The sequence below is a fragment of the Henckelia pumila genome, chromosome 3, assembly GCF_033568475.1.
Source record: "Henckelia pumila isolate YLH828 chromosome 3, ASM3356847v2, whole genome shotgun sequence".
Classification (NCBI taxonomy): Eukaryota; Viridiplantae; Streptophyta; class Magnoliopsida; order Lamiales; family Gesneriaceae; genus Henckelia; species Henckelia pumila.
The window spans coordinates 106,864,537-106,936,625 of NC_133122.1; the positions used below are offsets into that span (position 1 = coordinate 106,864,537).

At 40.8% G+C, this 72,089-nt stretch overlaps 2 protein-coding genes across 7 annotated transcripts; both read right to left on the reverse strand.

The window, feature by feature from the left end:
* Nucleotides 1-6,971: 6,971 nt before the first annotated feature.
* Nucleotides 6,972-44,396, reverse strand: LOC140892677 (nodulin homeobox-like). 6 transcript variants are annotated; one of them, XR_012152882.1, is made up of 8 exons: nt 44,262-44,396; nt 42,656-42,748; nt 15,150-15,234; nt 14,565-14,690; nt 14,281-14,478; nt 13,442-13,504; nt 13,034-13,067; nt 12,124-12,326 (listed from the first exon to the last, which is right to left on the reverse strand). XR_012152882.1 is itself a non-coding variant. In XM_073301630.1 (6 exons), the coding sequence occupies exons 3-5, from the start codon at nt 14,745-14,747 to the stop codon at nt 13,478-13,480; spliced, it is 408 nt and encodes a 135-aa protein (XP_073157731.1). In that variant the 5' UTR covers nt 14,748-15,234; nt 42,656-42,748; nt 44,262-44,396; the 3' UTR covers nt 6,972-7,091; nt 13,442-13,477. The 6 variants fall into 6 exon arrangements, 3 of the variants coding, with proteins under 3 accessions (XP_073157731.1, XP_073157730.1, XP_073157729.1); XR_012152879.1 differs by having other exon boundaries at nt 14,565-15,234; XM_073301630.1 differs by lacking the exons at nt 12,124-12,326; nt 13,034-13,067 and adding an exon at nt 6,972-7,091 and having other exon boundaries at nt 14,565-15,234.
* Nucleotides 44,397-44,938: 542 nt separating this feature from the next.
* Nucleotides 44,939-45,415, reverse strand: LOC140889291 (uncharacterized). Its single transcript, XM_073297010.1, has one exon. The coding sequence runs from the start codon at nt 45,413-45,415 to the stop codon at nt 44,939-44,941; it is 477 nt and encodes a 158-aa protein (XP_073153111.1).
* Between the last annotated feature and the right edge of the window lie 26,674 nt (nt 45,416-72,089).

Sequence of the window (72,089 nt, forward strand, 5' to 3'; positions counted from 1 at the left end):
TCACGATCTTCAACCAAATCTGTACGGAGATATCAAATTATCCAAATATCAATTCCATCCAATTCAAATCGATTCAAAGACTTAATTCCAACTCCTAAAAATTCGAAAATCTCAAACCAGTGGCATAACGGCTATATATTTCGACTATCCGGATATACAAACATCAATACATCAATCCAATAAACTCCTAACAACAAAAAATCATCCAATTCAACTCAATTCCAACAAATCCCAAATTCCCTATTTTTGAATTATGCCTAAAAATTCATAATAAATCCGAACGACGTTCTTTTTCCGATCCGACTTCGAATATACAATACATGTCAGCTCGAGAATGATATATCCGAAAATCAAAAATTTCTAACGGCATCCAAAAATTGAAGTATATTGTATCAAAGAAAAACATACGGTACAACGGAGCTCTCGCAGCCGTGATCGCGAATATACCTTCGAATTGAATTTCTAATGGACGGACCGTAAGAAAACCGGGACTAAAGAGCTTGAAGATGGTGTTTTCTCTTCTTAAATGGAAGAATCGGTCTAGAGGATGAATATATCACGCCCCGAGCCTAGGCCCACGCCTGCGCGATAGCACACAATGGGCCCCTATAGAAACTACTTCATATTCGTCCTCGCTTTAAGAAAATGATTAACACAAGTTGCTATAGAAGTCCATTGTAGCCCATTTTAAATCCATTTTAAACCTTTCATTTTTTTCTATGTGGGACAGGGCCTCACAATCACCCCTCCTTCCGAACGCAACGTCCTCGTCGCGACCTGACCTCTCAATCCACCAGCACCGGGAATCTAGAGATGGCTCCTACGGGTTCAAGAGGTGGCTCCCGTCATGTAGCACTTTGCCCCGCAAGTTCAAGAGGTGGCTCCCATGCAGCACTTTGTCCCGCATAGCACTTATTTCCCGGGGTCTGTCTGCTGGTGACCGTCTCTAATACCATTATGTCATGCCCCGAGCCTATGCCCGCGCCCGTGCGACTGCACACAATGGGCCCCTATAGCAACTACTTTATATTCGTCCTCGCTTTACGAAAATTATTAACCCAAGTTGCTATAGAAGTCCATTATAGCCCATTTTAAATTCATTTTAAACCTTTAATTTTTTCCTATGTGGGACAGGGCCTCACAGAATAAATGATGAAGAAAGATCCTATTCATGCTAAATAATAATTGACCAAGTCAAATTGCCCAAATTTCACTTTAGTCCCCAAATTCATCAAAATTTGTAAATTAGACCCTGATCGAATATCAATTAAATCCTCAAATTTCTTAATCTCTGATTATCAGTCTTAATTTCCTAAATTCTTGATTAGGATAATTTTGGGGTGTTACAATTCTCTCCCTCTAAGAACTGATTTTGTCCTAGAAATCGAATACGGTTCAATCTCTTAAGATAAGAGATAATATCAAAGACTGCAATGAGAATTCACCTCTCAGAACTAAATCTGAAATCGTTGCTCCAAATCGAACTCTGTCTCTCAAATACTTATTCAAATTCGTATCGGCTCCACTGTACTATCACAACAGAATCGGTCGTCTCAAGCAATTCGGCATCTCATCAAATTATGTCTCATCAGCTAGAGAACATAAGAAGGATCTGGTGATTTTCCGCAACACAAGACGAAAAACACAACGTGAATACCAGAAAAAAAAAACGGAACAGATGCAAGTCTGTAGGCAAGATCGTCTATCTTCTTCCGAATCTCTTAAGAATTGATCAAACTCGGAGACCATTTCCTCACTACTTGAATCAAAAAAGGTCTCTGCAAGTAGAATTCTACTGAATTACTCGGTCTCCCTGATCAAAATACAAAGATCTAGGTCTGAAATTCATATACTTTGTCTATCTTTCCTGAGCCATCGTTATTATCATCTGAATAACCTTCAATTGATCATTCATATCTCGGAACACCTCTGGTCCCAACTCAGGTGACTCAAAAAAATCATCCCTAAACAAAGGAAATCTTCCTTTCTTCTCGTACAACACATCGAAAGAATCCATCAAGATATTCGTCTGACAGCTATTGTTGTAAAAAAACTTCATAAATGTTAACGAAATTCATTGGCTAGTGCCCAAAGTCAAGCACTACAGCTCAAGGCATATCCTCTAAAGCCTGAGTCATCAACTCTTGCTGTCTGTTGTTCTGAGAATATAAAACTGAACTCAGATTTATTCGAACATCAAAAGTCTCTTCAAAGACTATACCAAAAGAATGAGTGAATCGAGGGTCTTTGTCTAAGCTGACAGAATTCAAAAACTCATGCAATCTGACTACATCTCTAGCAAAATATCAATCATCTGGTCATAACTTAAAGTCATTCTGCACCAAATACAGTAGTAGATTTCATCAATCGGCCAAAAAAACTCAGATAACATCTCAATTTCAAACTTATCGATAGCTTCGGGACAACATCCATTGAAAAGTAATCCCTTTTCAATTTTGAACAGATAACTGTACAACATACCATCATGTCATTCTCTCTCAGCTTTCGACTGTTGACAGTTCAAAACATCGGGATACGTAGCTCGTGACATCATTCTTCATCTGCTTATACCAGAACTGCTCCTTCAAAACGTTGAATATCTTTCAGCCATCTGAAACTGAGACTGTGTCCAGTTCTGACTTTCCTATCAAATTCTGAAAGATTGAATCAGATTTTGGTACGTTCTCGATCTTCCCAGTCAACTCTGATTTGTCTCGAAAGCAAAATCCTGATTGACCTCCTACCTGCTTCGAATTCTAAATCGGAAGTGCAACAATCATCAATGAAAGATAATTAACGATAGTAGATAAAATAAGAATAGATCTTTCGGCTCAAAGCATCAGCTGCTGCATTCAACTTCCTCGGATGGAATTAGATTACACAGTCAAAGTCCTTCCACAGATCTAACTATCTTCTCTGTATAAGAATCAGTTCGGATTGTGGACACACATACTTCAACTTCTAAGATTATAAAGATTTCGGAATTCCTTGTAAATAAAATGACATCAAATCTTCCAAAACAGTAAGATCACTGCGAGCTCCAATCAGGAATCAGACAATTAAGTCTCGGGCGGCTTCAGCTGCATCGATGCCTAAGCTATCACGTACTTCCTTTGAATAAGAATACACCTCCAATATCAATAAGAAATTTGCAAAGAACAGTAAGATCATCAGTACAGAAGAAATAAAGAATACTGAAGCGTTAAACCATCTCTTCTTCAGGTCAATAAAACTGATCTCATAAGATTCGATTTAGACAAAAGCACATTCTTCGAAGTTAGCTGAGAAATCAGCTTAACCAACGATAAGAATCCCTCGAAGAAACTGCGATAGAAACTCGCTAAATCCAAAATCTTCAAATTCAGGTACAGGTGACGATCTAGATCAATTCATATCAGTTTCGGTCTTCAGGTGATCAACAGAAATTCCAGCTTCAGAGATAACATGATTGGGGAAAAGTCAACTCGATCAAATCAGAATTCAAACGTCGAAATAATAGCATACTACTGTTCGGCACGCAAATATGTAAGACGATTCTCAAATGCTCTGCATGATCGGTACGATTATCGTTTCGAAAGGACAAGAAAATCATTGATAAGAACAGTTATGAATTCAACTAAATACCTCTGAAAGATTTGGTTCCTAAAATTCATAAACACTGCAGGCTCGTTTGTCAATTCAATATGGTCTAAGGAACATTTTCCCTCAATTCTCAGCTGTGATATCATGATCTCAATTCTGAGTTGAATTCGATCTGACGAATTGGAGGCAAACAAGAAATCTCATCCGGCTCAACGTCGGCACACTCTATCACAACTGGTATATCAACAAATTCGGGTACAATTCGGGACATCAACTGCATACATCGAGAATTCTTCCGCACATTTCTTTAACAAATGGATCATCGAAAAATAGATCTCCAAGGAATCTTTGAATCAAGAATTCTTACCGAAAACTTTTCACCAGTCTAACATTTCGGACCTAATTCTGACAACTTTCTGAAAACAATCTACAGTTCCTCTAACCAATTCCCACACTCCACTGCATTCTTAGTACTCCTCAAATTTGGTGGTTGGAAAGTCTGAAACCTCATCAACAAGTCTTCCATCGGAGTCAGAGTAACATCCATTACTCAGACGCAGAACAATCTTGTTCAATCGGGATTCGCTATTGAATGCTTCATGTTCAAAATTCGTCGAGGAAACATATCTCATAATCAAGAGAATTTGGGACACAAATATCTCAATTCAATAATCTCGTGTCCATAATCTCTGTTCAACAATTTCATTCCATCTCAGGAATATTCAAATCCACAATTCTAATAAATCAAGCTTTACTATTTGACAAATAATCATGCTTCATATTTTAAATCACATAATCATTTAATTCAAATAATTCCAGAATAATAAAGCATGCTCGCATTAAATTTAAATAATCAATTAAATAATTCAATCACATGCGAGAATTCAATTAATGCGGACTCGATCTACCCCGCTCACTTCTAATTCAATCCAAGATCTTATCTCTCTGATACCACTTAATGTGAGGACCTGTAATCCAATCATCTAATCAAAATAAATAATTAAATAATCAACAAAGAGTTCGGACAAAAATTTAAAGAAATTTATTTATTTTTTTAAAAATACATGCACGGACCCCGTGCACCCTCCCCGTTCCCGGGTCCGTGCATTAACCTGTAGCCAAGGGTTTGGAGACTACAAAATACACACATGCTACAACTTAAATTGTAATTCACTCAAGTGTAGGTTGTCTGCAAGTAATATACTCGTGAGTACGAGATCGATCCATAGAGAGGTTGCTGTAAGTTTAATTTTAGCAATGATATATTATAGATGGAAATATTATTATAAAACTTCAAATACACAAATTATAAAATTTTCAAGGCTTCAAAGGTTCATTGTTGGTTTATTTAAGATTGCTTAACAAAAATAAATAAAAGAAACTAAAATAAGAATAAACATAAAAAGAACAATTAAATATTTAAACATGTATATCATATAATATAGTTTCCACTATATTAATATCATATTAACCGATATTTAATACATGGTACTCATAATATATATATAGATGCATAAATATAAACATAAAATAACAATTAAATATTTAAACAAGTATATCATATAATATAATTCCCATTATATTAATATCAGATTAACCGATATTTAATACATGGTACCCATAATATATATATATATATATATATATATATATATATATATATGCATAAATATAAATTGACATAAAAGTAAATTTAGATCAAATCACAATATATTATTTACAACAACCGGCAGAGCCACGCTATTGTCTAAATAAAATATATGATTTTTTATGTTAGTTGCGGAAATTAAATGTTAGTTGCGGAAATATAAACGTTGGTTACGGAAAAGTAAATGTTAGTTGCGAGAAAGTAAATATTAGTTCAAATCACAATATATTATTTAGAACAACCGGCAGAGCCACGCTATTGTCTAAATAATATATATGACTTTATTATAAATTGATACATATATTTATAGAATATAATTATTGTAGTATTTATTGTATCATATTAGACAACAAATCAAGGTAGCCACATTTAAGGTACCGTGTAATGATGTAAATAGATAACAATAAATCATCCAAATTATATCTACAAATAAAGATCAATTAGTAAAACAAAATAAAAATAGAAAAAGGGAAGAATATACAAAATATAAAAAATCTTACTTGACCAACAATGAAGAATTTTCACCTTGACATAAAAGGATTTAGCTTGCCATGAACATAAGACTCGAGAGTAAGGATAAAAGAAATTTCATACTTAAACTTGGAGAAATATGCACACTCAAACTCTTATTTTTACACACACAATATTTTTTTTACAAGTGAGAAATTCTCTACACTTTTGCACACTATAAAGATTATACAAAAGATCTATTTATAGGTCAAATGAGAGCAAGAGTCCAAGACTCATTAAATATTGAATAGTAAAGTTGGTGGGTGTTTGTCTCCTTGAATGTCAATACTTTGACCCAACATTAATTGGAATGTTTGATGCCTTCAACCACCGATTCAGCCTTTCCATTCAACTTAGAACATGTAGCAAATTTTGTGTAGATATGTTTGGACATATAATTCACCTTTTTGGGGTAAAAGGTTAAATAGTTATGATATTTTTACTACAAGCTGGTCATAGTAAAACTAAATTTGTATCCTTTTTTTATTTTTGATAATTTGATCATCTTAATGAGGTTTTTGGAATTTCTTATCTTCTAAAAAGTTGAAGATGCCTCTTTTGTGATTCTACAGGATTTGAGATTACTCCAATATGACCTATGTAGCTTGAGTAATTTTATTTTTACCAAACCTGCGCAAACCGTAAAATAAAATATTTTTAGTAAAACATTTAAATATAAAAACTTAACACTAAAACAATACAACTTCATAATTTTAATGAAACTTTAATTTCAAAACACACTTTTAAACATATAAATAATTAAAAATTTTAATTTTCATCAACGGACCCCATGTACACCTCCGTGCATGGGTCCGTGCACAAAAAATGCACAAAAACCCCAACTCTCTGTTTTCTGCACGGACCCAGTGCATCCTCCATGCCCGGGTCCGTGCCCAACATTTCAAAATCACAAAGTTACTGCCTAGAACCTTGTTCACATGGACCCATGCACGGATGCAGGTCTGGGGTCCGTGCATGAACAAAATCTGCACAAAACAAAATACGAAGGTACACAAACCCCTACACGGACGTAGGCACAGGGTCCGTGCCCTGCATACTTTCTGAAAAATAAAACTCAGGCAGCAGAACATTCAATACTATCCAACCTCAAAATCCTCATTTCTAACATACATAAATTCATACAACTTGTTAACAACAATACATGAAGTTCTAAAATTGATCAACTATTCTGAAAGTAGAACATGCATCGATACAACTAATTCAACCTCACTAATATACATAACAAGTTAAAACGATTTCAAACTACAAAATCAACTTCTAAACCAAGTCCTCACTTCTATCATCACAATCCCAGTCTAGTCATGCTGCCTCTGACTCGAACCTGTCCCACCTGTTGCCAAGTACACATACAAAACAAGACAACAATCGGATAATTCCGGTGAGAATAATATTCCCAGTAATAGAGACATAAACATGCAATAAAGATCATATATCAAATCAAGATATATCAATTCAAGTTATAAACTAAATGTAATGCATGTGTCATGAAATGATTCATTTCTCGAGATTCGTATCCGATCCCCGCATCAAAATTCGTATCCGATCTTGATATGATTATGTCCACTTCCTATAGTTCGTATCCGGCTCGATATCAAAGTTTGTATCCAACTTGACATCCTGATAAATGCAATATGATTCACATAGGCATTAGTTAAATTTGCATTCCACAACTCATGTAGTGACCCTTACCGAGATCACCTACTAAACATAACTTATGCATGCAATTAACTTAATCAAACACTAAACCACAATAAGCTGTGGAAACCATAAACAATAATCCAATCCCAAGAAAAGGAATCTCTAAATATCCAAATAGTTTATACAACCAAATCAAAAGCTATATCAACCCAATAACAACAGAATAAAAACCTAGACGAAGCTCCAGCTGGCTAACCACTGCCTAGCCCCTCTTGGATCCACCCGCCTCATCCAATCACAAACCTGCCCCAAGAAATAGGGTATCCAGAAACACAGAGTACGAGACGTGAGCATAAAATGCTCAGCACGAGAGTATTAGTATACATGAATGCAAGAGTACCGCCTACTGAATATAGGTCAAGAATCAGATAACGAAGACAGACCGGGCCCTGGTATGTAGCACGTTGTGCCGTTGCTTCAGGAGGTGGCTCACATACCGAAATAGTAGTGGATATGCCAGACCCAAATCGATGGAAGTCCATCCACTAACAGGATAGGATAAAACCCTACTAACAGACATCTCAAAAGAGACAACTTAAGATGCAAACGTATGCAGCATAAAATCATATCATATAAATCATGCAGTCACATAATACATGCATACTCAGTCAGGATATCTCGAACAGTATTTTTGTACCTAACACCGAATTTTTAACTAAGCTGGAAGAAGAAAACCCCTAGCTGTCTTAGGTCCAAGCCCCGACCCGACCTGGTCTCAAGACTGACCAGACCTGGCCTCTCGCTTCAAGCCCGACCTGAGCTGCACCTGGTCAAGTCCAACCTGAACTGCACCTGGTCAAGCCCGACCTGAGCTGCACCTGGTCAAGCCCCGAGCTACTCCTTCCCGAACTCCCGAGCTAATTCTCGGTCCGAGTAGAACTAAGAAGTGAGATGAAATGGTGTAAAAATGACCGAACCCCCGACTCCTATTTATAGAGGATGAGTCGGGATAGGTGTCAACCGAGTGCATGACACCTGGCAGGACACTAATCGTGCCTTAGCTTCAGCCACGTGTTCCTTCCCGACCTGAATACCATGTGCTCTTCCATGATCGAACACTACCTTGGCCTTGCACAATACTTTCTTGAGCACCCTAAGCCCCGACCCGAGCCATGTTCTTCCTTAGCCGAGCCCCTCATGTCCGAACCCTATCTTGGTTTTCTTCTTGACCGACCCGAGCCCCAAAGGAAAGACTCAAGCTCAAACCAAGCTCCATACCCAAGCCAAACACATACACATGACCGAGCCCTAGCTCCATGCCCGAGCCCTTGTTGATCAACCATGACCGACCTGAGCCCATGGTCAAATCCATCAACCCTTTCTCATTCTCATGCCATGTGTTCTTGTTAATAAAATATTTATTAGATCTAAACATAATTAACCATTTAATCTTGTAAATTGGAAATGGGCTACAACATTCTCCCCCACATGAGATATTTCGTCCTCGAAATCAGGTTTTAAGTACTGAATGTAAAACAAGATGCAGAAACATTCTTTTATTCAAATGCAAAATTTACAGAGTTTACAACTGAATACAACTCGAAAATGAAATCAAAATACTCAGGATGTTCTGTGCGTATCCTGCTTTTGAGCTCCCAAGTGGCTTTTTCAGTGCCTCGGCGCTGCCACTAAACTAACACTAGGGGAATGACTTTATTCCGCAAGACCTTATCCTTATGATCCAGGATACGAATAGGTCTCTCAATATAAGTCAAATTATTTTCCACCTGAACCTCAGACTGTTGTAGAATATGAAATGGATCTGCCACATACCGTCGCAACAGAGATACGTGGAACACGTCGTGAATACTGGACAGATACAGTGGCAAAGCCAGACGATAGGCCAAATCGCCAATTCTCTCTAAGATCTCAAACAGACCGATGAACCTGGGAGACAACTTGCCCTTAAGGCCAAATCTGAGAATCCTGCGGAAAGGTGACACCCTCAGAAACACTTTCTCCCCAAAATCAAACTGCAGAGGCCTACGCTTAGTGTTAGCATAGCTGGCCTGACGATTCTGTGCAGTCTTAATTTGTTTCTTGATCTGATCAACAACATCTACTGCCTGTTGGATAAAATATGGTCCCTCAGCCTGTCTCTCCCCCACTTCTTCCCAGAAGAGTGGAGTACGACAACGTCACCCGTACAACGCCTCAAAAGGTGTCATCCCAATGATAGTATGATAGCTGTTGTTGTACGCAAACTCGATCAATGGCAAATGATCCTGCCAGGCTGTACCAAAGTCCATAGTGCAAGCTCGAAGCATATCCTCCAAAGTACGGATAGTGCGTTCTGACTGACCATCTGTCTCCGGATGATAGGCAGTACTCAAGCTGAGAGTAGTGCCCATCGCACGCTGAACACTCCCCCAGAACCTAGAAGTGAACCTGGGGTATCGATCGCTGACAATGCTCGCAGGCACTCCATGAAGTCGAACGATCTCCTAAACATACAAACGGGCCATACGATCCACAGTGTACTCTTGGCTATAGGCAATGAAATGCACTGACTTGGTGAGTCGGTCCACCACAACCCAAATAGCATCACAATTCCTCGAGGACATCGGCAAATGGGTCAAAATCCATAGTGATAAACTCCCATTTCCACTCTGGAATAGGAAGACTGTGAAGCAAACCTCCAGGTCGTCGGTGCTCTACCTTGACCTGATGACACACCAAACATCTCGAAACATACTGATACACGCTGCGTTTCATCCCCTTCCACCAAAACCGAGTACGTAGATCCTTGTACATCTTGTTGCTCCCCGAATGAATACTCAACTTGGAATCACAAGTCTACCAGACAAACACAAAAAACCATCTGACTGATAGTGAAATCCCAATGTACTACCCTCGTTGGCTAGACGAGCCAAACACTGGGTCTTCGAATCAGACATCTGAGCATCCCGAATCCGCGAATACAAGGCTGGCTCAGATAATATCGCAAACATCTGGATACTCTGCATACCTTTCTTATGCTTGAAGGTAAACCCTGAAGAACAACAATCTCTAATCGCACTAGACATCGAACAAGTCTGAAGTGCGGATAGTCGCACCTTGCGACTCAAGGCATCAACAGTGAGATTAGCAACTCCCGGATGGTACTTAATCTCGCAATCATAGTCCTTAAGCAAATCCATCCAACGCCTCTGCCTCATGTTCAACTCCGCCTGAGTGAACAAATACTTGAGACTCTTGTGGTCGGTGAAGATCTCAAATTTGTCACCATACAGATAATGACGCCAGATCTTCAAAGCGAACAAAATGGCTGCCAACTCCAAATCATGAACTGGATAATTGTCTTCGTGCAACTTCAACTATCAAGAAGCGTACGCGATCACATGCCCATTTTGAGTCAGGACACAAACCAACCCCTGAAGAGAAGCATCTATGTAAAAGTTCATAAAAATTCTCCTCGCAATCGGAGGACCACTCGAAATCAACACCCTTGCGGGTAAGCTGCGTCAACGATCGAGCTAGCTGAGAGAAGTTTAGAATGAAACGACGATAATAATCTGCATGCTAGACCTAGAAAACTACGGATCTCAGTGACCGTCGATGGACGCGACCAATTAAGTACAGCTTCAATCTTGCTCGGATCAACAGAAATCCCCTCCCTGGATATGATATGGCCAAGAAAAACCACTCGCTCCATCCAATCTTACCGAGATCACCTACTAAACAGAACTTAGGCATGCAATTAACTTAATAAAATAGTAAACCAGAATAAGCTGCGGAAACCATAAACAATAATACAATCCCAAGAAAAGGAATCTGTAAATATCCGAATAGTTTATACAACCAAATCGAAAGCTGTATCAACCCAATAACAACAGAATAAAAACCTAGACGAAGCTCCAACTGGCTAACCACTGCCTATCCCCTCTTGGTTCCACCCGCCTCGTCCAATCGCAAACCTGCCCCAAGGAATAGGGTATCCAAAAACACAGTGTACGAGACGTGAGCATAAAACGCTCAGCACGAGAGTATGAGTATACATGAATGCAAGTGTACCGCCAACTGACTAGAGGTCAAGAATCAGATAACGAAGAAAGACCGGGCCCTGGTATGTAGCACGCTGTGCCATCGCTTCAGGAGGTGGCTCACATACCGAAATAGTAGTGGATACGTCGGATCCAAATCGATGGAAATTCATCCACTAACCGGATAGGGTAAAACCCTACTAACAGACATCTCAAAAGAGATAACTCAAGATGCAAATGTATGCAGCATAAAATCATATCATATAAATCATGCAGTCACATAATACATGCACACTCAGTCAGAATATCTCGAACAGTACTTTCGTACCTAACACCGAAGTTTGAACTAAGATGCACTACAAGAAAAACGCAAAAAGACAACGGATTTTATCCGTTGTCGTAGGGGGTCTAAAACTGTTGTAACTGATGGTGTTGTTAAAAGTATCCCCTACGACAACGGATAATATCCGTTATCGTTTAGGGGATACTTTTAACAACACCATCAGTTACAAAAGTTTTAAACCCCCTACGACAACGGGTTTTATCCGTTGTCGTTTTTCATATAAAAAACAAAAAAAAATTAAAAATAATATACAAATTTCAATATTATAAATAAACCAAAATTTAAATTTCAAAAATAAAATTTAATATACAATATTTTAATATTACAAATCACTCGAAATTAAATTCTAATGCAATGCACACTAAAGAAAAATACAAAAAAATTTTAGAATATAGGAACCAGAGACGTGAACATAACATAGAATTGTACAAGTAAATGAATGCAAATCATATTCTGAACTTAACACGCAAAACCAAAACACATTTAGGTTGGCCTTGTACTTCGCCCACCACCTCGTAAAGCCAGCCATCACCTCCAAAAGCTATCCATAATGCAATACTTATATTCAGGTCCAGAAAAAAGAAATAATGGCAGCAGACTTTAATCAAAAAATATTTTTTCTTGATTTCATACTTTCATTTGATCTAATCATGATGATATGTACTGGCAAGATTCATAAGACATTAAGTTCCATAAAACACGAACTAGACTTATGATGATATATAATGAAAATCTTCAGAAGCTAATTAATCCCATAAAACAAGTTCTTCTAAGTTCTACCTTAGACAACAAAAATTAGTAAATATTAGAAAATATCAAAATACGAATTCTTTTACAATTTCAATTTTATTTTTTGCCAACTATTGTTTAGTAATTCTTGCCGATGAAACTAGCTAGCTAATGCACGATTTGACTTGTTCTCAATAACCACATGCACCTTTTATCTTACAAATTAACTTACCCCAACAAATACATTATTTCCCTAAAAAGAATATAAAAAAATAAATCAAACGGTTACTACCTTAACATTTCAGTATTAATTTCACCACTCACTGAATAAGAAAATCTAATATATACCAAAAAATAAGTACAACCTTCAGCTAATTATTTTGTACTACCTTTTCAAAATCATTTCATTTTCTCATGATTAATCATTAGTGCTTAAAGCAAAAGACATACAATATTCCACAATATTTGGGGTTCAATGTTATGCAGCTAGTGAAGCAATTAGCTCATGTAATATTGTACCTTTTCCAAGTAATTATCTCATGTAATATTGTACCTGACATTTGACCAATTCCAAGTTAGCAGTCACGACATCAAATCACCCTCAAAAACCAAAAAAACCAAGAAGAAATGTAACACACAGTAACCAAAGATATAACAACTTCAGTAGCAACAAATTCATACTAGTAGGTTTCCAAGCCAAAGCTTCCAGCCAAAAATGTTTTATTGGTAATTAGAGAGTAAAATTACGAGTTAGTTAATCTTTAGTGAAACAATCGAAGACACTTATTATAATATCATTTTCATTCATCATTCCTATATTTGTACACAGTAGATTCCTTTCAATGTTGAGACTCTGTTGGAGAGGGTTCACAGGGCGGAGCCACAACGAGTGGAGTGAACAAGAGAGAAATACATGAAGCAAATTACCTTGCATTCAGGCTTATTTAGCATATAGGTCCCACCCTATACAGCACTAAGGCGAGCAAATACCTGGAATATTAAGTAGCAGAGAGAAGCTAACATGAGGCAGAATATCTGAGAGAATAAAAAAAGATCGAGGCAGAGTGCAAAAGGAAATAATCTTTTCTTAGTGATAAAAGACAAAGCAAATATCTCAAGCAACCACAGCCAATTAAACTTCGATAAAAAAATATTGGTGCATGAACCCTGAATCGAGAGTAGCTAAACCTAACAAATTGATCAAATGATCTAAAATCCCAACCAAATCAAGAAGCATAAAAAGAAACTAAATCCCCGATCCCAATTTCAGTTTCCCTCGTTCTTTATAAGCTACCAGCTCAAAGTAAGCTCGATAGGTAAAAATGTTGACTAAAACTTTAATCCAAATTCAACTGCGCGCAAAGATGACATAATGATGGGAACTAAGTTGCACCAAAAATGTCGCATATATTTTTTTTAAAATCCTATAGATATGTATAATATAACATTTAAATCGCCTCCTTCCCATAAAAAAGTTGATTCAGACCAAAATATGAATTATAGAAGCATACAAGAAATGAACAGAAAATCTACATACTCGGTTATGGTCGATGACGTCAAGATATTAAATAATTTTTTTCTTGCACGACTTTATGAAAAGAAAAGAAAGAGTTTCACCCGTTTTCAAAAAGATGTTTTCTAAAAGATAGGACAGCATGAGTGCATGACATAGCTTATGGTTCTAGAGATTTTATTTTATTTTATTGTGATAGGAAATGATGCTTAAGATTCTAGAGAATTAACTTTAAAAGAAATCAAATACTTACCTGTCCAAGTCGCACAGCCTTTGGAGAAGACGCTGATCTTTCAGCAGATTTTAGGCACCGGGATGCAAGATCACACATGGAATGCAGCTGAAGAATACCACATAACAAGTACCTAAAAGTGGACTTGTCCCTTTCCCAAGCCATAATCACTGCAATCAGGCGCAAAGGAAGACATCTTGCAAATTTTTCCGCATCAATCTGCAGACCAATGTAACACCCTATCAATATTTCATGGCAGAAACTTAAGGTTAATAATAAATCATAACATTGTAATTCATTCTAACCTGAAACTGTGATCCATCATCAGCAACATATCGGATAATATAGGTCCCAGAATCCTTTATTAGTTTTCTAAGCTGTTGAGCGCTAAGATCGTGAAGTGTATTTACAGCAGCAACTAAATCAAGAACCTTTATAAAGATGTACCATAAAAAATTATCATGCAATTTGTTGAAACTTTTCCACATATAACCATGCCTAAAAAATTATATGTTGAGAGAAAGATCAGCCTCCTCACGTATTTTAGAGAAAACAAGTTTTGGAATAAAAAAATGGTAGTTTTTATTTGAATAAAGCCCATTGTTTAATCACTTGAAAAAAGAGTGTGTAGAAGAAAAAATGGATAGGCAAGACAAATTGCATCAAGAAAACGAAAGTCCTGCAGTTTTCCATTCAAGGGTCAGTCAAATGAGGTCATCTACTGAAACTCTTGGGCTAGCTCAAGTTCTCCTAATGATAACTATATAAAATGTAAAATATATTAATGAAGAAACTGTATATAAACTGGACTTTCATGCATACACCATAAAAAAGCAACAAAAGATGAAAAGCCTTGCAGATTCATAACAAATTTCTGAACACAAACTCACTGGCTCAGCTCGTCCTCTGGATTAAGTGTTTATCAGCTCAGTGCTGGTGGAAGCTTCATCCCTTGATGATCTCATGTTTCAATATCTAAAAAGAATATACAATTTTGAAATTTTCAACATATATTTTAGAAGGTTCAAAATTCTGTCACAGATTACACAATTAGAATTGTATCTACAGAATTAGAATCAGTCATATACACATACACAATTCCAACAACAACTAACCAATCACCAGAGACACCAATCACCTGGCAATGAAAATTAAAAACAAATGGATGGGCAAAAAAATTAATATATTGACTAAACCAGTTTCAAACTACTATTCATACTCATATCCATACTCCAATCACAAGAAACCCATACTGCCCACCGAAAGAAATGCAATAATGACGAACACTCAAATTACTAATAAAATAAGGAAATAAAAACGTACAATAAAAAATACAAACCATAATTTAAAAACAACATCACACTGGATCTCACAACATGAAAATGTTCATTCATTAACAACCCCCTTCCATCGGTGTCCAACAAAAAAACTTCAGCAAAATTTTGAAACGAAATGTGCAGCTTCGTAGAAAACCTAAAAAATTAGGAACACTTGTCGAGAAAACCCCAAAGTCGATCGGGAGTCAAATACAAGGAGTTTAACAAAAACTTGAATCCACACTAGAATACCAAGAATCAATCAAAAATCGGCGTTCAACTCACCAAAAAAGAAGCGCATAGAAGAAAATCTCGGAAATACTTCGATCGCACGAAAAAAGAGCTCAAATTAGTCGATCTTTGGCTCAAAATGAAGATTATGTTGTGGGGAACAAAACCACAAAATAATTTTTATGATTCAGGAGAAAAGGACGGTGATTCGATGGCAAGAGTGGGTGGTTAGGGTTGAGAGACGAGAAAGGAACATCCACGGCACAAACTTGAAGAAGATGAAAATGAAATAAGACGATGCACGTGCAAGTCACGGAAAATAATATATATATTTTTAAAAAAATAAAAAATCAAATACAACGGTTTTTAGAACTGTTGTCGAAGAACCTCAAAAAACACGCTTATAGACAACGGTTTTTTAAAACTGTTGTCGTAGAACCTTAAAAACAAGCTCATAGACAACGGTTTTCGTAGACCATAAAAAAAACCGTTAAACGACAACAGTTTTTAAAAACCGTTGTATTTGACATATAACCGTTGTCTTTGTTTATTAAAATATTGTCAACAACAACGGTTTTCGTAAAAACCGTTGTTAAATACCATAAGACAACTATTTTTTAAAAAAACCGTTGTCTTTTCTATGTTGTTGATACACAAATTGGTTGTATTGATGGAAGAAGACAACCCCTAGCTGTCTTAGGTCCAAGCCCCGACCCGACCTGGTCTCAAGATTGACCCGACCTGGCCTCTCCCTTCAAGCCTCACCTGAACTGCACCTGGTCAAGTCCGACCTGAACTGCACCTGGTCAAGCCCGACCTGAGCTGCACCTGGTCAAGCCCCAAGCTACTCCTCGGTCCGAGTAGAACTAAGAATTGATCGATTGCCATGACCAATTTTGTAGGTGTATGTTAGGAATTTACATTTGTTTTTATTGTTGTTGGATTTATTAATGGGCCTGGTTTATGGCCCAATATGAATTGTCATATGTAATAAAAGTGGGCCTGGTTTATGGCCCGTTTCCACCCCTTAAAATGTATCCCCTACTTGTCATGGTTATTTATTGTAAATACATTAGACTTAGTGGGAGATGAAGATTTGAAGACGGAGGTGGGCCTAGCAGACAATAAAGACTGAAGAAATGTAAATTGGAAGCTCAATGTAATAGGATTGCATTGCATACCTGCATATTACCTAGGATTGGACTAAGACTCGTGATTGGCAACCACGGGTCGATTAGAAATGGAATCGATCATCCTATATAATATATGATATTATCGTTGTATGCATGTTTTAGACAAAATTGTATGAATCCCGCAAGCATACAAATTTTAAAATGATGAGACAAATTTTCAAAATTAAAATCCCTCATTTTAAATATGATTTAAAATTGATATCAAGATAAATAAAGGAAATTTAAAATTGTTTAAATGTTCCTACCTTCCATCAACGATCAATGTATGAGATGCTACCCGCGAATACGGTCCGGCTCATATTATTGGGGGGGCCCGTTCGTCGGAAAGTTGTACATTGGATCGACACATGTTGTAAGTTGGGTGGAACTCCCATGGGATCGGCTCATATTATTGGGGGATCCACATGGCGACCGTCCATCACAACTTAATATTGATGGGTCATCTTGACATGTCACAATAAACGGCGTCATATTATTGGGCCCTTATTGGACATGAGGTAAAAACGTGGAGGTTGCTTTGGAAGCAATTGGGCTCTACCTTTTGAAAATTATGGTTGGCTGATATTATTCGGGACCATAGTTTGTCAATTGGACTCTATGTTCTCACTAAGGAAAACAGTTTCCTGTTTTCACTACAGGGTAGTGAAATCGTTAAAATAGTGGGAGTGAGATTCATAAAATAAATTTCGCCTATTTAATGTCTTAGTAAATTAATTAAACAATCACTGATAATTGTCTGTTTCTTTTCAGTATTTCATAAAGATGAATTCGCGTAATCCACTTTTCTCTATCCTCGAACAAAATAAATTGACTGGCGCAAACTATAAGGAATGGTTCCGTAAGTTGAATATTGTCTTGACTTCGGAGAAGATGCTCTACGTGTTAGAAAAATCTCCTCCGAAGGAAGCACCAGCTGATGTAAGTCCGGAAGAGTTGGCCAAACTTGATACATGGTGGGACCATGATATCAAGGCCAAATGCTATATGCAAGCCTCGATGTCTGATGAACTCCAGAGGCGATTTGAGGATACCGTGAATGCTGCTGACATTCACGTACAACTCAAGGAACTTTTTGGGGCTCAATCGAGAGCTGAAAGGTTCGCTACTGTAAAAGAGCTAATGACGTGTCGCATGCGTGAAGGGAATTCGGTCCGTGATCATGGGGTACGAGTGATTTGGCTCATACAGAAGTTGGTAACGCTTGATTTGGTGTTGGAGCATGAACTCAACGTGGACTTATTACTTCTATCTCTTCCTTCTTCGTTTGACGGATTTGTGGTGAATTTCAATATGAACAAGATAGAGGCCTCCCTTGAAAAGATGGTCAATATGCTTGTAACATATGAATCCACTTTAAAGAAGGATAAACCGGCTTTCTTGGTGGGCTCCTCTTCTTCTGCTAAGAAGGGGCCAAGTACAAAGGGTAAGAAACGTTCTGCCCCACCCAAGAAAACCGAACCCGAGAAGAAGTACAAGACAAAGGCTTCAAACATGGAAAAGTCCAAGAATGTTTGCCATTACTGCAAGAAGTCCGGTCATTGGAAACATAACTGCAAGGAATATCTAGAGCAGTTGCGAACTGCGAAGGGTATGTTCTATATTGAAATAAATGTTTCACTTAATACTACTTCTTGGGTATTGGATACCGGATGTGGATCTCACATTTGCAATGATTTGCAGGTGATGACAAGAAGTCGCAAGCTTAGAATGGGTGAGACCCAGCTGAGGCTCGGAAATGGTTCCACAGTTGAAGCTAAAGCTGTGGGAGATTTTTATTTAATTTTGCAGAACGATTTTATGTTACTTTTGAGAGATGTTTTATTTGTTCCAGATTTGATTAAAAACATTATTTCTGTTTCTATGCTTGATAGAGATGGTTATTCTTGCAATTTTGTGAATGGGATTTGCAATATTTACAAGAATGAATGTTTGATTGGAAATGGACAAATTGAAAACGATCTATATAACTTAAAATTAAAAGACGTTCCAATAAATTATGTTGATAAACCGGTAACAACAAACAAAAGGAAAATCGATAGTCAAAACCCGGCAAACCTATGGCATGCTAGGCTAGGTCATATTTCCTCATGGAGGATGAACAAGCTAGTGGGAGAGGGCATGTTTGATATGTCTGATATTAACTCTCTACCTATTAAGGGGAAACCTGAGCGTAGTCAAAATCTGTTGGATTTGATCCATACAGATGTTTGTGGTCCATTTAGAATTGGTACTCAATATGGCCACACCTACTTCATTACCTTTACTGATGATTATTATAGGTATGGGTATTTATATTTAATGAAATATAAGTCTGAAGCATTTGAAAAGTTCAAAGAATTCAAGGCTGAAGTAGAAAACAAGCTAGGTAAAAGTATTAAAGAACTTCGATCGGATCGAGGTGGAGAATACTTAAGTACCGAGTTTTTGGACTATCTGAAAGAGAATGAGATTCTCTCTCAGTGGACTCCTCCTATGACACCTTAGCTAAATGGTGTATCAGAAATCGAACTTTGTTGGACATGGTTCGATCCATGATGAGCTTCACTGAGCATCCACCTTCGTTTTGGGGCTACGCGCTTGAAACGGCGGTGTTGTTGTTGAACAACGTCCACACCAAAGCAGTGGACAAAACACCATACGAGTTATGGAATGGCAAAGCTCCTAAGTATTCGTACTTGAGGATTTGGGGATGTCCTGCTTACGTGAAGCAGACAGTGGGAGATAAGTTGGATAGTCGATCTACCTTATGTTATTTTGTAGGGTATTCGAAGAATTCTATCGGATATTATTTCTATCATCCTGCTGAAACAAAGGTGTTTGTTTCAAGGAATGCCACCTTCTTGGAGAAGAAGTTCTTATTGGATAAGAAAGGCGAGATGATGGAACTCGAAGAAATTCGAGAAGAACCCGAAATACAAAATAATGATCCTACACCTCAGGAACCAATGATGGACACGCCTATACCTAGAAGATCCGAGAGGACTTCTAGACCTCCTATTCGATATGGTCTTCTTCTTGAAGGAGATCAAAATGAACCCGACGTTGGATGTGATCCAAGAAACTTCAAGGAAGCAATTTCTGATGCGGATTCAAATTTATGGCTTGAAGCTATGCAGTAGGAAATAGATTCGATGCATACAAACCAAGTTTGGTCTTTAGTAGATCCTCCCGATGGAATTGTTCCAATAGGGTGTAAATAGATCTACAAGAGAAAGCTTGGGCCTGATGGTAAGGTATTGACCTACAAGGCACGATTGGTGGCAAAAGGTTATACTCAAAGACAAGGAGTTGACTATGATGAAACCTTTTCACCAGTTGCAATGTTCAAGTCCATAAGAATCCTTATTGCCATAGCTGCTTGGTATGACTATGAAATATGGCAAATGGATGTGAAGACTGCATTTCTTAATGGAAACATTAAGGAAGAGATCTATATGACGCAGCCTGAGGGATACACATCCATGGGAAGCGAGCATAAGGTTTGCAAGCTTCAGAGATCGATCTATGGTCTCAAACAAGCATCAAGAAGTTGGAACTAGAAATTTGATGAAACAATAAAGGATTTTGGTTTCATCAAGAACCCGGAGGAACCATGCGTGTACAAGAAAGTAGTTAAGGATGATGTGACATTTTTAGTACTTTATGTTGATGACATCCTACTCATTGGGAATGATGTAGGGATGTTGCAGTCAACAAAGATATGGTTATCAGGTAGATTCTTGATAAAGGATTTGGGTGAGGCATCCTATATTCTAGGGATACAGATCTATAGAGATAGATCTAAGAGAATGATAGGACTCACTCAAGCAACCTACATCGACACCATATTGAAACGGTTTTCAATGGATGGGTCCAAGAGAGGACATCTACCAATGTGTCATGGAGTTTCTCTATCCAAGTCTATGTGTCCCAAGACTGATAAAGAGATAGAGAAAATGACACATGTACCATATGCGTCAGCCATAGGTAGTATCATGTATGGGATGATATCTACCAGACTGGATGTAGCATTTGCTCTGAGTGTCACGAGCAGATATCAAGCTAATCCCGATCAAATGTATTGGAAAGCCGTGAAGGACATTCTTAAGTACTTACGAAGGACTAAGAATATGTTCATGGTATATGGAGGAAGAGAACTAAAATTGGAAGGCTATACCGACTCTAGCTTCCAAAGTGACATGGATGACTCGAAGTCAACCTCTGGATTTGTGTTCTTGCTCAATGGTGGTGCTATCTCTTGGAAGAGTTCCAAGCAGGACACCACAGCGGATTCCACCACTGAGGTAGAATACATTGCAGCATCAGCTGCTGCTAAAGAGGCCGTTTGGATGAGGAATTTCGTCCAAGAGTTGGGCGTTATTCCGGAAGTTGTTGGTCCAGTCCCGGTGTACTGTGACAACACGGGTGCCGTTGCTCAAGCAAAGGAACCAAGGTCTCATCAAAGATCCAAACACGCACTGAGGAAATACCACATCATCCGGGAGATCGTGGAAAGAGGAGACATCACTGTCGAAAGAGTGGCCTCTGCAGACAATATCGCTGATCCACTTACTAAGCCCTTGCCAGGACCATTATTTGACAAACATCGCGAAGCAATGGGTCTACGTAGTATGACTAGTTGGCTTTAGGTCAAGTGGGAGATTGAAAAAGTGGGTGCCCGGTGAGCCAACTTGTGGCTAAGGGCTTTGATGACTCTTTGTATAAACAATCTTTTGTTTAATATAATTTACACTTTTATTAATGGCAATGACTTTATCTTTCATCATATTGTTATATTGTGATATACTATTGTTGTTTTGATAAAGACCTTGAATATACTATAGTGTATGTAAGATGTGGTAGTACATAGGGATGTCTATCATGAAACACATCTTATAGTCACTGTATATTCTAAATCGTTCCTAGTCAATTGAGCCGTCTGTTAATAAGGATAAGGATCGCTCGAGTTTGAGACTAGCATTTGCGATGCAGAGTACCACGTTTCATTGGTAAGGAACATAGAGATGTTCGAAGCATGCAAATGGATATTCATACGATGAATGATCGAACTACCCTATCCGGACTTTCCAAATGGTTATCATTTATCGAGTGGATAAAGTCCGCGGTTTTGGTTGTACACCATTAGTCCTTACTACTTGAAACATCATTGAGACTCTATATGCTAGTACTGTGCTTTGACTCGTTTATCGACTCTATTGGGGTCATCAGGTGTCGGGATTGGGTACAGTTACAACACATATAGGATTCGATGCTTTGTGGTCAAGGATTCACGACATACTTGCGAGTGTGGATATCCTATGCAATCTGAGGAGATATTAGTGTGACGAATCTCTGGCCAGAGTACATGATGTGTTTTAAGAAATGGTTTCTTAGTAGCACATGCGATGTCACTATTTGATCTTCAAGATGCGTTGCATAGTTATCGAATCTCGAACGACTCTCGATTTACCAATGGTTGTTGATTCGATCGGGATATATGGATGAAGGGACCGTACTGTACGCTAACCAAAATCTATTGGTTCTTGTAGGCACTATCAGTGATACCTAGGGAATCATGGGGCGATGTTGCTAGGCGCTCTTACCATGATTCGATGGGCAAGTCGGAAATTGTTGTTCCCAGTCACAAGGAGTTGTGAGCCCACGGCTAGATGTATTCCTAAACCATTGAGGGTCACACAGAGTAATGGATTTTTAATCCCCGTTGAGATAGTTAAATTTAAAGAGTTAAATTTAATGAAAAAAGAAGTAGGACTTCTTATTTAAGAGTAGAGGAGTAAGATTTCCTAAAATGACATAGGGATGGGCATTTTTGGAAATCACTGAATTTGGATTCAGAAAAATTTATCTTGACTTTAAAAGATGCAGAAATGGTTTCTGTGCACATTGGTGAAATTGGTTTATCAATCTGAGTCACGATGAATTTTATATTAATTTCTGAAATGCGGGCTTTGCTTGTCAGGCTTGAACTTATGACTAATGGGCCCTAAGCTGTTAGCAGCCCACATTATAAATAAGTTATTGCAGTACAGAAATTATACAACAGAGGTCACAATTTTCAAAAACCTAGCTGATTTTCTCTCTAAGTGGCCGCCCCCTCCCTCTCTACTCGGGAAAATCCAGCCTGTGAATTTTGAATTTGCAGTCTGGTTTAACGGATCAAATTCGTTAATTCTCTTCGTAGAAACTTCTGATAGATTTTCTAGTGCAATCTATCAAAGGGATTAAATCTCTGTTCGTGGACCTGATTGAAGAACATTTCGTCCATCAGTTCCAGGGATATACAACAAGAGTAGAGTAATCTGTTGGTGTCCAAAATCTCGATTCGAGATTGGAGGTAAAAATTTATAATTGTTATTTAATTTTTACACACACAATTTAATCGTAAAGTTTTGATACCCATTATGGAATCGTTCCATATAAAATTTTTAAACTTCCGCTGCACCGGGTATCAATTCTGATTGATCTGATCGCCGTTCTCCAACACTGTCCTCAAGCTCCCAAGTAGCTTCCTCAGTGCCTCGGCGCTGCCACTGAACTAAAACCAAAAGAATGACTTTGTTCCGTAAAACCTTATCCTTATAATCCAGGATACGAAGTGGTTTCTCAACATAAGTCAAATCCTTGTCTACCTGAACCTCAGACCGCTGCAAAATATGAGATTCATCCGCCACATACCGTCGCAACAGAGATACGTGGAACACGTCATGAATACTGGATAGATGCGGTGGCAAAGCTAGTCGATAACCCAAATCGCCAATGCTCTCCAAGATCTCAAATGGACCGATAAACCTGGGAGATAACTTGCCCTTAAGGCCAAATCTGAGAATCTTGCGGAAAGGTGACACTCTCAGAAACACTTTCTCCCCGACGTCGAACTGCAAAGGCCTACTCTTGATATTAGCATATCTGGCCTGACGATCCTGTGCAGTCTTAATCCGTTTCTTGATTTGATCAACAATGTCTTTCGCCTGTTGGATAAACTCCGGTCCCTCAGCCTGTCTCTCCCCCACTTCTTCCCAGAAGAGTGGAGTACGACAACGTCGCCCGTACAACGCCTCAAAAGGTGTCATCCCAATACTAGTATGATAGCTGTTGTTGTACGCGAACTCGATCAATGGCAAATGGTCCTGCCAGGCTGAACCAAAATCCATGACGCACGCTCTAAGCATATCCTCCAAAGTATGGATAGTGCGCTCCGACTGACCATCAGTCTCCGGATGATAGGCAGTACTCAAACTGAGAGTAGTACCCATCGCACGCTGAACACTTCCCCAGAATCTAGAAGTAAACCTGGGGTCCCGATCGCTGACAATGCTCACAGGCACTCCATGAAGTCGAACGATCTCCTGAATGTACATCTGTGCCATACGATCCACATTGTACTCCCGGCTATAGGCAATGAAATGCGCTGACTTGGTGAGTCGGTCCACCACAACCCAGATAGCATCACAGTTCCTCGGGGATACCGGCAAATGGGTCACAAAGTCCATTGTGATAAACTCTCATTTCCATTCAGGAATAGGCAGACTGTGAAGCAATCCTCCAGGTCTTCGGTGCTCTGCCTTGACCTGTTGACACACCAAACATCTCGAAACAAACTGATAAACACTGCGTTTCATTCCATTCCACTAGAAACGAGTACGTAGATCCTTGTACATCTTGTTGCTCCCAGGATGAATACTCAACTTAGTGCGATGTGCCTGAGACAAAATCTCCTCTCGCAACTCTTCATCCTGCGGAATCACAAGCCTACCAGACAAACACAGAAAGCCATCTGACTGATAATGAAATCCAAACGAGCTACCCTCGTTAGCCAGACGAGCTAAATGCTGGGTCTTCGAATCAGACATCTGAGCATCTCGGATCCGCGAATACAAGGCTGGCTCAGATAATATCGCAAACATCTGGATACTGTGCATACCTTTCTTATGCTTGAAGGTATAACCTGAAGTACAACAGTCACTGATCACACTAGACATCGAACAAATCTGAAGTGCGGATAGTCGCACCTTGCGACTCAAGGCATCAGCGGTGAGATTAGCAGCTCCCGGATGGTACTTAATCTCGCAATCATAGTCCTTAAGCAAGTCCATCCAACGTCTCTGCCTCATGTTCAACTCCGCCTGAGTGAACAAATACTTGAGACTTTTATGGTCGGTGAAGATCTCAAATTTCTCGCCATACAGATAATGACGCCAGATCTTCAAAGCGAACACAATGGCTGCCAATTCCAAATCATGGACTGGGAAGTTGTCTTCGTGAAGCTTCAGCTGTCTAGAAGCGTATGCGATCACATGCCCATTCTGAGTCAGGACACAACCTAACTCCTGAAGAGAAGCATCCGTGTAAACCACATACCATCCAGATCCTGACGGTAATGCCAAAACCGGCGCAGAAGTCAACCGCCGTCGAAGCTCACAGAAATTCTCCTCACACTCGGAAGACCACTCAAAATCCACACCCTTGCGGGTAAGCTGCGTCAACGGTCGAGCTAACTGAGAGAAGTTCAGAATTAAGCGACGATAATACCCTGCTAGACCCAGAAAACTACGGATCTCAGCAACTGTCGTCGGACGCGACCAAATTAAGTACCGCTTCAATCTTGCTTGGATCAACAGAAATCCCCTCCCTGGATATTATATGGCCAAGAAAGACCACTCTATCCATCCAGAACTCACACTTGCTTAGCTTGGCGTACAACTGCTCATCTCGAAGAGTCTGCAGTACCAACCGCAAGTGAGAAACATGCTCTTCCGTATTACGCGAATACACCAGGATGTCGTCAATGAAGACCACGACAAACTTGTCCAAATATTCCCTGAAGACACGGTTCATCAGATCCATGAATATAGCCGGCGCATTAGTCAAACCAAATGGCATCACTAGGAACTCGTAATGCCCATAGCGAGTATGGAATGCAGTCTTGGCTACGTCCTGATCACAGACTCTCAACTGATGATACCCAGATCTCAAGTCAATCTTGGAGTAAACTGACGTGCCCTGCAGCTGGTCGAACAAATCATCAATACGAGGCAACGGATACTTGTTCTTCACAGTGACTCGGTTCAGCTGCCGATAGTCAATGCACAACCGCATCGACCCATCCTTATTCTTTACAAAGAGAACAGGAGCTCCCCAAGGAGATACACTAGGACGAATGTACCCCTTTTCCAAAAGATCCTGTAGCTGATTCTTCAACTCATGCATCTCTGACGGAGCCAGACGATACGGTGCTCTAGAAATAGGCAAAGTACCCGGCATCAACTCTATGCCAAACTCGACTTCCCTAGCAGGAGGAAAACCCGGAATCTCATCAGGAAATACATCTGGAAATTCATCCACAACAAGAATGCTCTCTATCCCAATACTCTCAGCAGACAAATCAACTGCATAGATAAGTTAGCCTTCCCCGCCAGACTCTAGAGCTCGACAGGCTCTCAAAGCTGATACCAAAGGGATCGGGGGTCGCACTCTCTCACCATAGAAAAACCAACTCTCACTCCCTTCCGGATGAAAGCATACTAATCTCTAATAGCAGTCCACTGAAGCTCAATAGGTAGTCAACATATCTATTCCCAGAATGCAATCAAAGTCGTCCATCGCCAGGACCATGAGATTCGCTAACAGAACGTTTCCTTCGAACTCTAAAGGGCGACCCATCACTAGACGCTTAGCCAAAGCAGATTGGCCCGTCGGAGTAGAAATAGACATCACTACGTCTAGTGCAATGCATGGTAACTTATGCCTCTTAACAAAACGTGCAGAAATGAAGGAATGAGATGCACCAGTGTCAATAAGTACAAGAGCAGGTATACCATAAATTAGAAATGTACGTGCGATGACTTTCTCATTCTCATCCATAGCCTGATCATGTCTCATGGCAAACACCTGACCAGAAGCTCGTGGCCTCAAATGAGAACTCCCAGCAGACTGTCCCTGCGACCTCTGCTGTACGGTGGCCTGAGAACCCGATCCTGAACCTGAACCAGAACCGCCTCCCCCAGACAGTGGACAATCCCTCTGGATATGACCAGACTCTCCACAACGGAAACAAGCTCCAGAAGCTCTACGGCACTTGTTGGATGGATGGTTCTTCCCACAGTGATCACACTTGTCCTTCTTACCGAAACGGACAACACCTCCAGAACTAGAGGAAGAAGAAGTAAATCCAGACTTCTTCAAAAATTGGGCACGGGGACCCAAAGAACTAGCAGGTCTCGACTGAGAGAAAGACATGTTCCGCCGAATGCTTTCCTCCGCATGGTGACAACGGCTCACCAAACCCTCGTAGGACATGTCGTCGCCAACCGCCACACGGTCATGGATCTCAGGGTTAAGGCCCTGAAGGAACAGATTATACTTCATCTCTGAGCTATCAGCAATCTCGGGGCAATAGGATAGCAGATCAAAGAACTTTTGCTGATACTCATCGATAGACATGGCTCCCTATCGCAGACTCAGTAGCTCGCCTGCCTTCGACTGACGGAGTGCAGGAGGAAAATATCGCTTTTGGAAAGCTGTGCGGAACTCGGCCCAGGTGGCCACTCCTCTTTCCGCAACAATAGGTGCAGAAGTAAACCTCCACCACCTGCGCACACGCCCATCCAGAAGATAGCCAAGGGTCTCTACCTTCTGCTCCTCGGTGCATTGGAAAGTCTGAAAAGTCGTCTTCATGCGGTCTAACCAGTTCTCCGCATCTTCCGGAGACTCACCTCCAACTAAGGGCTTAGGACCCATAGCTAAGAATTGACGCACAGTGAAACGCTCGTCGTCATGATGACGATGAAGCCGTTCTCGACGAGGTTCCCGGTCGGCATCACCCCAACGCCCTGTAAGAGTGGGTGCCCAGTGAGCCAACTGTGTGGCTATGGGCTTTGTTGACTCTTTGTATAAACAATCTTTTGTTTAATATTATTTACACTTTTATGGCAATGACTTTATATTACTTCATATTGTTATATTGTGATATACTATTGTTGTTTTGATAAAGACCTTGAATATACTATAGTGTATGTAAGATGTGGTAGAACATGGAGATGTCTATCATGAAATACATCTTATAGTCACTGTATATTCTAAAACCGTTCCTAGTCGATTGAGCCGTCCGATAATAAGGATAAGGATCGCTCGAGTTTGAGACTAGCATTTGCGATGCGGAGTACCACGTTTCATTGGTAGGGAACATGGAGATGTTCGAAGCATGCAAATGGATATTCATAGGATGAATAGTCGAACTACCCTATCCGGGACTTTCCAAGTGGTTATCACTTATCGTGAGTGGATAAAGTCCGTGCGGTTTTTGGTTGTACACCATTAGTCCTTACGACTTGAAACATCATGGAGACTCTATATGCTAGTACTGTGCTTTGACTCGTTTACCGACTCTGAGGGGGTCATCAGGTGGTCGAGATTGGGTACAGTTACGACACATATAGGAGTCCAATGCATTGTTGTCAAGGATTCACCACATACTTGCGAGTGTGGATATCCTATGCGATCTGAGGAGATATTAGTGTGACAAATCTCTGGCCAGAGTACTTGATGTGATTTAAGAAATGGTTTCTTAGTAGCACATGCGATGTCACTAATTTGATCTTCAAGATGTATTGCATAGTTATCGAATCTTGAGCGACTCTCGATATACCAATGGTTGTTGATTCGATCGGGATATATGGATGAAAGGGACCGTACTGTACGTTAACCAAAATCTACTGGTTCTTGTAGGCACTATCAGTGATACCTAGGGAATCATGGGGCGATGTTGCTAGGCGCTTTACCATGATTCGTTGGGCAAGTCGGGAGGAAAGTGTTGTTCCGAGTCACAAGGAGTTGTGAGCCCACGGCTAGCTGTATATCCCTGAACCATTGAGGGTCACACAGTGTAATGGAGTTTTTAATCCCCGTTGAGATAGTTAAATTTAAAAGAGTTAAATTTAATGAACTAAGAGTTTGGACTTCTTAAATAAGAGTTAAGGAGGGAGTAGGATTTCCTAAAATGTACATAGGGATGGACATTTTTGGAAACCACTGAATTCGGATTCAGGAAAATTTATTTTGACTTTAAAAACGTGCAGACAAGAAATGGTTTCTGTGCACATTGGTGAAATCGTTTCATCAATCGGAGTCACGATGAATTTTATATTAATTTCTGAACGAGCGGGCTTTTGCTTGTCGGGCCCCCAGCTTATGATTAATGGGCCCTAAGGTGTTAGTGGCCTGCATTATAAATAAGTTATTTCAGTACAGAAATTACACAACAACAGGTCATTATTTTTGAGAGCTGAATTTCGAACCCTAGCCTCTTAAAAAACCGATCGGCCGTCCCCTCCCTTTGCTCTGCCCGAGAAAATTCCGGTCTGTGATTTTGAATCGCAGTAAGGAATAACGAATCAGATTCGTGTATTCTCTCGCAGAAAACTTCTGATAGATTTTCTAGTGCAATCTATCCAGAGGGATTAAACCTCTGTTCGTGGACCTGATTGAAGGCGTTCATCGGTTCCAGGGAGAGACAACAAGAGCAGAATTGTTCTGTTGGTGTCCATTAATCTCGTTGCGAGATTTGAGGTAAAATTTATTTAATTGTTATTTAAATTTTACACACACAATAATTCAATCGATGAACGGTTGATACCCATACCATGGAAACGTTCCATGGAAAAATTTTAAACTTCCGCTGCACCGGGTATCAATCGTAATTGGTCTGGGAACTCGCCAGTTTTCCAACAGTGGTATCAAAGCCAGGTTGCTCAGATCAATCGATTGAATTAATCAATTGTACAAAATTTTTGAGTCTCGGTTTTTGAAACAAAATAAATATTTTAAATAAAAAAAAATTTTTTTTTTTCGGGGGCGAAACCCGGGCAGCGATTGGATCGCTGCCCGGAGGGGGCAGCGATGGTCGCTGCCCCCAGGGGCGGCGCACGGCGCCGCCCAAAGGGGGCGCACGGCGCTCGCCCAGGGCGCGATCGTCGCCGCCCAGGCGGCGCACGGCGCTGCCCAGGGCAGCGCTGTGCGCTGCCCAGCGCAGCGCTGGGCGCTGCTCAGGGCAGCGCTCGGCGCTGCCCAGGGCGGCGCACAGCGCCGCCCAGGGGCGGCGCTCGGCGCCGCCCAGGGCGACGCACGGCGCCGCCCAGCGGCGGCGCCAGGCGCCGCCCCAGGGCAGCAAAACGTTGCTGCCCTAAGGGGGGCAGCCGGGCTGCCCCGGCACCGCGCCCCCGGGGTGCGGGCCAACCCGGGAATGTCCGGGTGGCCCGCGGGAAAAAAATTAAATTTTTAATATTTTTATTAATTTTTAATATTTAAAATTTTATTTTTGGTCCGGTCAAAAATTGTTTTTGATTGGTTCACGTGAGATTTCGGATCGAATTGTTCGAGTCCGTAAATTTTAAAAATTGATTTTGGATAAATTTGAATTTTTTGGAAAATTTTAATATTTTATCCGTAAATTGAATTTTGAAATCAATTATTTTGGTACAATTGATGATAAGATATGATCTTATGATATATTAGATAAAATAATGATTTTATTATTGTAAAATTGGATTTTATAGATAAAATATGATTTTTAATTTGATATGGAGATAAAAATATGATTTTATATGTGAAATGTGATTTTATATATAAAATATGATTTATCTTGTTTAAATTTGAATTGCCACAGCATGTTATCCAATAAATTAATTTTGAATTAAATGTTATTGGATAAGGATGATCGATTGCCATGACCAATTTTGTAGGTGTATGTTTAGGAATTTACATTTTGTCTTTATTGTTGTTGGTTTTATTAATGGGCCTGGTTTATGGCCCGATAATGAATGTCATATGTAATAAAAGTGGGCTTTGGTTTATAGCCCGTTCCCACCCCCTAAAAATGTATCCCCTACTTGTCATTGTTATTTAATTGTAAATACATTAGATTTAGTGGGAGATCAAGATTTGAAGATGGTGGGGCCCAGCAGACAATGAAGACTGAAGAAATGTAAATTGGAAGCATATGTAATAGGATTGCATTTGCATACTGCATATTACCTAGGATTGGACTAAGACCCGTTGATTGGCAACCACGGTCAATTAGAAATGGAATCGATCATCCTATATAATATGTGATATTATGATGTATGCATGTTTAGACATAAATTGCGTGAATCCGGCAATGCATGCAATAAATTAAATATGATGAGACAAATGTTTTTATAAAATAAAATCCCTCTTTTTAAATATGATTTAAAATTTTATATCAAGATAAATAAAGGAAATTTAAATATTGTTTAAATGTTCCTACCTTTCCATCAACGGTCAATGTATGTGATGCTACCGCGGATACGGTCCGGCTCATATTATTGGGGGGGGGCCCGTCCGTCGGAAAGTTGTACATTGGATCGACAAATGTTGTAAGTTGGGTGGAAACTCCCATGGGATCGGCTCATATTATTGGGGGATCCACATGGCGACCGTCTATCACAACTTAATATTGATGGGTCATCTTGACATGTCCACTTTAAACGGCGTCATATTATTGGGCCCTTATTGGACATGAGGTAAAAACATGGGGGTTGCTTTGGAAGCAATTGGGCTCTACCTTTTGAGAATTATGGTTGGCTGATATTATTCGGGACCATAAGTTTGTCAATTGGACTCCATGTTCTCACTAAGGAAAAAGTTTCCCGTTTTCACTAGAGGGTGGTGAAATCGTTAAAATAGTGGGAGTGAGATTCATAAAATTAAATTCCGCCTATTTTATGTCTTAGTAAATTGTTAAACAATCATTGATATATGTCTGTTTTTCTTTTCAGTATTTCATACAATGAATTCGCGAAATCCTTTAATTCTCGATCCTCGAACAAAACAAGCTGACTTGGCGCCAACTATACGGAATGGTTCGGAAGTTGAAGATTGTCTTAACTTCGGAGAAAATGCTCTACGTGTTAGAGAAAGCACCTCCGAAGGAAGCACCAGCTGACATAAGTCCGGAGGAATTTGGCCAAACTTGATGCATGGTGTGACCATGACATCAAGACCAAATGCTATATGCAAGCCTCGATGTCTGATGAACTCCAGAGGCGATTTGAGGACACGGTGAATGCTGCTGACATTCACACGCAACTCAAGGAACTTTTTGGGGCTCAGTCGAGGGCTGAAAGGTTCTCTACTGTTAAGGAGTTGAATGACGTGCCGCATGCGTGAAGGGACTTCGGTCCGTGATCATGGGGTACGAGTGATTTGGGCTCATACAGAAGTTAGCGACCCTTGATTTGGTGTTGGAGCATGAACTCAATGTGGACTTGCTGCTTCTATCTTCTTCCTTCATTTGATGGATTCGTGATAAATTTTAATATGGACAAGATAGAGGCCACCCTTGAGAGAGATGCAATATGCTCGTTACATATGAATCCACACTTAAGAAGGATAAGCCAGCTTTCTTGGTGGGCTCCTCATCTTCTGCTAAGAAGGGGCCAAGTATGAAGGGCAAGAAACGTTCTTGCCCCACCCAAGAAAGTGGAACCCGAGAAGAAGCAAAAGACAAAGGCTTCAAACGATGGAAAAAATCCAAGGATGTTTTGGCATTACTGCAAGAGAAGCCGGGTCATTGGAAGCGCAACTGCAAGGAGTATCTTGGGCAGTTGGGAACTGCAAAGGGTATGTTCTATATCGAAATAAACATGTCACTTAATACAACTTCTTGGGTATTGGATACGGATGTGGATCTCACATTTGCAATGATTTGCAGGTGATGACAAGAAGTCGCAGGCTTAGAATGGGTGAGGACCCAGCTGAGGCTCGGGAATGGTTCCAGAGTTGAAGCTACGGCCATTGGAGATGTTTGTTTGATTTTGCAGAATGGTTTTAAATTATTGTTGAGAGATGTTTTATTTGTGCCAGATTTAATTAAAAACATTATTTCTATTTCTATGCTTGATAGAGATGGTTATTCTTGTAATTTTGTGAATGGGATTTGCAATATTTACAAGAATGAATGTTTAATTGGAAATGGACAACTTGAAAACGATCTATACAATTTTTAAAACTAAAAGACGTTCCAGTAAATTGTATTGACAAAACCGGCGACAACAAACAAAAGGAAAATCGATAGTCAAAACCCGGCAAACCTTTGGCACGCTAGAACTAGGTCATATTTCCTCAAGAGGATGAACAAGCTAGTGGGAGAGGGATGTTTGATATGTCTGATATTAACTCTCTACCTACTTGTGAATCCTGCCTAAAAGGGAAAAATGACTAAATCTCCTTTTAAGGGGAAGCCTGAACGTAGTCAAAATCTGTTGGATTTGATCCATACAGATGTTTGTGGACCATTTAGAGTTGGGACTCAATATGGCCACACCTACTTCATTACCTTTACTGACGATTATTCAAGGTAATGGGTATTTATTTAATGAAATATAAGTCTGAAGCATTTGAAAAGTTCAAAGAATTCAAGGTGAAGTAGAAAACAAGCTAGGTAAAAGTATTAAAGCACTTCGATCGGATCGAGGTGGAGAATACTTGAGTACCGAGTTTTTGGACTATCTGAAAGAGAATGGGATTCTCTCTCTCAGTGGACTCCTCCTATGACACCACAGCTTAATGGTGTATCGGAGCGTCGTAATCGAACTTTGTTGGACATGGTTCGATCTATGATGAGCTTCACTGAGCTTCCACCTTCGTTTTGGGGCTATGCGCTTGAAACGGCGGTATTGTTGTTGAACAACGTCCACACTAAAGCAGTGGACAAAACACCATACGAGTTATGGAATGGCAAAGCTCCTAAGTATTCATAACTTGAGGGATTTGGGGATGTCCGGCTTACGTGAAGCGGACAGTGGGAGATAAGTTAGATAGTCGATCCAGCTTGTGTTATTTTGTGGGGTATCCGAAGAATTCAATCGGAATATTATTTCTATTAATCCTGCTGAAACAAAGGTGTTTGTTTCACTACGGAATGCCACCTTCTTGGAGAAGGAGTTCTTATTGGATAAGGAAAGGCGTGATGATGGAACTCGAAGAAGTTCGAGAAGAACCCGAAATACAAAATAACGATCCCACACCTCAGGAACCATTGCTGGACACGCCTGCACCTAGAAGATCCGAGAGGACTTCTAGACCTCCAGTTCGATATGGTCTTCTTCTTGAAGATGGGTCAAGATGAACCCGACATTGGATGTGATCCAAGAAGCTTCAAGGAAGCAATTTCTTGATGCGGATTCGAATTTATGGCTTGAAGCTATGCATCAGAATTGGATTCGATGCATACTAACCAAGTCTGGACTTTAGTGGATCCTCCCGATGGAATTGTTCCAATAGGGTGTAAATGGATCTACAAAAGAAAGCTTGGGCCTGATGGTAAGGTATTGACCTACAAGGCGCGATTGGTGGCTAAAGGTTATACTCAAAGGCAAGGAGTTTGACTATGACGAAACTTTTTCACCAGTTGCAATGTTCAAGTCCATAAGAATCCTTATTGCCATAGCTGCATGGTATGATATGAGATATGGCAAATGGATGTGGAAGACTGCTTTTCTTAATGGAGACATTAAGGAAGAAATCTATATGAAGCAGCAGCCTGAGGGGTACACATCCATGGGAAGCGAGCATAAGGTATGCAAGCTTCAGAGATCAATTTATGGTCTAAAACAAGCATCAAGAAGTTGGAACCAGAAATTTGATGAAACAATAAAAGATTTTGGTTTCATCAAGAACCCGGAGGAACCTTGCGTGTACAAGAAAGTAGTTAAGGATGCGGTGACATTCTTAGTACTTTATGTTGATGACATCCTACTCATTGGGAATGATGTAGGGATGTTGCAGTCAACAAAGATATGGTTATCAGGTAGATTTTCGATGAAGGATTTGGGTGAGGCATCCTACATTCTTGGATACAGATCTATAGGGATAGATCTAAGAGAATGATAGGACTCACTCAATCAACCTACATCGATACCATATTGAAACGTGTTTTTCAATGGATGGGTCCAAGAGAGGACATCTACCCATGTGTCATGGAGTTTCTCTATCCAAGTCTATGTGTCCCAAGACTGATGCAGAGATAGAGAATATGACACATGTACCATATGCGTCAGCTATAGTAGTATCATGTATGGGATGATATCTACCAGACCGGATGTAGCATTTGCTCTGAGTGTCACGAGCAGATATCGTCTAATCCTGGTCAGATGCATTGGAAAGCCGTGAGGACATTCTTAAGTACTTGCGAAGGACTAAGAATATGTTCATGGTTTATGGAGGACGAGAACTCAAACTGGAAGGCTATACCGACTCTAGCTTCCAAAAGTGATGTGGATGACTCGAAGTCAACCTCTGGATTTGTGTTCATGCTCAATGGCGGTGCTGTCTCTTGGAAGAGTTCCAAGCAGGACACCACAGCGGATTCCACCACTGAGGCTGAATACATTGCAGCATCAGCTGCTGCTAAAGAGGCCGTTTGGATGAGGAATTTCGTCCAAGAGTTGGGCAGTCATTCCTGAATTTGTTGGTCCCAGTCCCGGTGTACTGCGACAACACGGGTGCCGTTGCTCAAGCAAAGGAACCAAGGTCTCATCAAAGATCCAAACACGTACTGAGGAAATACCACATAATCCGGGAGATTGTGGAAAGAGAGACATCAGTGTCGAACGAGTGGCCTCTGCAGACAATATCGCTGATCCACTTACTAAGCCTTTGCCAGGACCATTGTTTGACAAACATCGCGAAGCAATGGGTCCTACGTAGTATGACTAGTTGCTATAGGGCAAGTGGGAGATTGTAAGAGTGGGTGCCCAGTGAGCCAACTGTGTGGCTATGGGCTTTTGTTGACTCTTTGTATAAACAATCTTTTGTTTTAATATTATTTACACTTTTATGGCAATGACTTTATAATTACTTCATATTGTTATATTGTGATATACTATTGTTGTTTTGATAAAGACCTTGAATATACTATAGTGTATGTAAGATGTGGTAGAACATGGAGATGTCTATCATGAAATACATCTTATAGTCACTGTATATTCTAAAACCGTTCCTAGTCGATTGAGCCGTCCGATAATAAGGATAAGGATCGCTCGAGTTTGAGACTAGCATTTGCGATGCGAGTACAACGTTTCATTGGTAGGGAACATGGAGATGTTCGAAGCATGCAAATGGATATTCATAGGATGAATAGTCGAACTACCCTATCCGGACTTTCAAGTGGTTATCACTTATCGAGTGGATAAAGTCCGCGGTTTTGGTTGTACACCATTAGTCCTTACGACTTGAAACATCATGGAGACTATATGCTAGTACTGTGCTTTGACTCGTTTTACCGACTCTGAGGGGGTCATCAGGTGTCGAGATTGGGTACAGTTACGACACATATAGGAGTCAATGCATTGTTGTCAAGGATTCACCACATAACTTGCGAGTGTGGATATCCTATGCGATCTGAGGAGATATTAGTGTGACAAATCTCTGGCCAGAGTACTTGATGTGATTTAAGAAATGGTTTCTTAGTAGCACATGCGATGTCACTAATTTGATCTTCAAGATGTATTGCATAGTTATCGAATCTTGAGCGACTCTCGATATACCAATGGTTGTTGATTCGATCGGGATATATGGATGAAGGGACCGTACTGTACGTTTAACCAAAAATCTACTGGTTCTTGTAGGCACTATCAGTGATACCTAGGGAATCAATGGGGCGATGTTGCTAGGCGCTTTACCATGATTCGTTGGGCAAGTCGGAAAGTGTTGGTTCCGAGTCACAAGGAGTTGTGAGCCCACGGCTAGCTGTATCCCTGAACCATTGAGGGGTCACACAGTGTAAATGGAGTTTTTAATCCCCGTTGAGATATTTAAATTTAAAGAGTTAAATTTAATGAACTAAGGAGTTGGACTTCTTAAATAAGAGTAAGGGAGTAGGATTTCCTAAAATGACATAGGGATGGACATTTTTGGAAACCACTGAATTCGGATTCAGGAAAATTTATTTTGACTTTAAAACGTGCAGAAATGGTTTCTGTGCACATTGGTGAAATCGTTTCATCAATCGGAGTCACGATGAATTTTATATTAATTTCTGAACGAGCGGGCTTTGCTTGTCGGGCCCCAGCTTATGATTAATGGGCCCTAAGGTGTTAGTGGCCTGCATTATAAATAAGTTATTTCAGTACAGAAATTACACAACAACAGGTCATTATTTTTGAGAGCTGAATTTCGAACCCTAGCCTCTTAAAAAACCGATCGGCCGTCCCCTCCCTTTGCTCTGCCCGAGAAAATTCCGGTCTGTGATTTTGAATCGCAGTAAGGAATAACGAATCAGATTCGTGTATTCTCTTCGCAGAAAACTTCTGATAGATTTTCTAGTGCAATCTATCAGAGGGATTAAACCTCTGTTCGTGGACCTGATTGAAGGCGTTCATCGGTTCCAGGGAGAGACAACAAGAGCAGAATTGTTCTGTTGGTGTCCATTAATCTCGTTGCGAGATTTGAGGTAAAATTTATTTAATTGTTATTTAAATTTTACACACACAATAATTCAATCGATGAACGGTTGATACCCATACCATGGAAACGTTCCATGGAAAAATTTTAAACTTCCGCTGCACCGGGTATCAATCGTAATTGGTCTGGGAACTCGCCAGTTTTCCAACACGCCCACCAACACTGCCATGAGAACTCCGGTCGTCATGATTTGACATCTACAAAAATACCTCATGATGAGACTAAATCCCAAGAATTCTTTTGAATTCTCTGATACCATAAATGTAGTGACCCTTACCCGGATCACCTACTAAACAGAACTTAGGCATGCAATTAACTTAAATAAATAGATATCAGAATGAAACTGCGGAAACCATAAATAATATACAATCCCAAGTAAAGGAATCTGTAATTTATCCAATAATATACAACCGAATCGAATAGCTGTATAAACCCAAAACAACAGTAATAAAACCTAGATGAAGCTCCAGTTGGCCAACCACTGACTAGCCCCCCCTGGATCCACCCTCCTCGTCCAATCGCAAACCTGCCCCATGGAATAGGGTGTCCAAAAACACAGAGTACGAGACATGAGCATGAAACGCTCAGTGCGAGAGTATGAGTATACATGCATGCAAAGTAAACTCCCTATAGAATCGAGGTCAAGGATCAGATAACAGAGACAGACCGGGCCCTGGTATGTAGCACGCTGTGCCGTCGCTTCAGGAGGTGGCTCCCATACCGAGATAACCGTGGATACGCCGGACCCAAATCGATGGAAGTCCATCCACTAACAGGATAGGGTACAACCCTACTAACAGACATCTCGAAAGAGATACAGCAAGATGCAAATGAATGCAGCATAATATCATGGCATATAACTCATGCAGTCACATAATACATGCATACTCAGTCAGGATATCTCGAACAGTACTTTCGTACCTCAAAACAGTGCAAGCTCTACCAACTCTAGGTCCACGCCTATAGTCTGCTCTACACTGCCAAATGATACTACTATCATTAAAGTGCTCTAAAAGCCTTAACTAAGCTATTGCATACTCCTAAATATTTATAGGAAGCAAAAGCTATACCTTCGTTAGTCGTTAGCCCCTTTGATGTCGATGCCTCCAGAACTTGGGCACAACTCCGCTACGGCTGCCGAACGTCTCGCCGACCTCCGGACCAAGCCTAAGAAGACTAGAACAGCTCCAAAAGGACTAGAATGGAAAGGAGAACTCGGAATTGGCAAATGAAAGTGAAGCATCGGCCTTCTATTTATAGACAACGATCGGAACTTCCGATCCTTGATCGGAACGTCCGAACCTCGATCGGAACGTCCGATCCTGCCATCAGAGCTTCCGAAGATCCTGATCTACCACGTGTCAAAATATCACTTGTTGACTCCGGATAGGGGTGATCGGAGCTTCCGATCTGGCCAATCGTCATGCCTGACGTAATATGATCGGAGCTTCGGATCCTGCATCGGAGCTTCCGATCCTGTTCGGAACTTCCGAACCCACCTTCGGAGCTTCCGAACTTTATTCAAGTAATTATGATTAATCCCTCAATTACTGATTTTGGTTATGGGCTACTACATGCAATGTGCCTCTCGAAGAATATGCTGTCTCAACTCAAAAATATCAGGCACAACAATATGGTTATTCACAAACAAGATATCATCCCTGACCTGAAACTCAGACTGATGTCCTGATCTGACTTTCTCTATCGAATTCTGGATACTCGCATCGGATTTCTGTGATTCTTTGATCAACACGAATAATTTTGGCTCGGCTTGGATAGCACATACTCTAATAGACCTCCTATCTGATTCAAACTCCAAACCAGAAGTGCAACAATCCTCGATCAACTGAGAAACACCGATAGTAGAAAGAGATAAAGAACAAAGTTTTCGGCTCAAAGCATTAGCATCAGCATTCGACTTCCCCGGATAATACTTGATTTCGCATTTGAAGTCCTTCAACAAATCTAGCCATCTCCTCTGTCTCATATTCAGTTCGGACTGTGAAAACAAATATTCCAGGCTCTTATGGTCAGAAAAGATCTCGAAGGACTCACCATAAAGATAGTGACACCAAATCTTCAATGCAAACACAATCGCAGCGAGCTCAAGATCATGAATTGGATATCGAGTCTCGTGCGGCTTCAGCTGCCTTGATGCATATGCTATCACATACTTCCTCTGCATAAAAATGCATCCAAGACCTAGAAGAGAAGCATCACAATAAACGGTAAAACCTCCAATACATGATGGAATAGAAATAATCGGAGCACTGGTCAACCTCTTCTTCAGCTCAATAAAACTGGCCTCGCACTCTTCAGTCCAAAGAAAAGGTGCATTCTTCTGAGTAAGATGGGTAATCAGCTTCGAAATAGAAGAGAAACCATGGATGAATCTACGATAGTAACCCGCTAAACCCATGAAACTTCGGATCCCAGGCACAGAAGTCGGTCTACGCTAGTTCATAACCGCTTCGATCTTGCTGGGATCAACAGAAATCCCATCTCCAGAGATAATGTGACCAAGAAAGACGACTCGGTCCAACCAGAAATTGCACTTAGATAACTTGGCATACAATTGTTCAGTCCTCAAAACCTATAAGACGATCCTCAAGTTCTTTGCATGGTCAGTTCAGCTCTTCGAATAAATAAGGATATCATCAATGAAAATAATAACAAACTCATCCAAATAAAGCTGAAAAATATGGTTCATCAAACCCATAAAGACTGTTGGAGCGTTTGTCTAACCGAACGGCATGACAATGAACTCAAAGTGGTCATACCTCATTCTGAATGCAGTCTTAGGAACGTCTTCATCAGAACCCTCAGCTGATGATATCCGGACCACAAATCAATCTTCGAATAAACACAAGAACCCTGCAGTTGATCAAAGAGGTCATTTATTCGAGGTAAAGGATACATGTTCTTCACCGTTGCTTGATTCAGTTGGCGGTAGTCGATGCAGAGTCTCATAGAACCATCTTTCTTTCGAACGAAAAGTACCGGAGCACCCCAAGGAAATACACTAGGTCGGATTTATCCCTTGGAAATCAAGTCCTCCAACTGCTCCTTCAATTCCTTCAATTCGATTGGAGCCATTTGATATGGAGCCTTGGAAATCGGCTGAGTACCTGACAACAGTTCTATACTGAATTATACCTCACGAATAGGGGGGTAATCCAGGAATCTCATCCGGGAATACGTCAGGAAACTCTCTGACCATAGGTATGTCAGTCAACCCAGGGCTAGACTTCAAAACATCCATTGCATAAATCAGAAATCCCTCTGCTCCTCTCTGTAATAGTCGAGTCATAGACAAAATAGATATCAAAGGAATTTTAGATTGAGAACCCTTACCAAAGAATTTCCACTCCTCGACCATCTCTAGTCAAAATCTGACTACCTTCTGAAAACAATCGACTGTAGCCTGTACTTGGTCAAAGCATCTATACCAACAATGTAATCGAAATCGGATAACCCAAGTACAATACAATCAAATTCAATCACATTCCCATCAAAATGAAGTTCACAGTTCCTGACTAACCTCACTGAAACAATTCCTCCACCCAAAGGTGAAGTAACAGAAAATACAGCAGGCAAAGGCTCGCAAGGCAAGGCATGCATCAAAACAAATTTCTCAAAAATAAAAGAGTGAGACGCACCCATATCAATCAAAACATGAGCAGGATAACCAAAAATCAAACAGTTACCTGCTATAACGTCATCAGGTGCTGCCTGGGCCTGATCCTCATTCAATGCAAAAACTCTAGCCTACTGTCGAGGAGGCTGATTCGCGTTCTGTCCACCTCCCTGTCGACTCTGTTGTGGTGACTGAAAGGAATGTACAGAAAATTATTGCCTCTCGGGCTGAGCTGACTGTCTAGATGAACTTCCACCCTATGGTCTCTCAGGAACACGCTGAGGACAGAATCTCGCATAGTGTCTAGACTGTTGACAGATATAACAACTCCCAGACACACCTCTACACTGATCACTGGAGTGGCGACCTCCACACTTGTTAGAAGGCGCTCCAGAGAATCCTGAACTCTGTCCTAAACTATACTGCTTCGAGCCACCTGAACTTGAAGAACTGCTCCCAGATTTCTTAAACTGCTTCCCATTGAGACTAAAGTAGTCCTTTCTATTGCCTCCACTGCTACCACCCTCTAATCTCTGAGGTTGGTTCTGATAATGAGATGCATTGGCCTGAAACTGTCTCTGCTGTTGCTGAGGTGCAAACTGATTCCCTCTCTGCCTCATCAGTCCTGCCTCAGCACCCTTGTCCTGATCCATTGCATCCGCAAAATTATTGGGCCTCCCAGTATTCACAAGAGTAAAGATATCAGGATTCAAGCCGTTGATGAACTGGTCGGCTTTCGCTTCCTTGTTGTCAGCAATGTGCGGTGCGAATCTCATTAAGCCTTCAAACATGGTAACATACTCCTCGATATTCAAATTCCCTTGTTTTAGATTTGCGAACTCGACACCCTTATCCTTCTGGTACGAAACTGGGAAAAATCATTTATAAAACTCAGATTTGAAAAGATTCCAGTTAATAGTTGTATCTCGATTTTCAGTGGCCCTCTTTGTCGCGATCCACCAGTTCTTAGCAACACCCCACAGCTGATGAATAATCAACCTGGTTCTGCGATCATCAGAATAGTCAAGAGAATCAAAAAGCTGATCTATGTCGTCCAACCAGCTCTCACAGTCAACTGGATTCTTGGTACCCTTCAAAATTGGGGGTCGGAAAGATTGGAACCTCTTCAATAAGGTTTCCATTGCCGTAGCTATGGCATCCATCTGATATTTCACTGTACTACCCTGTTTGTTAGGAGGAGTGTGAAATGCCCGAAAACTCGAGGGAATTTTTTTTAAAAAAAATATAGATTTAAATACCACATATATGCCCATACATATATGCGTCATTACTAAAAATAATTTTATTCCACGTGATATAATATATAATAAATTGATTGAACTCTAGCAGTTTAAATTGTTCGAATAATTTAAAATAATGTAAGCGCGAGAAATACGGTATCGCAAAATGCGGAAATACATAGTTTAAAAATACTCGAACATGGTAAAATCATAACGTGAAAGGTAAAAATAGCAAACATGCACTGTAAATAGTTCAATAAAATCCTCAGAATAATCTCATAAAAGTGCGGAAATAAATACTGGAATGGTCACGGGCAAGCAAGCTAGCAGTGGATGCTCAGAGGTCCTCGCCGCCAGTCGGGACCACATCATCAGCTACGGAATCAGACTCACCTGCACCATTTAGATCTAGTGAGCCTAGAGGCCCAGCATGCTCTATAATATACATAACGAATACTACTAAATAAAACCACATGCAAGCACGACGCATATAAAATAACATGAGGATTTAATGCATGCATGAACGTAAAATCATATGCATAATAATAAATCATAACATAATCATATCATAATTACATAACATAAATATGGCATGTCATAGTCATAAAAATCTTTGATGTGGGTCATATCAGTGAAGTGTAACCTAATTCGATTGATCAATCTAAATCCATCGTACGTGGTGGCGACCTGTGGGGTGTAACCCCTAACGCCCTATGCCACTTCACCCAACCTTTGGGGATCCATAGGCTCATAATTGTAAGTGGAAAGGTCATCGGGCCCGGTATCCCGACCTCCAGTCCCGTGTTTGTCACAAATCACATCAATTTTCCCAGAAATTATTTTTCTTCACATGCCATTAATTTAACGTAAATCATATGCATGAATCGTGAATTAAAATATTAATTTTCCTTGAAAACTTTGCCCGTAAATACATATTTAATTTCTTTTTATAAAAATAATATTCATATCAAAATATTACATATACGTCTATTAAATATATATTTACGGACTATTATTTTGCCACGGCTGGTTCGAGTTATAGCCCCTTAACTTAAGACCTGAAACTAAGTCTAGCCCAAAAACCAAATTAATTTCCTCCGGCCCAATTAAAAATTTAACTTAAGTCCTAATAATACCTTAGTCCCCAAATACTTATTTAATCCCAAATAAAATTAACTAAACTCCTAATATTATCATAAGCCCAATTATTTATTTAAACCCACTGCAACAACCTAGGCCCAAATAATAATTAAACCCATGACTTGAACTACTAACCCAGAACCGGCCCGACTCGGACCCGAACTTGACCCGGACCAGCCCACTATGACCCAGACCAAATCCTAGCCCAACAAAAAAGCCCAGCCCACGTCTCACCCCCATCTTCCTTGCGCCACCCCGGCCGATCACCTCTAGACTCTCCTTCTCACCCCCTGCTCCGGCCACCCATGGCCGGAGCCCAGCCGGCAGGACCATCCCAAGGTCTTGCCGAACCATTACGCACAAGCCCTGGCTCAAACCATGCTAACCATGGCTGGTCCGAGGGCTTCATTCCCAGCCCAACACACCACGGCTTTCACACCCCTGCAACCCACCGCTCAACCAAACTCCATCGGCCCCCTTTCACCCTAATCCTTACCTGACCACCACCATCTCAAAACATGATCATAAGAGGTCTAGCCCTCTAGCGAAATGGGGAAAACAGGCTCGAATCAGTCATGAGCCGTAACAAACAAAGGAAAAGAGAAAAATAAAACAGAAAAGAGTGGCCATGACGCAAAACGTGAGCCGTGCGGTGAGTATGCTAATTTTTGAGCTCCAAAACCAAATACGAATTCAAACACATATTTTTCCACATCAAAACAGTGCATATACGAACTAAATGGCGAGAAAAGAAATCGAATCATGCCTCAAACCGGAAAATAAAGGTATAGAAACGAATCTCGGGGCGTGGTGATCAATAATCCGCAAAAATCTTGAAATTTGATAATGATTTCGTGTGAGGTGTGTGCTAGTGAGAAGAAAGGCGCAAGGTTCCCCTTCTCAGAAAGAAAGATCGAGTGAAGGAGATGAAGATGGTGTTAGGGCTTTTATCGGGCATTAAAATGCCATAGACTTTGGGCCCAATAAATATTTTGGTTAGAGATTATGGGCTCAGAAAATAATTAAGGGGTTAGCCCAACACTAACATTTTGAATCCTAAATAAAATGGTAATTATTCGGATTTATTAAAAGCTTATTTTAAAAAGTGCCCTAAAAGTCCATAAAATGGCCCGATTAGGTGAAAAATGAATTTTAAAATATTTATATATATAAAACTGAAATTTTTCAATAAAATAGATCTTAAAATAATTATATTAGATTCTAAAAATCCTTAGACAAGAATATCAATAAAACATTTATCTCGATCGGTCGCTGTCCCATCAACTAGCTCAAAAATAATATTTTCCCAAAAAATTTCATAACTCCTAAAATACCCGGATTAAAAATCCTAAATAAATTTAAAACAACTAATCATGATAAATGAAAGTCGTTTAAACCTTTAATTTAAATTATTATATTATTTTATTTAAAATATTAATTATCCTAATTATGCATACGGTTTATGTAAGAGGAAATTCTAGGCGTTACAATTATCCTCTCCTTAAAATAAATTTCGCCCTCGAAATCGAGATACGTACCGAAAAGATCCGGATAACGCGTCCGCATGTCGGTCTCAGCCTCCCAGGTGGCCTCCTCCTCAGAATGATTTAGCCACCGGACCTTGACCATGGGAATATCTCGCGTCCTCAGTCTTCGCTCCTCACGTGCCAAAATCTGCTCAGGTCGCTCCTCGAACGACAAATCTGACGCCAACCGTAGAGGCTCAAAATCCAGAATATGCGAGGGGTTGGAGATATACTTTCTCAGCATCGAGACATGGAATACATTGTGCACCGCTGCAAGACTAGGAGGCAGTGATACACGATAAGCCAAGGTACCAATCCTATACAAAATCTCAAATGGACCGATAAACCTCGGACTGAGCTTGCCCTTTTTACCATAATGCATCACGCCTTTCATGGGCGCGACTCTCACAAATACATGGTCTCCTACGGACTCAAGGTCGCGTCGTCGTCGATCAGCATAACTCTTCTGACGACTCCGTGCGGTCCTCATCCTGTCTCAAATCCGCAACACAATATCTGCAGTCTGCTGCACCAACTCTGGCCCTAAGAGAATCCGCTCGCCAACCTCATCCCAGTGCACGGGAGATCTACACCTTCTCCCATAAAGAGCCTCATAAGGAGCCATACCTATAGACGCTTGATAATTGTTGTTATAGGTAAACTCTACTAGAGGTAGCTTCGACTCCCATGAGCCCTGAAAGTCGATCACACAGGCTCTCAACAAATCCTCAAGGATCTGAATAACCCGCTCCGACTGTCCATCAGTCTGGGGGTGAAAAGAAGTGCTGAACTGCAGCTTCGTCCCTAAAGCTGCATGTAGACTCTTCCAGAAAGAAGAAGTAAACCTCGGATCTTTCTCTGACAAAATCGAGACTGGAATCCCATGAAGTCTGACAATCTCTCGAATATACAGCTCTGGATACTGAATCATGGTGAAATTAGTCCTCACCGGCAAGAAATGCACCGACTTGATGAGTCTGTCAACATTTACCCAGATCGCGGTGCATCCTCTAGCACTCCTCGGTAATCCAACCACAAAATCCATTGTAATGTTCTCCCATTTCCACTCAGGGATAGGGAGTGGTTGAAGCAACCCTTCTGGTCGCTGATGCTCTGATTTGACCTGTTGACAGGTCAAACACTTGGATACGAAGCGACTAATGTCTTGCTTCATCCCTGGCCAACAATACAATGAAAGCAAGTCTCGGTACATCTTCGTACTCCCAGGATGGATGGAGTGCGGAGACGCGTGCGCCTCGGTCATGATCTCAGTCCTCAACTGTAGTGACCCTTACCCGGATCACCTACTAAACAGAACTTATGCATGCAATTAACTTAATTAAACATATATCAGAATAAAACTGCGGAAACCATAAACAATATACAATCCCAAGTAAAGGAATCTGTAATTTATCCAATAATATACAACCAAATCGAATAGCTGTATAAACCCAAACAACGGTAATAAAACCTAGACGAAGCTCCAGCTGCCCAACCACTGACTAGCCCCTCCTGGATCCACCCTCCTCGTCCAATCGCAAACCTGCCCCATGGAATAGGGTGTCCAGAAAATACAGAGTACGAGACGTGAGCATAAAACGCTCAGTACGAGAGTATGAGTATACATGCATGCAAAGTGAACTCCCTATAGACTCGAGGTCAAGGATCAGATAACAGAGACAGACCGGGCCCTGGTATGTAGCACGCTGTGCCGTCGCTTAAGGAGGTGGCTCCCATACCGAGATAACCGTGGATACGCCGGACCCAAATTGATGGAAGTCCATCCACTAACAGGATAGGGTACAACCCTACTAACAGACATCTCGAAAGAGATACAGCAAGATGCAAATGAATGCATCATAATATCATGGCATATAAATCATGCAGTCACATAATACATGCATACTCAGTCAGGATATCTCGAACAGTACTTTTGTACCTCAAAACAAAGCAAGCTCTACCAACTCTAGGTCCATGCCTATAGTCTGCTCTACATTGCCAAATGATACTACTATCATTAAAGTGCTCTAAAAGCCTTAACTAAGCTATTGCATACTCCTAAATATTTATAGGAAGCAAAAGCTATACCTTCGTCCGTCGTTAGCCCTTTGATGTCGATGCCTCCAGAACATGGGCACAACTCCGCTACGACTACCGAACGCCTCGCCGACCTCCGGACCAAGCCTAAGAAGACTAGAACAGCTCCAAAAGGACTAAAATGGAAAGGAGAACTCGGAATTGGCAAATGAAAGTGAAGCCTCGGCCTTCTATTTATAGACAACGATCGCAACTTCCGATCCTTGATCGAAACGTCCGAACCTCGATCGGAACATCCGATCCTGCCATCGGAGATTCCGAAGATCCTGATCTGCCACGTGTCAAAATATCACTTGTTGATTCCGGATAGGGGTGATCGGAGCTTCCGGTCCTGATCGAAGCTTCCGATCTTGCCACACGTCATGCCTGACGTAATATCGATCGGAGCTTCTGATCCTGTTCGGAGCTTCCGATCCTGATCGAAGCTTCCGAACTCACCTTCGGAGCTTCCGTACTCTACCCAAGTAATTATGATTAATTCCTTAATTACTGATTTTTGTTACGGGCTACTACATTCTCCCCCACTTAAGATATTTCGTCCTCGAAATCAGATCTTAAGTACCGAATGCAAATACAGAAATCAGAAACATTCTGTATTCAAATCAAACGTTTACAGAGTTTGCAACTGAATACAACTTAAAGAATGAAATCAAAATAACTCAGGATGGTCTTTACGCATCCTGTCCTTGAGCTCCCAAGTAGCTTCCTCAGTGCCTCGGCGCTGCCACTGAACTAAAACCAAAGGAATGACTTTGTTCCGTAAAACCTTATCCTTATAATTCAGGATACGAAGAGGTTTCTCAACATAAGTCAAATCCTTGTCTACCTGAACCTCAGACCGCTGCAGAATATGAGATTCATCCGCCACATACCGTCACAATAGAGATACGTGGAACACGTCGTGAATACTGGATAGATGCGGTGGCAAGGCTAGTCGATAGCCAAATCGCCAATGCTCTCCAAGATCTCAAACGGACCGATAAATCTGGGAGACAACTTGCCCTTAAGGCCAAATCTAAGAATCTTGCGAAAAGGTGACACTCTCAGAAACACTTTCTCCCCGACATCGAACTGCAATGGCCTACGCTTGATATTAGCATAGCTGGCCTGACGATCCTGTGCAGTCTTAATCCATTTCTTGATTTGATCAACAATGTCTAACGCCTGCTGGATAAACTCCGGTACCTCAGCCTGTCTCTCTCCCACTTCTTCCCAGAAGAGTGGAGTACAAAAACGTCGCCCGTACAACGCCTCAAAAGGTGCCATCCCAATACTAGTATGATAGCTATTGTTGTAAGCAAACTCGATCAACGGAAAATGATCCTGCCAGGCTGAACCAAAATCCATGACGCACGCTCTAAGAATATCCTCTAAAGTACGGATAGTGCGCTCTGACTGACCATCAGTCTCCAGATGATAGGCTGTACTCAAACTGAGAGTAGTACCCATCGCACGCTGAACACTCCCCCAGAATCTAGAAGTAAACCTGAGGTCCCGATCGCTGGCAATGCTCACAGGCACTCCATGAAGTCGGACAATCTCTTGAATGTATATCCGTGCCATGCGATCCACAGAGTACTCTCAGCTATAGGCAATGAAATGTGCTGACCTGGTGAGTCGGTCCACCACAACCCATATAGCATCACAGTTCCTCGGGGATACCGCCAAATGGGTCACAAAGTCCATAGTGATAAACTCCCATTTCCATTCAGGAATTGGCAAACTGTGAAGCAATCCTCCAGGTCGTCGGTGCTCTGCCTTAACCTGTTGACACACCAAACATCTTGAAACAAACTGATAAACACTGTGTTTCATACCCTTCCACCAGGTCGTCGCTGGGTCTTCGAATCAGACATCTGAGCATCTCCGATCCGCAAATACAAGGCTGGCTCAGATAATATCGCAAACATCTGGATACTCTGCATACCTTTCTTATGCTTGAAGGTATAACCTGAAGTACAACAGTCACTGATCGCACTAGACATCGAACAAGTCTGAAGTGCAGATAGTCGCACCTTGCGACTCAAAGCATCAGCGGTGAGATTAGCAGCTTTCGGATGGTACTTAATCTCGCAATCATAGTCCTTAAGCAAGTCCATCCAACATCTCTGCCTCATGTTCAACTCCGCCTGAGTGAACAAATACTTGAGACTCTTATGGTCGGTGAAGATCTCAAATTTCTCGCCATACAGATAATGACGCCAAATCTTCAAAGCGAACACAATGGCTGCTAACTCCAAATCATGGACTGGGTAGTTGTCCTCGTGAAGCTTCAGCTGTCTAGAAGCGTATGCGATCACATGCCCATTCTGAGTCAGGACACAACCGAACCCCTGAAGAGAAGCATCCGTGTAAACTACATACCCTCCAGATCCTGACGGTAATGCCAACATCGGCGCAGAAGTCAACCGCCGTCGAAGCTCACAGAAATTCTCCTCGCACTCGGAGGACCACTCGAAATCCACACCTTTGCGGGTAAGCTGCGTCAACGGTCGAGCGAACTGAGAGAAGTTCAGAATGAAGCGACGATAATACCCAGCTAGAACTAGAAAACTATGGATCTCAGCAACTGTCGTCGGACGCGACCAATTAAGTATCGCTTCAATCTTGCTTGGATCAACAGAAATCCCCTCCCTGGATATGATATGGCCAAGAAAGACCACTCTATCCATCCAGAACTCACACTTGCTCAGCTTGGCGTACAACTGCTCATCTCGAAGAGTCTGTAGTACCAACTGCAAGTGAGAAACATGTTCTTCCGTATTACCTGAATACACCAAGATGTCGTCAATGAAGACACGGTTCATCAAATCCATGAATATAGCCGGCGCATTAGTCAAACCAAATGGCATCACTAGGAACTCGTAATGCCCATAGCGAGTACAGAATGCAGTCTTGGCTACGTCCTGATCACGGACTCTCAACTGATGATACCCAGATCTCAAGTCAATCTTGGAGTAAACTGATGTGCCCTGCAGCTGGTCAAACAAGTCATCAATACGAGGCAACGGATACTTGTTCTTCACAGTGACTCGATTCAGCTGCCGATAGTCAATGCACAACCGCATCGACCCATCCTTCTTCTTCACGAAGAGAACAGAAGCTCCCCAAGGAGATACACTAGGACGAATGTACCCCTTGTCCAAAAGATCCTGTAGCTGATTCTTCAACTCACGCATCTCTGATGGAGCCAGACGATACGGTGCTCTAGAAATAGGCGAAGTACCCGACATCAACTCTATGCCAAACTCGACTTCCCTAGCTGGAGGAAAACCCGGAATCTCATCAGGAAATACATCTGGAAATTCATCCACAACAGGAATGCTCTCTATCCCAATACTCTCAGCGGACAAATCAACTGCATAGATAAGGTAGCCTTCCCCGCCAGACTCTAGAGCTCGACAGGCTCTCAAAGCTGATACCAAAGGCATCGGGGGTCGTGCTCCCTCACCATAGAAAAACCAGCTCTCACTCCCCTCCGGATGAAAGCGTACTAATCTCTGATAGCAGTCCACTGAAGCTCGATAGGTAGTCAACTTATCTATTCCCAGAATGCAATCAAAGTCGTCCATCACCAGGACCATGAGATTTGCTAACAAAATGTTCCCTTCGAACTCTAAAGGGCAACCCATTACTAGACGCTTAGCCAAAGCAGATTGGCCCGTTGGAGTAGAAACAGACATCACTACATCTAGTGCAATGCATGGTAACTTATGCCTCTTAACAAAACGTGCAGAAATGAAGGAATGAGATGCACCAGTGTCAATAAGTACAAGAGCAGGTATACCATAAAGCAGAAATGTACCTGCGATGACTTTCTCATTCTCCTCCACAGCCTGATCATGTCTCAGGGCAAACACCTGGCCAGAAGCTCGTGGCCTCAAATGAGAACTCTCAGCAGACTGTCCCTGCGACCTCTGCTGTACGGTGGCCTGAGAACCCGATCCTGAACCAGAACCAGAACCGCCTCCCCCAGACAGTGGGCAATCCCTCCGGATATGACCAGTTTCTCCACAACGGAAACAAGCTCCAGAAGCTCTACGGCACTTGTCGGATGGATGGTTCTTCCCACAGTGATCACACTTGTCCTTCTTACCGTAACGGACAACACCTTCAGAACCAGAGGAAGAAGAAGATCCAGACTTCTTGAAAGTTTGGGCACGGGGACCCAAAGAACTAGCAGGCCTCGACTGAGTTAAAGACCTGTTCCGCCTAATGCTGTCCTCCGCCTGGTGAAAACGGCTCACCAAACCCTCGTAGGACATGTCATCGCCAACCGCCACACGGTCATGGATCTCAGGGTTAAGGCCCTGAAGGAACAGATTATACTTCATCTCTGAGCTATCAGCAATCTCGGGGCAATAGGATAGCAGATCAAAGAACCTCTGCTGATACTCATCGATAGACATGGCTCCTTGTCGCAGACTCAGTAGCTCGCCTGCCTTCGACTGACCGAGTGCCGGAGGAAAATACCGCTTTTGGAAAGCTGTGCGGAACTCGGCCCAGGTGGCCACTCCTCTCGCCGCAACAAAAGGTGCAGAAATAAACCTCCACCACCTGCGCGCACGCCCATCCAGAAGATAGCCAAGGGTCTCCACCTTCTGCTCCTCAGTGCATTGAAAAGTCTGAAAAGTCGTCTCCATGCGGTCTAACCAGTTCTCCGCATCCTTCGGAGACTCACCTCCAACTAAGGGCTTAGGACCCATAGCTAAGAATCGATGCACAGTAAAACGCTCGTCGTCATGATGACGATGACGCCGTTCTCGACGAGGCTCCCGGTCGGCATCACCCCAACGCCCACCAACACTGCCATGAGAACTCCGGTCGTCACGATTTGCCATCTACAAAAATACCTCATGATGAGTCTAAATCCCAAGAATTCTTTTGCATGCTCTGATACCATAAATGTAGTGACCCTTACCCGGATCACCTACTAAACAGAACTTATGCATGCAATTAACTTAATTAAACAGATATCAGAATAAAACTGCGGAAACCATAAACAATATACAATCCCAAGTAAAGAAATCTGTAATTTATCCAATAATATACAACCAAATCGAATAACTGTATAAACCCAAACAACGGTAATAAAACCTAGACGAAGCTCCAGCTGGCCAACCACTGACTAGCCCCTCCTCGATCCACCCTCCTCGTCCAATCGCAAACCTGCCCCATGGAATAGGGTGTCCAGAAAATACAGAGTACGAGACGTGAGCATAAAACGCTCAGTACGAGAGTATGAGTATACATGCATGCAAAGTGAACTCCCTATAGACTCGACGTCAAGGATCAGATAACAGAGACAGACCGGGCCCTGGTATGTAGCACGTTGTGCCGTCGCTTCAGGAGGTGGCTCCCATACCGAGATAACCGTGGATACGCCGGACCCAAATCGATGGAAGTCCATCCACTAACAGGATAGGGTAAAACCCTACTAACAGACATCTCGAAAGAGATACAGCAAGATGCAAATGAATGCAGCATAATATCATGGCATATAAATCATGCAGTCACATAATACATTCATACTCAGTCAGGATATCTCGAACAGTACTTTCGTACCTCAAAACAGAGCAAGCTCTACCAACTCTAGGTCCACGCCTATAGTCTGCTCTACACTGCGAAATGATACTACCATCATTAAAGTGCTCTAAAAGCCTTAACTAAGCTATTGCATACTCCTAAATATTTATAGGAAGCAAAAGTTATACCTTCGTCCGTCGTTAGCCCTTTGATGTCGATGCCTCCAGAACTTGGGCACAACTCCGCTACGACTACCGAACGCTTCGCCGACCTTCGGACCAAGCCTAAGAAGACTAGAACAGCTCCAAAAGGACTAGAATGGAAAGGAGAACTCGGAATTGGCAAATGAAAGTGAAGCCTCGGCCTTCTATTTATAGACAACGATCGGAACTTCCGATCCTTGATCGGAACGTCCGAACCTCGATCGGAACGTCCGATCCTGCCATCGGAGCTTCCGAAGATCCTGATCTGCCACATGTCAAAATATCACTTGTTGATTCCGGATAGGGGTGATCGGAGCTTCTGGTCCTGATCGGAGCTTCCGATCTTGCCATACGTCATGCCTGATGTAATATCAATCGGAGCTTCCGATCCTGTTTGGAGCTTCCGATCCTGATCGGAGCTTCCGAACTCACCTTCGGAGCTTCCGAACTCTACCCAAGTAATTATGATTAATTCCTTAATTACTGATTTTGGTTACGGGCTACTACATCAACTGTCCCGAACTCGGCACCCACATCCGACCTCTATACCGTACAATGCCATCATCGACTGTATAAAGTAGGCCTCCCTTGGCCTCATCCCTCTGCCTCATAAGAACCAACTGCTCATCAGAAAACTGTCCATCTCTAATCCGATCTCGTAAGGTAGGCTTTACTGTCAAAGCAGATAAACTCGGCGTGAGACCACACGAGTATACCTCCAAATCAAACCTCTCTATCTCCGCCTGGAGAGGCCGTTGCACAGACAAACAAGCCACTACTAAAGTTTTCCGACTCAAAGCATCAGCCACCACATTAGCTTTACCCGGGTGATAGCTAATGTCACAGTCGTAGTCCTTCACTAACTCCAACCATTTACATTACCTCATATTCAACTCCTTCTGTGTGAAGAAGTATTTGAGGCTCTTGTGATCAGTGAAAATCTTACACTTCTCACCATACAAGTAGTGCCTCCATATCTTGAGTGCAAACACTACTGCAGCAAGCTCTAAATCATGCGTCGGATAATTTTGCTTATGAATCTTCAGCTGTCTCGACGCATAGGCAATCACCCTATCACACTGCATCAAAACAGCGCCTAAACCCAACTTAGACGCATCGGTGTAAACCACGAACTCCTCATGATCCACCGGCATCGCCAAGAATGGCGCCGTAGTAAGAGCTTCCTGTAACCGATCAAAGCTCCGCTGACACTCCGATCTCCTAACATACTTCGCATTCTTTCTGGTCAAAGCAGTCAAGGGCCCTAAAATAGAAGAAAAGCCCTTGATGAATTTCCGATAATAACCCGCTAGACCCAAGAAACTGCGAATCTCCGAAGCATTCTTCGGAATCCTCCAACTCTGAACGGCTTCTACCTTGGACGTATCAACAGCTATCCCATCTCTAGAAACAATGTGACTTAAAAATTCCACACTATCCAGCCAAAACTGACACTTACTGAACTTGGCATACAACTGCCGCTCCCTCAAAATCTGCAAGGCTGTCTGCAAATGCTGCCTATGATCTTCCACGCTCTTCGAGTAGATCAAAATATCGTCGATGAAGACAATAACAAACTGATCAAGATACGACTGAAACACTCGGTTCATGAGATCCGTGAAAACCGCTGGAGCGTTCGTCAATCCGAAAGGCATCACCATAAACTCATAATGGTCGTATCGTGTCCTAAATGCAGTCTTGGACATGTCCTCCTCCCTGACCCTCAACTGATGGTATCCAGACCGTAGATTGATCTTAGAGAATACCGAAGCTCCTTGTAACTAATCAAACAGGTCATAAATCCTCGGTAACGGATACTTGTTCTTCACCGTCACCCGATTAAGCTCACGATAGTCAATGCAAAGTCTCATACTTCCATCCTTCTTCTTAACGAAGAGCACAGGTTCACCCCAAGGTGAGAAACTAGGGCGAATGAAGCCCTTCTCAAGCAATTCCTGGATCTGTTCCTTCAATTCTTTCATCTAGGTAGGAGCAAGACGATACCGTGCCTTAGAGATAGGCACGGTACCTAGCAGTAACTCAATGCCGAATTCAACCTCTCGGACTGGCGGAATCCCGGCAACATCCTCCGGGAAAACATCCGGAAAGTCACGGACCACATCTACATCCTCCACTAATCCCAAAGATGGCTCTGCCACTGCAACCACACTAGCGAGAAATTCATGGCAACCCCTACGTAATAACTTCCTCGCACGTACGCAAGAGATAACGTGCGAGACTCCAGTACTATGGGCTGCATAGAAGAAAAACGGGTCTCCTCTCACGGGGTTCAATGCTACCGACCTCAACCGAAAATCAATCGAAGCTCCATTGTCCGTCAACCAATCCATACCCAAAATAAGATCAAACCCCGTCATCGGCAAAACCACTAGATCAGCTCTAAACACATACCCCTCAAACTCCAACTCCAAACCACTGATAACACTGGTGGTAGAGAGAACCTCACTAGAAGGCACGGTAATATCGTACCCTGAACTAGACACCTCGGGTACAATACCCACCCGCTCAATGAAATACTGAGAGATAAAAGAGTGTGTTTCTCCAGAATCTAACAACGCAAATGTCGCAACACCTCTAATACTAATTTTCCCTGCATGCAGAAAAGTTCCCAAACAGATATAGACTGTACCAACTAGCATAATAATTCATCCCAGTTGCCAACAAAATCCATCCTAAATACGCAAATCCATAAATTCAACAATTCCAATAAAACTTAAGCATGCAGTTCTAAATCACAAGTACAAACGATAGCATAATCGTCCAAGCAAATCATTAACTAAACAACCCAATGTTGAAACACGGTCGTTCTCCGGATCGAAAAAGAAAGTGATACCCGGTGCAGCGGAAGGTTTAAATTTTATATGGAACGATTCCATATGGGTATCAAATTCCTACGATTAAAATTGATAATATAAAATTTAAACAATATAAATTTTACCTTAAAATCTCGAAACGAGATTATGGACACCAACAGATTAAACTGCTCTTGTTGTATATCCCAGGAACTGATGAACGAACAATTCTTCAATCAGGTCCACGAACTGAAGTTTAATCCCTCTGATAGACTGCACTAGAAAGTCTATCAGAAGTTTCTACGAAGAGAAAGAACAGATATGATCTGCTAATTCAGACTGCAAATTCGAAATTCGCAGACTGAAAATTCTCCAAGACAGAGAGAGGGGGGCGGCCGAAATTCCTAGACTGGAGGCTAGGGTTTTCGAAAATCTGAGTGTAAGTTGTGTGTAATTTCTGTACGGCAATTTATAATGTGGGCTGCTAACAGCTTAGGGCCCATTAGTCTTAAGTTCAAGCCTGACAAGCAAAGCCCGCATGTTCAGAAATTAATATAAAATTCATCGTGACTCAGATTGATAAACCAATTTCACCAATGTGCACAGAAACCATTTCTGCATCTTTTAAAGTCAAGATAAATTTTCTGAATCCGAATTCAGTGGTTTCCAAAAATGTCCATCACTATGTCATTTTAGGAAATCTTACTCCCTCTACTCTTAAATAAGAAGTCCCACTTCTTTATTTACTAAATTAAACTCTTTAAATTTAATTATCTCAACGGGGATTAAAAATCCATTACTTGTGTGACCCTCAATGGTTCAGGGATACAGCTAGCCGTGGGCTCACAACTCCTTGTGACTCGGAACAACAATTTCCCTTGCCCATCGAATCATGGTAAGAGCGCCTAGCAACATCGCCCCATGATTCCCTAGGTATCACTGATAGTGCCTGCAAGAACCAATAGATTTTGGTTAGCGTACAGTACGGTCCCTTCATCCATATATCCCGATCGAATCAACAACCATTGGTAAATCGAGAGTCGTTCGAGATTCGATAACTATGCAATGCATCTTGAAGATCAAATAGTGACATCGCATGTGCTACTAAGAAACCATTTCTTAAAACACATCATGTACTCTGGCCAGAGATTCGTCACACTAATATCTCCTCAGATTGCATAGGATATCCACACTCGCAAGTATGTGGTGAATCCTTGACAACAAAGCATCGACTCCTATATGTGTCGTAACTGTACCCAATCCCGACACCTGATGACCCCAAGTCGGTAAACGAGTCAAAGTACAGTACTAGCATATAGAGTCTCAATGATGTTTCAAGTAGTAAGGACTAATGGTGTACAACCAAAACCGCGGACTTTATCCACTCGATAAGTGATAACCATTTGGAAAGTCCGGATAGGGTAGTTCGATCATTCATCGTATGAATATCCATTTGCATGCTTTGAACATCTCTATGTTCCATACCAATGAAACGTGGTACTCGGCATCGCAAATGATAGTCTCAATCTCGAGCGATACTTATCCTTATTAACGGACGGCTCAATCGACTAGGAACTGTTTAGAATATACAGTGACTATAAGATGTGATTCATGATAGCCATCCCCATGTGCCACCACATCTTACATACGCTATAGTATATTCAAGGTCTTCATCTAAACATCTTATAGTATGTCACAACATAATAATATGATAAAAGATAAAGTAAATGCCATTATAAAAGTGTAAATTATATTAAACAAAAGATTGTTTATACATAGAGTCATAAAAGCCCTTAGCCACAAGTTGGCTCACCGGGCACCCACTCTTTCAATCTCCCACTTGCCCTAAAGCCAACTAGTCATACTACGTAGTCCCATTGCTTCGCGATGTTTATAAAATAATGGTCCTGGCAAGGGCTTAGTAAGTGGATCAGCGATATTGTCTGCAGAGGCCACTCTCTCGACAGTGATGTCTCCTCTTTCCACGATCTCCCGGATGATGTGGTATTTCCTCAGTACGTGTTTGGATCTTTGATGAGACCTTGGTTCCTTTGCCTGAGCAACGGCACCCGTGTTGTCACAGTACACCGGGACTGGACCAACAGCTTCAGGAATAACGCCCAACTCTTAGACGAAATTCCTCATCCAAACGGCCTCTTTAGCAGCAGCTGATGCCGCAATGTATTCTGCCTCAGTGGTTGAATCCGTTGTGGTGTCCTGCTTGGAACTCTTCCAAGAGACAGCACCGCCATTGAGCATGAACACAAATCCAGAGGTTGACTTTGAGTCATCCACGTCACTTTGGAAGCTAGAGTCGGTATAGCCTTCCAATTTCAGTTCTCTTCCTCCATAAACCATGAATACATTCTTAGTTCTTCTCAAGTACTTAAGAATATCCTTCACGGCTTTCCAATGCATTTGACCGGGATTGGCTTGATATCTGCTCGTGACAGTCAGAGCAAATGCCACATCCGGTCTGGTGGATATCATCCCATACATGATACTCCCAATGGCTGACGCATATGGTATGTGTGTCATTTTCTCTTTCTCTTCGTCAGTCTTGGGACACATAGACTTGGATAGAGAGACTCCATGACACATAGGTAGATGTCCTCTCTTGGACTCATCCATTGAAAACCTTTTCAATATAGTGTCGATGTAGGTAGCTTGAGTAAGTCCTATCATTCTCTTAGATCTATCTCTATTGATCTGTATCCCTAGAATATAGGATGCCTCACCCAAATCCTTCATCGAGAATCTACCTGATAACCATATCTTTGTTGACTGCAACATCCCTACATCATTCCCAATGAGTAAGATGTCATCAACATAAAGTACTAAGAATGTCACAGCATCCTTAACTACTTTCTTGTACACGCACGGTTCCTCCGGGTTCTTGATGAAACCAAAATCCTTTATTGTTTCATCAAATTTCTGGTTCCAACTTCTTGATGCTTGTTTGAGACCATAGATCGATCTCTGAAGCTTGCATACCTTATGCTCGCTTTCCATGGATGTGAATCCCTCGGGCTGCATCATATAGATTTCTTCCTTAATGTTTCCATTAAAAAATACAGTCTTCACATCCATTTGCCATATCTCATAGTCATACCATGCTGCTATGGCAATAAGAATTCTTATGGACTTGAACATTGCGACTGGTGAAAAAGTTTCATCATAGTCAACTCCTTGTCTTTGAGTATAACCTTTTGCCACCAATCGTGCCTTGTAGATCAGTACCTTTCCATCAGGCCCAAGTTTTCTCTTATAGATCCATTTACACCCTACTGGAACAATTCCATCGGGAGGATCTACTAAAGTCCAAACTTGGTTTGTATGCATCGAATCTATTTCTGACTGCATAGCTTCAAGCCATAAATTCGAATCTGCATCAGAAATTGCTTCCTTGAAGTTTCTTGGATCACATCCAATGTCGGGTTCACTTTGATCCCCTTCAAGAAGAAAACCATATCTAATAGGAGGCCTAGAAGTCCTCTCGGATCTTCTAGTAATAGGCGTGTCAATCAATGGTTCCTGAGGTGTAGGATCATTATTTTGTATCTTGGGTTCTTCTCGAATTTCTTCGAGTTCCATCATCTTGCCTTTCTTATCCAGTAAAAACTCCTTCTCCTAGAAGGTGGCATTCCTTGAAACAAACACTTTTGTTTCAGTAGGATGATAAAAATAATATCCGATTGAATTCTTCGGATACCCTACAAAATAACATAAGGTGGATCGACTATCCAACTTATCTCCCACTGTCTGCTTCACGTAAGCAGGACATCCCCAAATCCTCAAGTATGAATACTTAGGAGCTTTGCCATTCCATAACTCGTATGGTGTTTTGTTCACTGCTTTAGTGTGAACGTTGTTCAACAACAATACCGCCATTTTAAGAGCATAGCCCCAAAACGAAGGTGGGAGCTCAGTGAAGCTCATCATGGATCGAACCATGTCCAACAAAGTTCGATTGCGACGCTCCGAAACACCATTAAGCTGAGGTGTCATAGGAGGAGTCCACTGAGAGAGAATCCCATTCTCTTTTAGATAGCTCAAAAACTCGGTACTCAAGTATTCTCCACCTCGATCTGATCGAAGTTCTTTAATCCTCTTACCTAGTTTGTTTTCTACTTCAGCCTTGAATTCTTTGAACTTTTCAAATGATTCAGACTTATATTTCATCAAATATAAGTACCCATACCTAGAATAATCATCAGTAAAGGTAATGAAGTAGGTGTGACCAAATTTTGTACCAATACTAAATGGTCTGCAAACATCCGTATGGATCAAATCCAATAGATTTTGACTACGCTCAGGTTTTCCTTTGAAAGGAGATTTAGTCATTTTTCCTTTCAGGCAGGACTCACAAGTAGGTAGAGAGTTAATATCAGACATATCAAACATGCCCTCTCCCACTAGCTTGTTCATCCTCCTTGATGAAATATGACCTAGCCTAGCATGCCAAAGGTTTGCCGGGTTTTGACTATCGATTTTCCTTTTGTTCGTTGTTACCGGTTTATCAACATAATTTATTGGAACGTCTTTAAATTTTAAGTTATATAGATCGTTTTCAAGTTGTCCATTTTCAATCAAACACTCATTCTTGTAAATATTGCAAATCCCATTCACAAAATTGCAAGAAAAACCATCTCTATCAAGCATAGAAACAGAAATAATGTTTTTAATCAAGTCTGGAACAAATAAAACATCTCTCAAAAGTAACTTAAAATCGTTCTGCAAAATTAAATAAACGTCTCCCACAGCTTTGGCTTCAACTCTAGAACCATTTTCGAGCCTCAGCTGGGTCTCACCCATTCTAAGCTTGCGACTTCTTGTCATCACCTGCAAATCATTGAAAATGTGAGATCCACATCCGGTATCCAATACCCAATAATTAGTATTAAGTGAAACATTTATTTCAATATAAAACATACCCTTTGTAGTTACGTTTCCAATGACCGGGTTTCTTGTAGTGATGGCAAACATCCTTGGACTTTTCCATGTTTGAAGCCTTTGTCTTGTTCTTCTTCTCGGGTCTGGTTTTCTTGGATGGGGCAGAAAGTTTCTTACCCTTTGTACTTGGCCCATTCTTAGCAGAAGAAGAGGAGCCCACCAAGAGAACCGGTTTATCCTTCTTTAAAGTGGCTTCATAAGTTACAAGCATATTGGCCATCTCTTCAAGGGAGGCCTTTATCTTGTTCAAATTGAAATTCACCACAAAACCGTCAAACGATGAAGGAAGAGAGAGAAGTAATAAGTCAACATTGACTTCATGCTCAAATACCAATTCAAGCGTTACCAACTTCTGAATGAGCCAAATCACGCGTACCCCATGATCACGGACCGAAGTCCCTTCACGCATGCGCACGTCATTAACTCTTTTACAGTAGCGAACCTTTCAGCTCTCGATTGAGCCCCAAAAAGTTCCTTGAGTTGTACGTGAATGTCAGCAGCATTCACGGTATCCTCAAATCACATCTGGAGTTCATCAGACATCGAAGCTTGCATATAGCATTTGGCCTTGATATCATGGTCCCACCATTTATCAAGTTTGGCCAACTCTTCCGGACTTATATTAGCTGGTGCTTCCTTCGGAGGAGATTTTTCTAACACGTAGAACATCTTCTCCGAGGTCAAGACAATCTTCAACTTACGGAACCATTCCGTATAGTTTGCGCCAGTCAGTTTATTTTGTTCGAGAATAGAGAATAGTGGATTGCGCGAATTCATCTTAATGAAATACTGAAAAGAAACAGACAATAATCAGTGATTGTTTAATTAATTTACTAAGACATAAAATAGGCGAAATTTATTTTATGAATCTCACTCTCACTATTTTAACGATTTCACTACCCTCTAGTGAAAACGAGAAACATTTTCTTTAGTGGGAACATGGAGTCCAATTGACAAACTATAGTCCCGAATAATATCAGCCAACCATAATTTTCAAAAGGTAGAGCCCAATTGCTTCCAAATCAACCTCCATGTTTTTACCTCATGTCCAATAAGGGCCCAATAATATGACGTCGTTTATTGTGACATGTCAAGATGACCCATCAATATCAAGTTGTGATGGACGGTCGCCATGTGGATCCCCAATAATATGAGCCAATCCCATGGGAGTTCCATCCAACTTACAACATGTATCAATCCAATGTACAGCTTTCCGACGAACGGGCCCCCCCAATAATATGAGCCGGACCGTATCCGCGGGTAGCATCTCATACATTGATCGTTGATGGAAGGTAGGAACATTTAAACAATATTTAAATTTCCTTTATTTATCTTGATATCAATTTTAAATCATATTTAAAATGAGGGATTTTAATTTTGAAAATTTGTCTCATCATTTAAAATTTGTATGCTTGCGGGATTCATACAATTTAGTCTAAACATGCATACAACGATAATATCATATATTATATTTTAGGATGATCGATTCCATTACTAATCGACCCGTGGTTGCCAATCACGAGTCTAAGTCCAATCCTAGGTGATATGCAAGTATGCAATACAATCCTATTACATTGTGCTTCCAATTTAAATTTCTTCAGTCTTTATCATTGCTTGTTGGGCCCACCTCCATCTTCAAAAACTCTCACTATTTCTAGTGAATTTACAATAAATTACTATGACAAATAAAGGGATACATTGTAGGGGTGGGAACGGTCTATAAACCAGACCCACTTTTATTACAAATGATAAAATCAAATTTGGGGCATAAACCAGGCCCATTAATAAAACCCAACAATCAATAATAAAGTCAAATGTAAAGAACCTAACATACACCTATAATATTGGTCATGGCAATCGATCATCCTTATCCAATAATATTTAATTCAAAAATTAATTTATTGGATATTATGCAATGGCAATAAATATAAATATAAATAGATAAAATCATATTTCATACTTAAAATCTTATTTTATATATAAAATCATATTTTATCTAGTTTATCCATAAAATCATATTTTACATATAAAATCCAATTTTATACATAAAATCATATTTTATTATCAATTGTACCAAAATTAATAATTAAAGATTTAATTTATGGGATTAAATTTATAAATTTCCAAAATTCAAAATTTATCCAAAAATTAATTTTCTTAAAAATTTTGGGCTCAAACAATTTTTACCCATTTCCTCGTGAACCAACTGAAACAATTGTCAATCGGGCCAAAAACTGGGCCCAAAACCATTTTGGGCCAGAATTCATAATTCACGAAAAAAATTTAATTTTTAATAATAAAAAAAATTTCTGGGCAGCCCGGGACAATCCCGGACTGCCCGCCCGTCGCTGGGCTGGACTCGTCCAACCCAGCCGCTGGGCCGCTCCATGCTGCCCAGCTGCGCGGGCTAGGGCAACGCTTGCCCTAGCTCGCGCAGGGCTGCTGCGTGAAGCCCATCTGCGCGCATCAGGGCTGCACGGGGCGCTGCTCGCTGCCTTCGGGCAGCAGGCAGCCCGAAAATATATTTTTTTTTCTTTTTCGTTTTATTTTTCTGAAAAATCAAGGCTTTGTACAATCGATAAAATTTTAATCGTAAAATCCGAGAACAGCCTGGCTCTGATACCACTGTTGAAACACGGTCGTTCTCCGGATCGAAAAAGAAAGTGATACCCGGTCCAGCGGAAGGTTTAAATTTTATATGGAACGATTCCATATGGGTATCAAATTCCTACGATTAAAATTGATAATATAAAATTTAAACAATATAAATTTTACCATAAAATCTCGAAACGAGATTATGGACACCAACAGATTAAACTGCTCTTTTTGTATATCCCAGGAACTGATGAACGAACAATTCTTCAATCAGGTCCACGAACAGAAGTTTAATCCCTCTGATAGACTGCACTAGAAAGTCTATCAGAAGTTTCTATGAAGAGAAAGAACAGATATGATCTGCTAATTCAGACTGCAAATTCGAAATTCGCAGACTAAAAATTCTCCAAGACAGAGAGGGGGGGGGGGGGGCGAAATTCCTAGACTGGAGGCTAGGGTTTTCGAAAATCTGAGTGAAAGTTGTGTGTAATTTCTGTACTGCAATAACTTATTTATAATGTGGGCGGCTAACAGCTTAGGGCCCATTAGTCCTAATTTCAAGCCTGACAAGCAAAGCCCGCATGTTCAGAAATTAATATAAAATTCATCGTGACTCAGATTGATAAACCAATTTCATCAATGTGCACAAAAACCATTTCTGCATCTTTTAAAGTCAAGATAAATTTTCTGAATCCGAATTCAGTGGTTTCCAAAAATGTCCATCACTATATCATTTTAGGAAATCTTACTCCCTCTACTCTTAAATAAGAAGTCCCACTTCTTTATTCACTAAATTTAACTCTTTAAATTTAATTATCTCAACGGGTATTAAAAATCCATTACTTGTGTGACCCTCAATGGTTCAGGGATACAGCTAGCCATGGGCTCACAACTCCTTGTGACTCGGAACAACAATTTCCGACTTGCCCATCGAATCATGGTAAGAGCGCCTAGCAACATCACCCCATGATTCCCTAGGTATCACTGATAGTGCCTGCAAGAACCAATAGATTTTGGTTAGCGTACAGTACGGTCCCTTCATCCATATATCCCGATCGAATCAACAACCATTGGTAAATCGAGAGTCGTTCGAGATTCGATAACTATGCAATGCATCTTGAAGATCAAATAGTGACATCGCTGTTAGAGAACGCGGCGATCAGATCAATCAGGATTGATACCCGGTGCAGCGGAAGTTTAAAAATTTTATATGGAACGATTCCATATTGGGTATCAAAACTTTTACGATTAAATTGTGTGTGTAAAAATTAAATAACAATTATAAATTTTTACCTCCAATCTCGAAGCGAGATTATGGACACCAACAGATTGCTCTGCTCTTGTTGTATATCCCTGGAACTGATGGACGAACTGTTCTTCAATCAGGTCCACGAACGGATAATTAATCCCTCTGATAGATTGCACTAGAAAATCTATCAGAAGTTTCTACGAGGAGAATTAACGAATTTGATCCGTTAAACCAGACTGTAATTCAAAATTCACAAACTGGATTTTACCGAGCAGAGGGGAAAAGGGGGCGGCCACTTCAGAGAAAAATACTAGGGTTTTTCAAAAATTTGTGACCTGTTGTGTGTAATTTCTGTACTGCAATAACTTATTTATAATGTAGGCCGCTAACAGCTTAGGGTCCATTAGTCATAAGTTCAAGCCCGACAAGCAAAGCCCGCATGTTCAGAAATTAATATAAAATTCATTGTGACTCCGATTGATAAACCGATTTCACCAATGTGCACAGAAACCATTTCTGCACCTTTTAAAGTCAAGATAAATTTTTCTGAATCCGAATTCAGTGATTTCCAAAAATGCCCATCCCTATGTCATTTTAGGAAATCTTACTCCTCTACTCATAATTAAGAAGTCCAACTTCTTTGTTCATTAAATTTAACTCTTTAAATTTAACTATCTCAACGGGGATCAAAAATCCATTACTCTGTGTGACCCTCAATGGTTCAGGGATACAGCTAGCCGTGGGCTCACAACTCCTTGTGACTCGGAACAACAATTTCCGACTTGCCCATCGAATCATGGTAAGAGCGCCTAGCAACATCGCCCCATGATTCCCTAGGTATCACTGATAGTGCCTGCAAGAACCAATAGATTTTGGTTAGCGTACAGTACGGTCCCTTCATCCATATATCCCGATCGAATCAACAACCATTGGTATATCGAGAGTCGTTCGAGATTCGATAACTATGCAATACATCTTGAAGATCAAATAGTGACATCGCATGTGCTACTAAGAAACCATTTCTTAAAACACATCATGTACTCTGGCCAGATATTCGTCACACTAATATCTCCTCGGATCGCATAGGATATCCACACTCGCAAGTATGTGGTGAATCCTTGACAACAAAGCATCGACTCCTATATGTGTTGTAACTGTACCCAATCCCGACACCTGATGACCCCAATAGAGTCGGTAAACGAGTCAAAGCACAGTACTAGCATATAGAGTCTCAATGATGTTTCAAGTAGTAAGGACTAATGGTGTACAACCAAAACCGCGGACTTTATCCACTCGATAAGTGATAACCACTTGGAAAGTTCGGATAGGGTAGTTCGATCATTCATCATATTAATATCCATTTGCATGCTTCGAACATCTCTATGTTCCTTACCAATGAAACGTGGTACTCTGCATCGCAAATGCTAGTCTCAAACTCGAGCGATCCTTATCCTTATTTTCGGACGGCTCAATCGACTAGGAACAGTTTAGAATATACAGTGACTATAAGATGTGTTTCATGATAGACATCTCCATGTTCTACCACATCTTACATACACTATAGTATATTCAAGGTCTTTATCAAAACAACAATAGTATATCACAATATAACAATATGAAGAAAGATAAAGTCATTGCCATTAATAAAAGTGTAAATTATATTAAACAAAATATTGTTTATACAAAGAGTCATCAAAGCCCTTAGCCACAAGTTGGCTCACCGGGCACCCACTCTTTCAATCTCCCACTTGCCCTAAAGCCAACTAGTCATACTACGTAGACCCATTGTTTCGCGATGTTTGTCAAATAATGGTCCTGGCAAGGGCTTCGTAAGTGGATCAGCGATATTGTCTGCAGAGGCCACTCTTTCGACAGTGATGTCTCCTCTTTCCACAATCTCCCGGATGATGTGGTATTTCCTCAGTACGTGTTTGGATCTTTGATGAGACCTTGGTTCCTTTGCCTGAGCAACGGCACCCGTGTTGTCACAGTACACCGGGACTGGACCAACAACTTCAGGAATGACGCCCAACTCTTGGACGAAATTCCTCATCCAAACGGCCTCTTTAGCAGCAGCTGATGCTGCAATGTATTCTGCCTCAGTGGTGGAATCCGCTGTGGTGTCCTGCTTGGAACTCTTCCAAGAGACAGCACCGCCATTGAGCATGAACACAAATCCAGAGGTTGACTTCGAGTCATCCACGTCACTTTGGAAGCTAGAGTCGGTATAGCCTTCCAATTTTAGTTCTCTTCCTCCATATACCATGAACATATTCTTAGTCCTTCATAAGTACTTAAGAATGTCCTTCACGGCTTTCCAATGCATTTGACCGGGATTAGCTTGATATCTGCTCGTGACACTTAGAGCAAATGCTACATCCGGTCTGGTAGATATCATCCCATACATGATACTACCTATGGCTGACGCATATGGTACATGTGTCATTTTCTCTATCTCTTCATCCGTCTTGGGACACATAGACTTGGATAGAGAAACTCCATGACACATGGGTAGATGTCCTCTCTTGGACCCATCCATTGAAAACTGTTTCAATATGGTGTCGATGTAGGTTGATTGAGTGAGTCCTATCATTCTCTTAGATCTATCTCTATAGATCTGTATCCCTAGAATATAGGATGCCTCACCCAAATCCTTCATCGAGAATCTACCTGATAACCATATCTTTGTTGACTGCAACATCCCTACATCATTCCCAATGAGTAGGATGTCATCAACATAAAGTACTAAGAATGTCACAACATCCTTAACTACTTTCTTGTACACGCATGGTTCCTCCGGGTTCTTGATGAAACCAAAATCCTTTATTGTTTCATCAAATTTCTGGTTCCAACTTCTTGATACTTGTTTTAGACCATAAATTGATCTCTGAAGCTTGCATACCTTATGCTCGCTTCCCATGGATGTGTACCCCTCAGGCTGCTTCATATAGATTTCTTCCTTAATGTCTCCATTAAGAAAAGCAGTCTTCACATCCATTTGCCATATCTCATAGTCATACCAAGCAGCTATGGCAATTAGGATTCTTATGGACTTGAACATTGCGACTGGTGAAAAGGTTTCATCATAATCAACTCCTTGTCTTTGAGTATAACCTTTTGCAACCAATCGTGCCTTATAGGTCAACACCTTGCCATCAGGCCCAAGTTTTCTTTTGTAAATCCATTTACATCCTATTGGAACAATTCCATCAGGAGGATCTACTAAAGACCAAACTTGGTTTGAATGCATCGAGTCTATTTCCGACTGCATCGCTTCAAACCATAAATTAGAATCCGCATCAGAAATTTCTTCCTTGAAGTTTCTTGGATCACATCCAATATCGGGTTCACTTTGATCCCCTTCAAAAAGAAGACCATATCTAACAGGAGGCCTAGAAGTTCTCTCGGATCTTCTAGCAATAGGCGTGTCTTGTGATGATTCTTGAGGTGTAGGATCGTTAATTTGTATTTCGGGTTCTTCTCGAATTTCTTCGAGTTCCATCATCTTGCCTTTCTTATCCAATAAGAATTCCTTCTCCAAGAAGGTGGCATTCCTTGAAACAAACACATTTGTTTCAGCAGGATGATAAAAATAATATCCGATTGAATTCTTCGGATACCCCACAAAATAACATAAGATGGATCGACTATTCAACTTATCTCCCACTGTCTGCTTCACGTAAGCAGGACATCCCCAAATCCTCAAGTACGAATACTTAGGAGCTTTGCCATTCCATAACTCGTATGGTGTTTTGTCCACTGCTTTAGTGTGGACGTTGATCAACAACAATACCGCCGTTTCAAGTGCATAGCCCCAAAACGAAGGTGGAAGCTCAGTGAAGCTCATCATGGATCGAACCATGTCCAACAAAGTTCGATTATGACGCTCCGATACACGATTCAGCTGTGGTGTCATAGGAGGGGTCCACTGAGAGAGAATCCCATTCTCTTTCAGATAGTCCAAAAACTCGGTACTTAAGTATTCTCCACCTCGATCCGATCGAAGTGCTTTAATACTTTTACCTAGCTTGTTTTCTACTTCAGCCTTGAATTCTTTGAACTTTTCAAATGCTTCAGACTTATATTTCATTAAATATAAATACCCATACCTAGAATAATCATCAGTAAAGGTAATGAAGTAGGTGTGGCCATATTGAGTACCAACTCTAAATGGACCACAAACATCTGTATGGATCAAATCCAACAGATTTTGACTACGCTCAGGTTTCCCCTTAAAAGGAGATTTAGTCATTTTTCCTTTTAGGCAGGATTCACAAGTAGGTAGAGAGTTAATATCAGACATATCAAACATGCCCTCTCCCACTAGCTTGTTCATCCTCCTTGAGGAAATATGACCTAGCCTAGCGTGCCAAAGGTTTGCCAGGTTTTGGCTATCGATTTTCCTTTTGTTTGTTGTTGCCGGTTTATCAACATAATTTATTGGAACGTCTTTTAGTTTTAAGTTATATAGATCATTTTCAAGTTGTCCATTTCCAATCAAACATTCATTCTTGTAAATATTGCAAATCTCATTCACAAAATTGCAAGAATAACCATCTCTATCAAGCATAGAAACAGAAATAATGTTTTTAATCAAATCCGGAACAAATAAAACATCTCTCAAAAGTAACTTAAAACCGTTCTGCAAAATTAAATAAATATCTCCCACAGCTTTAGCTTCAACTCTGGAACCATTTCCGAGCCTCAGCTGGGTCTCACCCATTCTAAGCCTGCGACTTCTTGTCATCACCTGCAAATCATTGCAAATGTGAGATCCACATCCGGTATCCAATACCCAAGAAGTAGTATTAAGTGAAACATTTATTTCAATATAGAACATACCCTTCGCAGTTCGCAACTGCTCTAGATATTCCTTGCAGTTACGCTTCCAATGACCGGGCTTCTTGCAGTAATGGCAAACATCCTTAGATTTTTCCATGTTTGAAGCCTTTGTCTTGTACTTCTTCTCGGGTTCGATTTTCTTGGTGGGGCAGAACGTTTCTTACCCTTTGTACTTGGCCCCTTCTTAGCAGAAGAAGAGGAGCCCACCAAGAAAGCCGGTTTATCCTTCTTTAAAGTGGATTCATATGTCACAAGCATATTGACCATCTCTTCAAGGGAGGCCTCTATCTTGTTCATATTGAAATTCACCACAAATCCGTCAAACGAAGAAGGAAGAGACAGAAGTAGTAAGTCCACGTTGAGTTCATGCTCCAACACCAAATCAAGGGTTACCAACTTCTGTATGAGCCAAATCACTCGTACCCCATGATCACGGACCGAAGTCCCTTCACGCATGCGACACGTCATTAGCTCCTTTACAGTAGCGAACCTTTCAGCCCTCGATTGAGCCCCAAAAAGTTCCTTGAGTTGTACGTGAATGTCAGCAGCATTCACGGTGTCCTCAAATCGCCTCTGGAGTTCATCAGACATCGAGGCTTGCATATAGAATTTGGCCTTGATATCATGGTCCCACCATGTATCAAGTTTGGCTAACTCTTCTGGACTTATGTCAGTTGGTGCTTCCTTCGGAAGAGATTTTTCTAACACGTAGAGCATCTTTTCCGAAGTCAAGACAATCTTCAACTTACGGAACCATTCCGTATAGTTTGCGCCAGTCAACTTATTTTGTTCGAGGATCGAGAAAAGTGGATTACGCGAATTCATCTTTATGAAATACTGAAAAGAAACAGACAAATATCAGTGATTTTTTAAGTAATTTACTAAGACATAAAATAGGCGAAATTTATTTTATGAATCTCACTCCCACTATTTTAACGATTTCACTACCCTCTAGTGAAAACGGGAAACTGCTTTCCTTAGTGAGAACATGGAGTCCAATTGACAATCTATGGTCCCGAATAATATCAGCCAACCATAATTTTCAAAAGGTAGAACCCAATTTCTTCCAAAGCAACCTCCATGTTTTTACCTCATGTTCAATAAGGGCCCAATAATATGACGCCGTTTATTGTGACATGTCAAGATGTCCCATCAATATTAAGTTGTGATGGACGGTCGCCATGTGGATCCCCCAATAATATGAGCCGAACCCATGGGAGTTCCACCCAACTTACAACATGTGTCGATCCAATGTACAGCTTTTCGACGAACGGGACCCCCCAATAATATGAGCCGGACCGTATCCGCGGGTAGCATCTCATACATTGATCGTTGATGGAAGGTAGGAACATTTAAACAAATTTAAATTTCCTTTATTTATCTTGATATCAATTTTAAATCATATTTAAAATTAGGGATTTTAATTATTAAAATTTGTCTCATCATTTTTAAAATTTTTGTATGTTTGCCGGATTCACACAATTTTGTCTAAAACATGCATACAACAATAATATCATATATTATATAGGATGATCGATTCCATTTCTAATCGACCCGTGGTTGCCAATCACGAGTCTTAGTCCAATCCTAGGTAATATGCAGTATGCAATGCAATCCTATTACATTTTGCTTCCAATTTACATTTCTTCTGTCTTTATTGTCTGCTGGGCCCACCTCCATCTTCAAATCTTGATCTCCCACTAAATCTAATGTATTTACAATAAATAACAATGACAAGTAGGGGATACATTTTTAAGGGGTGGGAACGGGCCATAAACCAAGCCCACTTTTATTACATATGACAATTCATATTGGGCCATAAACCAGGCCCATTAATAAATCCAACAACAATAAAAACAAATGTAAATTCCTAACATACACCTACAAAATTGGTCATGGCAATCGATCATCCTTATCCAATAACATTTAATTGAAAATTAATTTATTGGATAACATGCAATGGCAATTTAAATTTAAAAGGATAAAATCATATTTCATATATAAAATCTTATTTTACATACAAAATCATATTTTATCTTTTTATCAAATAAAATCATATTTTATCTATAAAATCCAATTTTATACATAAAATCATATTTTACTCAATATTTCCATAAGATCATATCTTATCATCAATTGTACCAAAAATAATTAATTTCAAAATTCAATTTAACGGATAAAATATTTAAATATTCCAAAAATTCAAATTTATCCAAAAATCAATTTTAAAATTTTCGGAATCGAACAATTCGATCCGACGTCTCGTGGACCAATTAAAAACAATTTTCGATCGGACCAAAAATAGAATTTTAACATATTAAAATTTAATTTAAAAATTTAAAAATTAAGTTTTCCCGCGGGCCGCCCGGGACATTCCCGGGCAGCGACGAGCGCTGCCCGGGGCAGCGACCATCGCTGCCCCCCCCCCCCCCGGGCAGCGATCCAATCGCTGCCCAGGTTTTGCCCGAAAAACAAAAATTTTATTTTTAAAATATTTATTTTGTTTCAAAAACCGAGGCTTAAAATTTTTTGTACAATCGATTAATTTAATCGCTTGATCTGAGCAACCTGGCTCTGATACCACTGCTGGAGAACGCGGCGATCAGATCAATCAGGATTGATACCCGGTGCAGCGGAAGTTTAAAAATTTTATATGAAATGATTCCATAGTGGGTATCAAAACCTTACGATTAAATTGTGTGTGTAAAAATTAAATAACAATTATAAATTTTTACCTTCAATCTCGAATCTAGAATTGGTCACCAACAGATTGCTCTGCTCTTGTTGTAT

Bases quoted from the DNA above. Each gene is read 5' to 3' on its own strand.
- LOC140889291 (XM_073297010.1), bottom strand. From the start codon at position 45,415: ATGAAAGGCGTGATGCATTATGGTAAAAAGGGCAAGCTCAGTCCGAGG.
- LOC140892677 (XM_073301630.1), bottom strand. From the start codon at position 14,747: ATGTGGAAAAGTTTCAACAAATTGCATGATAATTTTTTATGGTACATC. The intron at 14,479-14,564 runs GTTAGAATGAAT...ATTGGTCTGCAG, and splicing joins ATGATGGATCACAGTTTCAG to ATTGATGCGGAAAAATTTGC. The intron at 13,505-14,280 runs GTAAGTATTTGA...TTAATATTCCAG, and splicing joins AGGCTGTGCGACTTGGACAG to GTATTTGCTCGCCTTAGTGC.